Source organism: Arachis stenosperma, chromosome 9 (genome assembly GCF_014773155.1).
Source record: "Arachis stenosperma cultivar V10309 chromosome 9, arast.V10309.gnm1.PFL2, whole genome shotgun sequence".
Taxonomy (NCBI): Eukaryota; Viridiplantae; Streptophyta; class Magnoliopsida; order Fabales; family Fabaceae; genus Arachis; species Arachis stenosperma.
In genome coordinates, this window is record NC_080385.1 from 38,084,644 (window position 1) to 38,156,732 (window position 72,089).

Below are 72,089 nucleotides of genomic sequence, written 5' to 3' on the forward strand. Positions count from 1 at the left end.
GTTTTGATAATGCCTTTTGCTGATAAACTGTAGAAGCAATGCTTTTTGCTGATAAACTGTAGAAAGGTGGTGATTTTGTGTTTTTACTTCCTTTGAGACTTTATTTTCTTTTTGATGAGTGCCGGGACGTAAGCTGTAGAAATAGCTTGAAAACCTTGCTTTGTTATTGCCTCCAAGGGATGCCCCAGGACTTTTTGGCTTGAGTCTTGGGATTTTCCTTTTCTGTTTATCCGCCCGTCGAGATGTTTTGCCCCTCGTCCGAGATGTTTTTAAGTAATCAGTTCTTCTTTTCTTTTTGTAGGATTTAGTTAGCCTCATGTCTTCCCGAAATAACGTTGTAGAGATGCCTTCCCATGTTCTTGAGGGTATGGCCGATTGGGTGGACTCGATGGTTCTTATGTGTGTCTCTCTGGTTAATTCTGAGTTTTGCGTGCAGCTTAGGCAGTTTCACAGTGTCTGTAGTAATCCTGGCGATGAGAAGAACTATGAGCTTGTCCCTCCCTCTTCTGACGAGAGAGTTTGCTTCTCTACTCGGGTTGTTGACGATCGCCCTTTTTTCTATGTTTATGACTTTTTCTTTGGTCAGCTGGGTATCACCCTTCCTTTTACTAAATTTGAAACCGACCCGTTATGGTCCTGTAATGTCGCCCCCTCTCAACTTCACCCTAATTCCTGGGGTTTCATAAAAATCTTTCAATTGTTGTGCAATGGCTTTGGTATCCCTGCCTCGCAATCTCTCTTTTTCTATCTGTTTGTCTTGACTAAGCCTCGAGTGGTAAAAAAGAAGGCAGTTTGGGTCTCCTTTCGATTTACCCAGGGAAAGAAGGTTTTTTCCATGTTTGACGAGTCATTCCATGATTTTAAAAACTACTTTTTCAAGGTCCGAGCTGTTGAAGGAGCTCGGCCCTTCTTTCTGGATGAAAATGACGAGCCTGCTTTTCCCTTGGAATGGCAAAAAGATATGAGGGTGTCCCGATATACGTGGCAAATGTTGGATGAGACTGAGCGAGCCTTTGTGACTGTCTTGGAAGAACACTGGGGTCAACCTCCCCATCTCGACACAAAGAAATTTCTAACCAATCCCCCTCTTCTTCAAACTGAGCTGGGTATTTTGTGTTTCCTTTTTTATCTGTTCTATATTACTCGTAACTGTCTTTTCCGACTTGCAGCTTAATTTCTGTTTTATTTGCAGAAGCAATGAAGAATAATGAATCCATGAAAACTTTTAAAAGAGCGCAGCGGGCGACTGCTGCCAAAAACATCTCAGCCAAGGTGGCTGGGGAAGGATCCTCTCAAGTGCACGTGAAGCCGTCTATGCCGAGTTCCCTTGGGGTGAAGAAGGTGATCCCTACTCCCCGAGTTCGTCTGGTAGATCCTCACCCTACTTCTACTGCTCCTTCTGTTGCTCCTCCCAATAAAAAACAAAAAACAGCTGAGCCTTTCGACCTCAATGCTCCTGACTTTAATGCCATTGAATTTGTGGATCAGCAAATCGGTCCCTATGGTACCCTCTCCATGGACGATGTGTCCATCCTCCATCATTTGGAGTTTATGGCCCGAAATCACGTACAGATGGCGTATATGGCGGCTGCTATATACCGAACTGCTCAGAATCTTCCTCTCCATGCTACCAAAGCATTTATAGAGGAGGCAAAGCAGGAGTTTGAACGGATGAAGGGGATGAAGGAGGAACTTGAATTAAAGGTGACCAAGTTGGAGAAGGATCTAGAGAATGAGAAGGCGAGTTTCCTTTCACTGGCAGCTTCTTTGAGGTTGGCCGAGGACACAGCTCTGATGCATAAGGAGAGTTACGTTACGACTTATCGGGAGGTGATGCGTCTGAGGGGGGAGTTGGACAATGCCCGGGAAGATTATTCTGAGCTCCAAGGTCATCTTGTTGGTAGCGTGACTGCTGCTTATGAGAACTTGAAGGAGCAAGTTCGAGTCATTGCTCCCGAGGCCGATCTCGCCCTTTTCAGCCTGGACAACGTTGTCAGGGATGGCAAGATTGTCCCTGATGACGAGGGTGATGATGATGCTGATCCTCCCCCTGTGTCCTCTACCAAAGTGTCGACTTCTTCTGCTCCTCTGGTTGCACCTGATTCGAATTGCCAGGTTCTGAACCGGGAGGATGGAACTATAGATGCTGTGCCTATTCAGACTCGCCCTCCTTCTCCTTGTCCTGAGGCTGCCAAGAAGGCTCCTGATGCTTGCTGATCTCTTTCTGGATATTTATGTAGCTGGCCCGGCTTGTGGGCTTTTTAAAACTTTGTTTATTTTGCTGACGGTCTCTAGTTGCTTGTTTTAGCAACTTTTATTTTGAAAAACAAAAGTAGCTCGCTATCTTTAGTAGGTGTTGATGGCCGCCGAGGCTTTTTTAACTTTGTAGAATATATCAAGGTTTTTGACTTTGTTTTCTCTTCTCCTTTGAGTTTGTGTCTATGTGGGTCCGACTTGTTTCTCAGTTTTCTCGCCTTTGTACGCGTTTTTGACGCTCCGTAACCGATTCTTTTGCGTTGGTCCCTTCTAAGTTATTTCTGTAATCCCCTTTCTTGGACTTTGATTAGGTTTCTTTGAGGGATTACTTTTATAACTTTATTTTCGTAGGAAACCGATTTCATTAGGTCGATCTCTTTCTAAGTTATTTCTGTAATCCTCTTTCTTGGACCTTTGTCAGGTCTCTTTCAGGGATTACTTTTTATAACTTTGTTTTCGTAGGAAACCGACTTCATTAGGTTGATCTTTTCTTAAGTTATTTTTGTAATCCTCTTTCTTGGACCTTTGTCAGGTCTCTTTCAGGGATTACTTTATAACTTTGTTTTGTAGGAAACCGACTTCATTAGGTCGATCTCTTCTTAAGTTATTTTTGTAATCCTCTTTCTTGGACCTTTGTCAGGTCTCTTTCAGGGATTACTTTTATAACTTTGTTTTGTAGGAAACCGACTTCGTTAGGTCAATCTCTTCTTAAGTTATTTTTGTAATCCTCTTTCTTGGACCTTTGTCAGGTCTCTTTCAGGGATTACTTTTATAACTTTGTTTTGTAGAAAATCGACTTCGTTAGGTTGATCTCTTCTTAAGTTAAAGTAATCCTCTTTAATAGGGTTGGTCAGACCTCTTTCTAGGGTTTACTTATAACTTGGGTTGACTTGGTCTGACTTCTGAACGTCGCCCAGTCTTTAAGTTATTATTTTAGCTATCCGTAAGGCCTCGTCAGGCTCTTTTTTGGATTGCTTTCGATAACTTCTTACATTATTCTATGTTCATCTTTGCCAATTTGTAGAAAGTGGTTGGCATCTTTAGATCATCTTTTGGGTGAATCGCGTTTTCACCTTTATCGGACGGTTATCTTTATCGTGATCGTGCAGTGAAATTGTTTTTCACTTTCTGCTGATCTGCTGCTTTATAATCGGACGATGAATACTTCAGATTAATGCGTCTTGAAATCTTGTAGAATATCTAAATAAATTTCATTCAAAGAAAAGTGCAAAATATATACATGTGGGAATTTTTTCATCCTTTTAAGTCAGATAGTGTCTAGGTCTCAACCTGGTGCCTCATTAAAAAACCTTTTCAGAAAAAAGAGTGCATCCAATAATGAGATCCTTTACCTTTTCTAACTGTAGTACCTTCTTAGGTTGCAGGCATGCCATGATCTAGGAAGCTCTCGTCCATCGAGGTCGGACAGTCTGTAGTAGCCCTTCCCAAGTACTTCTATAACTCGGTAGGGTCCTTTCCAGTTTGCTACCAGCTTTCCTTCTCCTGGTCGAGTTGTTCCAATATCATTTCGGATTAGGATAAGATCGTTCTCTGCAAAACTTCTCGGTACTACCCTTTGATTATATCTGGAAGTCATTCGGCGCTTTAGAGCTTCCTCCCTGATCCGAGCTCTTTCTTGGATTTCAGGTAGTAGGTCGAGCTCTTCCCTCTGAAGTTGGGAGTTTGCTCCCTCATTGTAATGAACTACTCTAGGCGATCTTTTCTCAATCTCTACTGGGATCATTGCCTTTGTTTCGTATGCTAACCGGAATGGGGATTCCTTTGTGGTGGAATGTGGCGTCGTTCGATATGCCCATAGGACCTGTGGAAGCTCTTCTGCATAGGCTTGATGAGCGGATAATTTATACGCTTTTTGGCATTATTTTTAGTATGTTTTTAGTAGTTTTAGTTGAGTTCTTAGTATATTTTTATTAGTTTTTAGTTAAAATTCACTTTTCTGGACTTTACTATGAGTTTGTGTGTTTTTCTGTGATTTCAGGTATTTTCTGGCTGAAATTGAGGGATCTGAGCAAAAATCTGATTCAGAGACTCAAAAGGACTGCAGATGCTGTTGGATTCTGACCTCCCTGCACTCGAAGTGGATTTTCTGGAGCTACAGAAGCCCAATTGGCGCGCTCTCAACGGCGTTGGAAAGTAGACATCCTGGGCTTTCCAGCAATATATGATAGTTCATACTTTGCCCAAGATTTGATGGCCCAAACCGGCGTTCAAAGTCACCTACAGAAATTCCAGCGTTAAACGCCCAAACTGGCATAAAAGCTGGCGTTTAACTCCAAGAAGAGTCTCTACACGAAAATTCTTCATTGCTCAGCCCAAGCACACACCAAGTGGGCCTGGAAGTGGATTTTTATGTCATTTACTCATCTATGTACACCCTAGGCTACTAGTTTTCTATAAATAGGACCTTTTACTATTGTATTAGAGAGCTTTTGATCATGTTTTTATGATTGAACTCATTTTGGGAGGCTGGCCATTCGGCCATGCCTAGACCTTGTTCTTATGTATTTTCAACGGTGGAGTTTCTACACACCATAGATTAAGGTGTGGAGCTCTGCTGTACCTCGAGTATTAATGCAATTACTATTGTTCTTCTATTCAATTCCGCTTGATCTTTGTCCAAGATATCACTTGCTCTTCAACTTGATGAATGTGATGATCCGTGACACTCATCATCATTCTCACTTATGAACAAGGTGACTGACAACCACTCTTGTTCTACAAGCATCAAGGCTCTAGTGTTTATCTCTTGGATTCCTGATACACGATGCATGGTTGATCGCCTGACAACCGAGTGCTCGCCTGACAAACGAGCCAGCCATTCCGTGAAATCAGAGTCTTCGTGGTATAGGCGAGAACTGATGGCGGCATTCAAGAGAATCCGGAAGGTCTAACCTTGTCTGTGGTATTCTGAGTAGGATTCAATGATTGAATGACTGTGACGTGCTTCAAACTCCTAGCAGGCGGGGCGTTAGTGACAGACGCAAAAGGATCGATGGATTTTATTCCGGCCTGACCGAGAACCGACAGCTGATTACCCATGCTGTGACAGAGCATAGGCGACGTTTTCATTGAGAGGATGGGAGGTAGCCACTGACAACGGTGAAACCCTTGCATAAGCTTGCCATGGAAAGGAGTAAGAAGGATTGGATGAAGACAGTAGGAAAGCAGAGAGACGGAAGGGAAGGCATCTTCATACGCTTATCTGAAGCTCTCACCAATGATATACATAAGTATCTCTATCTTTATCTTTATGCTTTATTCGTTTATCACTATACCCATTTGAGTCTGCCTGACTGAGATTTACAAGGTGACCATAGCTTGCTTCATACCAACAATCTCCGTGGGATCGACCCTTACTCGCGTAAGGTTTATTACTTGGACGACCCAGTGCACTTGCTGGTTAGTTGTGCGAAGTTGTGTTTATGCCATGGTATTGAGCACCAAGTCTTTGGAGCCATTACCGGGGATTGTTTTGTGTATTAAAAAGTATTGATCACAATTTCGTGCACCAAGTTTTTGGCGCCGTTGCCGGGGATTGTTTGTGTATGGACAACTGACGGTTCATCTTGTTGCTTAGATTAGGTATTTTTTTTCAGAGTTCTTAAAAATGAATTCTAGTGTTTCATGATGATTTGTTTAAATCTGGCTGGCTGAGAAGCCATGTCTAATCTTATTGGACCGAGGTTTCAACTAATCATCACAATAGCTTGTTGATCTCTATCAATCTTGCTATTGGAGCAATGATCTGCTAAGGCTTGGCTGGCCATTGGCCATGTCTAGTGTTTTGGACCGAAGCTTTCTTTGAAAGCTTGGCTGGCTGTGAAGCCATGTCTAATTCCTGGACCGGAGTCTTAGACTAGCATTGCAATGATTCCTGGAATCCAAACTGAGAATTCTGAAACCTTTATTTTCTATTTTCACATAATTTTCGAAAAAAGCACAAAAAAATTATAAAAACCATAAAAACCACAAAAATTTTTATGTTTCTTGTTTGAATCTAGTGTTTAATTTTAAGTTTGGTGTTTTGCATGCCTTGTTTATTTGATCTTGGTTCTATTTTCAAGTCAATAGTACAGGGAACTGAAGATTCAGAACATGCAGCAGAGGAATTACACAGAAAAGCTGGGCGTTCAAAACGCCCAGTGAAGAAGGACAGACTGGCGTTTAAACGCCAGCCAGGGTACCTGGTTGGGCGTTTAACGCCCAAAAAGGTAGCATTTGGGCGTTAAACGCCAGAATGGATACCATTCTGGGCGTTTAACGCCAGGATGGCACTAGAGGGAAGATTTTGTTTTCAAATCAATTTTTTTCAAGTTTTCAAAGTTTTTCAAAATCAAATCTTTTTCAAATCATATATTTTCAATCAAATGTTTTCAAAATCAATTTCTTTCTTTTTTTAAAGATACTTCCTAACAATTAATGATTTGATTGAACATTTTAAGTATGTTGCCTTTTCTGTTGAGAAAGGTTTAATGTTTGAATCATATCTTTTCTTGTTAGGCAAGTCATCAATTTTTAAAATCAAATCTTTTTAAAATTATTTTCAAATCATATCTTTTAAAATTGTTTTCAAATCAAATCTTTTCAATCATATCTTTTTAATCACATCTTTTTCAAAATAAGTTTTCAATCAAATCTTTTTAATTTCTAATTTCAAAATCTTTTCAAAAATTACTTGATTTTCTCCTTTCACTCTTGGTTTTCGAAAATCAATTAAAGTTTTTCAAAATATTTTCAAACTTTTTCACTTAATTTTCGAAAATTTCCTTCCCCTCTTCCCACATCCTTCTATTTATGGAGTATCACTCCTTCTTAATGCACAATTCGAACTCCATCTAATTAAAGTTCGAATTCTTCTCCTTCTTCTTTCTTCTATTTTTCTTTTCCTCTGACACCTCAAGGAATCTCTATACTGTGACATAGAGGATTCCACATGTTCTTGTTCTCTTCTCTTTCATATGAGCAGGAACAAAGACAAAGGCATTCTTGTTGAAGCTGACCCCGAACCTGAAAGGACCTTGAAGCGAAAGCTAAGAGAAGCTAAGGCACAACTCTTTGTAGAGGACCTAACCGAATTCTTCAAAGAAGAACTCATGGCAGCCGAAAACAACAACAATGCCAACAATGCAAGGAAGGTGCTGGGTGACTTTACTGCACCTACTCCCGACTTCTATGGGAGAAGCATCTCCATCCCTGCCATTGGAGCAAACAACTTTGAGCTAAAGCCTCAATTAGTTTCTCTAATGCAACAGAATTGCAAGTTCCATCGACTTCCAATGGAAGATCCTCATCAGTTTTTAGCTGAGTTCTTGCAAATCTGTGACACAGTCAAGACTAATGGGGTTGACCCTGAGGTCTACAGACTGATGCTATTCCCTTTTGCTGTAAGAGACAGAGCTAGAATATGGTTGGACTCACAACCTAAAGAAAGCCTGGACTCTTGGGAAAAGCTAGTCAATGCCTTCTTGGCAAAGTTCTTTCCACCTCAAAAATGGAGTAAGCTTAGAGTGGAAGTCCAAACCTTCAGACAGAAGGATGGAGAATCCCTCTATGAAGCTTGGGAAAGATACAAACAATTGATCAGAAAGTGTCCATCTGACATGCTCTCTGAATGGAGCATCATAGGTATTTTCTATGATGGTCTCTCTGAACTATCCAAGATGTCTTTGGATAGCTCTGCTGGAGGATCTCTTCATCTGAAGAAGACGCCTACAGAGGCTCAAGAGCTCATTGAAATGGTTGCAAATAACCAATTCATGTACACTTCTGAAAGAAATCCTGTGAACAATGGGACAAGTCAGAAGAAAGGAGTTCTTGAGATTGATGCTCTGAATGCCATACTGGCTCAGAACAAGATATTGACTCAGCAAGTCAATTTGATTTCTCAAAGTCTGTCTGGAATGCAGAATGCACCAAGCAGTACTAAGGATGCTTCATCTAAGGAAGAAGCCTATGATCCTGAGAACCCTTCAATGGAAGAGGTGAATTACCTAGGAAGACCCTATGGAAACACCTATAATTCTTCATGGAGAAATCACCCAAATTTCTCATGGAAGAATCAAGAGAGACCTCAACAAGGTTTCAATAACAATAATGGTGGAAGAAACAGGTTTAGCAATGGCAAGCCTTTTCCATCATCTTCTCAGCATCAGACAGAGAACTCTAAGCAGAACCCCTCTGACTTAGCAACCATGGTCTCTGATCTAATCAAGACCACTCAAAGTTTCATGACTGAAACAAGGTCCTCCATCAGGAATTTGGAGGCACAAGTGGGACAGCTGAGCAAGAAAATTACTGAACTCCCTCCAAGTACTCTTCCAAGCAATACAGAAGAAAATCCAAAAGGAGAGTGCAAAGCCATAACCATGGCCGAATCTAGAGAGGGAAGAGAGGAAGTGGGCGCCACTGAGGAAGGCCTCAATGGGCGTGCACTGACCTCCAATGCGTTCCCCAATGAGGAACTATGGGAATCTGAGGCTCAAAATGAGACCATAGAGATTCCATTGGACTTACTTCTGCCTTTCATGAGCTCTGATGAGTATTCTTCCTCTGAAGAGGATGAGTATGTCACTGAAGAGCAAGTTGCTAAATACCTTGGAGCAATCATGAAGCTAAATGACAAGTTATTTGGAAATGAGACTTGGGAGGATGAACCTCTTTTGCTCACCAAAGAACTGGATGACTTGTCTAGGCAGAAATTACCTCAAAAGAGACAAGATCCTGGGAAGTTTTCCATACCTTGTACCATAGGCACCATGACCTTCAAGAAGGCTCTATGTGACTTAGGGTCAAGTGTAAACCTCATGCCTCTCTCTGTAATGGAGAAGCTAGGGATCTTTGAGGTACAAGCTGCAAGAATCTCACTAGAGATGGCATACAACTCAAGAAAACAAGCTCATGGACTTGTAGAGAATGTTTTGGTAAAAGTTGAAGACCATTACATCCCTACTGATTTCATAGTCCTAGAGACTGGGAAGTGCATGGATGAATCCATCATCCTTGGCAGACCCTTCCTAGCCACAGCAAAGGCTGTGATTGATGTTGATAGAGGTGAACTGATCATTCAAGTGAATGAAGAATCCTTTGTGTTTAAGGCTCAAGGATATCCCTCTGTCACCATGGAGAGGAAGCATGAAGAGCTTCTCTCAAATCAGAGACAAGCAGAGCCCCCACAGTCAAACTCTAAGTTTGGTGTTGGGAGGCCACAACCAAACTCTAAGTTTGGTGTTGAACCCCCACATTCAAACTCTAAGTTTGGTGTTGGGAGGTTCCAACATTGCTCTGAGTATCTGTGAGGCTCCATGAGAGCCCTCTGTCAAGCTACTGACATTAAAGAAGCGCTTATTGGGAGGCAACCCAATGTTATATTTTATCTATTTCTCTTTTGTTATTTTATGTTTTTTGTAGGTTGATGATCATAAGAAGTCACAAAATCAATTGAAAAAGCAAAAACAGAATGAAAAACAGGAAGAAAAACAGCACACCCTGGAGGAAGAACTCACTGGCGTTTAAACGCCAGTGAGGCTAGCAGTTGGGCGTTTAACGCCCAGTCTGGCACCATTCTGGGCATTTAACGCCAGAAAGGGGCACCAGACTGGCGTTAAACACCAGAAAAGGGCAAGAACCTGGCGTTAAACGCCAGGAATGGGCACCAGCCCGGCGTTTAACGCCAGAAATGGCTCAAAACGTGATTTTGAATGCCATTTGGTGCAGGGATGACTTTTCCTTGACACCACAGGATCTGTGGACCCCACAGGATCCCCACCAACCCCACCACTCTCCCTTTTCTTCACCCATTCACCAATCACCTCAATACCTCTTCCCCAAAAAACCCTTCACCTATCAAATCCCATCTTTCTCTTCACCACTCACATCCATCCTTCATAAAACCCCACCAACCTCACCCTTCAAATTCAAACCACTTTCCCTCCCAAACCCACCCATAATGGCCGAACCATATCACCCCCTCTCTCCTATAAATACCCTTCTTCATCCCTTCATTTTCACACAACCTAAACACCACTTCTCCCCCTCCTTGGCCGAACACAAAGCCACTCCCTTTTCTCCTCATTTCTTCTTCTTCTACTCTCTTCTTTCTTCTTTTGCTCGAGGACGAGCAAACCTTTTAAGTTTGGTGTGGTAAAAGCGTTGCTTTTTCGTTTTTCCATAACCATTTATGGCATCCAAGGCTGGAGAAACCTCTAGAAAGAGGAAAGGGAAGGCAAAAGCTTCCACCTCCGAGTCATGGAAGATGGATAGATTCATCTCAAGGGTGCATCAAGACCACTTCTATGAAGTTGTGGCCTTGAAGAAGGTGATCCCCGAGGTCCCCTTTTCACTCAAAAAGGGTGAATATCCGGAGATCCGCCATGAGATCCGAAGAAGAGGTTAGGAAGTTCTCACCAACCCCATTCAACAAGTCGGAATCTTGATGGTTCAAGAGTTCTATGCCAATGCATGGATCACCAAGAACCATGACCAAAGTGTGAACCCGGATCCAAAGAATTATCTTACCATGGTTCGGGGGAAATACTTGGATTTTAGTCCGGAAAATGTAAGGTTAGCATTCAACTTGCCTATGATGCAAGGAGATGAACATCCTTACACTAGAAGGGTCAACTTTAATCAAAGGTTGGACCAAGTCCTCACAGTCATATGTGAAGAGGGCGCACAATGGAAGAGAGATTCAAGAGGAAAGCCGGTTCAATTGAGAAGGCATGACCTCAAGCCCGTGGCTAGAGGATGGTTGGAGTTTATCCAACGCTCAATCATTCCCACTAGCAACCGGTCCGAAGTTACTCTAGACCGGGCCATCATGATTCATAGCATCATGATTGGAGAAGAAGTGGAAGTTCATGAGGTCATAGCCCAAGAACTCTATAAAGTGGCGGACAAGTCTTCCACCTTGGCAAGGCTAGCCTTTCCTCACCTCATTTGTCACCTCTGTTATTCAGTGGGAGTTGACATAGAGGGAGACGCACTTATTGATGAGGACAAGCCCATCACCAAGAAAAGGATGGAGCACACAAGAGACCCCTCTCATCATGAGATCCCTGAGATACCTCAAGGGATGCACTTTCCTCCACAAGACTACCGGGAGCAACTAAACACCTCCCTAGGAGAATTGAGTTCCAACATGGGACAACTAAGGGTGGAGCATCAAGAACACTCCATCATCCTCCATGAAATTAGAGAAGATCAAAGGATCATGAGAGAGGAGCAACAAAGACAAGGAAGAGACATTGAAGAGCTCAAGCACTCCATAAGACCTTCAAGAGGAAGAACAAGCCGCCATCACTAAGGTGGACCCGTTCTTTAATCTCCTTGTTCTTGATTTCCTTGTTTTTCGAAAATTATGCTTTATGTTTATCTATGTTTGTGTCTTATGATCATTAGTGTCTTAGTGTCTATGCCTTAAAGTTATGAGTGTCCTATGAATCCATCACCTTTCTTAAAAGAAAACTGTTTTTATTACAAAAGAACAAGAAGTACAGGATTTCGAATTCATCTTTAAAACTAGCTTAATTAGTTTGATGTGGTGACAATACTTTTTGTTTTCTGAATGTATGCTTGAACAGTGCATATGTCTTTTGAATTTGTTGTTCATGAATGTTAAAATTGTTGGCTCTTGAAAGAATGATGAAAAAGGAGTCATGTTACTGAGGATCTGAAAAATCATAAAAATGATTCTTGAAGCAAGAAAAAGCAGTGAATACAAAAAAAAAGAGAAGGCAAGCGAAAAAAAAAAAAAAAACCGAAAAAAAGGAGAAGAAGAAAAGAAAGAAAGAAAGAAATAAAGTTGTGATCCAAGGCAATAAGAGTGTGCTTAAGAACCCTGGACACCTCTAATTGGGGACTCTAGCAAAGCTGAGTCACAATCTGAAAAGGTTCACCCAATTATGTGTCTGTGGCATGTATGTATCCGGTGGTAATACTGGAAGACAGAGTGCTTTGGGCCACGGCCAAGACTCATAAAGTAGCTGTGTTCAAGAATCATCATACTTAACTAGGAGAATCAATAACACTATCTGGATTCTGAGTTCCTAAAGAAGCCAATCATTCTGAATTTCAAAGGATAAAGTGAGATGCCAAAACTGTTTGGAGGCAAAAAGCTACTAGTCCCACTCATCTAATTTGGAGCTATGTTTCATTGATAATTTGGAATCTATAGTATATTCTCTTCTTTTTATCTTATTTGATTTTTCAGTTGCTTGGGGACAAGCAACAATTTAAGTTTGGTGTTGTGATGAGCGGATAATTTATACGCTTTTTGGCATTGTTTTTAGTATGTTTTTAGTAGTTTTAGTTGAGTTCTTAGTATATTTTTATTAGTTTTTAGTTAAAATTCACTTTTCTGGACTTTACTATGAGTTTGTGTGTTTTTCTGTGATTTCAGGTATTTTCTGGCTGAAATTGAGGGATCTGAGCAAAAATCTGATTCAGAGACTCAAAAGGACTGCAGATGCTGTTGGATTCTGACCTCCCTGCACTCGAAGTGGATTTTCTGGAGCTACAGAAGCCCAATTGGTGCGCTCTCAACGGCGTTGGAAAGTAGACATCCTGGGCTTTCCAGCAATATATGATAGTCCATACTTTGCCCAAGATTTGATGGCCCAAACCGGCGTTCAAAGTCACCTACAGAAATTCCAGCGTTAAACGCCGGAACTGGCACCAAAATGGGAGTTAAACGCCCAAACTGGCATAAAAGCTGGCGTTTAACTCCAAGAAGAGTCTCTACACGAAAATTCTTCATTGCTTAGCCCAAGCACACACCAAGTGGGCCCGAAAGTGGATTTTTATGTCATTTACTCATCTATGTACACCCTAGGCTACTAGTTTTCTATAAATAGGACCTTTTACTATTGTATTAGAGAGCTTTTGATCATGTTTTTATGATTGAACTCATTTTGGGAGGCTGGCCATTCGGCCATGCCTAGACCTTGTTCTTATGTATTTTCAACGGTAGAGTTTCTACACACCATAGATTAAGGTGTGGAGCTCTGCTGTACCTCGAGTATTAATGCAATTACTATTGTTCTTCTATTCAATTCCGCTTGATCTTTGTCCAAGATATCACTTGTTCTTCAACTTGATGAATGTGATGATCCGTGACCCTCATCATCATTCTCACTTATGAACAAGGTGACTGACAACCACTCTTGTTCTACAAGCATCAAGGCTCTAGTGTTTATCTCTTGGATTCCTGATACACGATGCATGGTTGATCGCCTGACAACCGAGTGCTCGCCTGACAAACGAGCCAGCCATTCCGTGAAATCAGAGTCTTCGTGGTATAGGCGAGAACTGATGGCGGCATTCAAGAGAATCCGGAAGGTCTAACCTTGTCTGTGGTATTCTGAGTAGGATTCAATGATTGAATGACTGTGACGTGCTTCAAACTCCTAGCAGGCGGGGCGTTAGTGACAGACGCAAAAGGATCGATGGATTTTATTCCGGCCTGACCGAGAACCGACAGCTGATTACCCATGCTGTGACAGAGAATAGGCGACGTTTTCACTGAGAGGATGGGAGGTAGCCACTGACAACGGTGAAACCCTTGCATAAGCTTGCCATGGAAAGGAGTAAGAAGGATTGGATGAAGACAGTAGGAAAGCAGAGAGACGGAAGGGAAGGCATCTTCATACGCTTATCTGAAGCTCTCACCAATGATATACATAAGTATCTCTATCTTTATCTTTATGCTTTATTCGTTTATCACTATACCCATTTGAGTCTGCCTGACTGAGATTTACAAGGTGACCATAGCTTGCTTCATACCAACAATCTCCGTGGGATCGACCCTTACTCGCGTAAGGTTTATTACTTGGACAACCCAGTGCACTTGCTGGTTAGTTGTGCGAAGTTGTGTTTATGCCATGGTATTGAGCACCAAGTCTTTGGAGCCATTACCGGGGATTGTTTTGTGTATTAAAAAGTATTGATCACAATTTCGTGCATCAAGGCTCCCTTTGCATCTTGTAATCTCCGTTTTAACCCGGCCAATATGACTTTGTTGGCGGCTTCAGCCTGTCCATTGGCCTATGGATGTTCGACGGAGGTGTACTGGTGCTTTATATTCAAATCGGCTACTAGTTTTTTGAAGCCTGTATCTGTGAATTGAGTGCCATTGTCTGTGGTTATTGAATATGGAACTCCGAACCTTGTAACAATGTTTCTATATAGGAATTTCCGACGTCTTTGGGCGGTAGCGTTAGCTAGGGGTTCTACCTCGATCCACTTTGTAAAGTAGTCTACCCCTACTATGAGAAATTTAACTTGTCCTGATCCCTGGGGAAAGGGGCCGAGAAGATCGAGTCCCCATTTTGCAAACGGCCAAGGAGAAGTCACGCTGATGAGCTCTTCTGGCGGAGCGATGTGAAAGTTGGCATGTTTCTGACATGGTGGACATGTCTTTACAAATTCTGTGGCTTCTTTCTGTAATGTTGGCCAATAGAACCCTGCCCGGAGTACTTTTTTGACGAGGGCCTGCGCTCCGAGATGATTGCCACAAATGCCGCCGTGTACTTCTTCTAACACTTCCTTTGTGTGGGGGGTCGGCACGCATTTTAATAATGGTACTGAGATCCCTCTTTTGTATAGGATGTTGTTTATGATGGTGTAGTATTATGCCTCCCTTTTTAGCCTCTTTGCCTCTTTTACTTCTGTGGGGGAGTGTTCCTGTTTTGAGGTAGTTGATTATGGGGGTCATCCATCCTTGGTCCTGGTTTTCTATGGCTAGGACTTTTTCTTCTTCCGAGATTGACGGGTTCTATAATATTTCCTGGATGAGGCTTCTATTGTTGCCGCCTGGTTTGGTGCTGGCTAGTTTTAAGAGTGTGTCAGCTCGGGCATTTTGTTCGCGGGGGATGTGGCAGATCTTATATTCCCCGATTTGTCCGAGCTGTTCCTTGGTCTTATCCAAATACTTTTTCATGATGGGATCTTTGGCTTGGTAGCTCCCTGTTATTTGTGATGTGACCACTTGTGAATCGATGTAAATGTTGAGTTTTTGATCTCCCACCTCTTCAGCCAGCTTCAACCCAGCTAACAATGCTTCGTATTCCGCCTGGTTATTTGAGGCCGGGAACCCGAACTTGAGGGAGAACTCGACCTGGGTTCCTTGGTTGCTTTCTATTATTATGCCTGCGCCGCTTCCAGTTTTATTTGAAGAACCGTCCACATAGAGATTCCATTCTGTGAGGGTTTCCAGGATATCTGTGAATTCTACGATAAAGTCAGCCAGATACTGTGATTTGATGGCCATCCGAGCTTCATATTGGAGGTCAAATTCTGACAGCTCGACTGCCCATTGTAAAATTCTGTCTGCTAAATCTGTTTTCTGCAATATTCCTTTTAGGGGCTGGTTAGTTCGAACCTTAATGGTGTGAACCTGGAAGTAAGGGCGGAGTCGTCGGGATGTTAAAATGAGAGTATAGGAAAATTTTTCTATTTTCTGGTAGTTCAGCTCGGATCCCTATAGTGCTTTGTTGATGAAGTATACGGGTTGTTATCCATTCTCGTCTTCTCTGACTAGTGCTGAGGCTATTGCCCGGCTTCCTACTGCGAGATATAATATGAGTGGTTCTCCTTCTCATGGTCGAGATAGGATAGGTGGCCGTCCTAAGAACTTCTTAAAGTCTTGGAAGGCTTGCTCACATTCTGTTGTCCATTCGAACTGTTTTCCCTTTCTTAAAGTAGCATAGAAGGGGAGAGATCTTATCGCAGCTCCTGCTAGGAATCGGGATAGGGCGGCCAATCTCTCATTGAGTTACTGTACTTCTTTGACACAGGTTGGGCTCTTCATGTTGAGTATGGCCTGACATTTGTCTGGATTTGCTTCAATTCCTCTTTGTGTGAGCATGAAACCTAAGAATTTGCCCGCCTCTACTGTAAAGGTGCATTTTGCGGGATTGAGTCGCATGTCATGCTTTCTTATGGTGTCGAACACTTGGGCCAGATCGGACAATAATGTTTCTTTGCTTTGTGTTTTTATTAGCATGTCGTCCACGTAGACTTCCATGACCTTTCCGATGTGATCCGAGAAGACTTTATTCATTAGCCTTTGATAAGTAGCTCTTGCGTTCTTGAGACCGAAAGGCATCACAATGTAGCAGTAGTTTGCTTTCGGTGTTAAGAACGATGTCTTTTTTTGATCTGGTGGGTACATGGGGATTTGGTTGTACCCCGAGTAAGCGTCCATAAACGAGAGATATTTATATCCGGAGGAAGCATCTACCAGAGCGTCAATACTTGGGAGTGGATATGGATCTTTTGGACAAGCTTTGTTGAGATCGGTGTAATCGGTGCACATTCGCCACTTCCCGTTTGATTTTTTCACCAAGACGACGTTGGCTAGCCATAGTGGGTATTTGACTTCTCTTATGAATCCTGCTTCCAGTAGTGCTTGTACTTGCTCTTCCATAGCCTAGGATCGCTCTGGCCTGAGTTTTTTCGTCTCCGCTGTACCGGCCAAGATCCTGGATAGACCGCCAACTTATGGCTCATTAGCTTAGGGTCTATTCCTGGCATGTCTGTGGCTTTCCACGCGAAGAGATCAACATTATCTCGTAAGAATTATATTAGTAATTCTTTTGAATCTTCTCTTAGGATTGTGCCGATATTGGTTGTTTTTTCCGAAGTATCCCTGATCTGAATCTTCTCTATCGCACCCTCTGGTTGTGGACGAAGCTCTTCTCGTTGTTGGGCTCCACCCAGCTCGATTTTGTGGAACTCTTCTCCCCTGCCTCTAAGATTTAGGCTTTCTTTATAATAGCGACGTGCCATCTTTTGATCTGCTTTTATCATGGCTATTCCTTTCGTAGTGGGGAATTTCATACATAGATGTGGGGTCGAGACTATCGCGCCAAGTTGGTTGAGTGTTGTCCGACCTATGAGAGCATTGTAAGCTGAACTTACATCGACCACGATGTAGTCTATTCTGAGGGTCCTGGATTGGTTCCCTCTTTCGAAGGTTGTATGTAGTGGTATGTATCCCAACGGTTGAACCGGGGTATCTCCTAGTCCGAACAGACTGTTTGGATATGCTTTAAGTTCTTTCTCTTCTAAGCCGAGTTTATCGAAGGCTGTTTTGAATAAGATATCGGTGGAACTCCCTTGCTCTATTAAGGTACGGTGTAGATTGGCGTTTGCCAATATGATGGTGATGGATTGTCGTGTCCTGAGATGATGCCGGAGGCGTCCTCTTTAGTGAATGTTATTGCCGGGATGTTGAGCGCTTCCTCCTTTCCCTCGACATGATATACTTCTTTGTGATATCTTTTGCGAGATGATTTGGAGATCCCACCTCCTGCGAATCCGCCATGTATCATGTGGATATGTCTCTCTGGTGTCCGAGGTGATCGTTCAGTTCGCTCGGTATCTTCATCCCTTCGTCTCTTTCTTTGATTATCATCTCGGGTGGCCAGAAATCGATCTAATTTTCCTTCTCTCAGTAATTTCTCTATGATATTTTTTAAGTCGAAGCATTCCTTTGTGGAGTGTCCACGGACTCGATGGTATTCACAATATTCCTTCTGGTTTCCTCCTCCCTTTTTTCTTTTGAGTGGCCGAGATGGGGGGATTTTTTCTGTATGGCAGACTTCTTTGTATATCTCGACCAGGGATGCCCTGAGAGGAGTGTAATTGTGGTATTTTTTGATTTTCTTCCCTTGTCGATCTTCTTTTCTCTTGGATTCCTTGTCTTTGTCTCGGTAGGAGGTACCCGATTTTGAGGTCTCTCCTAACCGAGCATTTTCTTCCATGTTGATATATTTTTTTGCTCGTTCCTGTACTTCGTCTAAGGAGGTCGGGTACTTCTTTGATATAGATTGGCTAAAGTGTCCTTCTTGCAGGCCGTTGATGAGTCCCATGATGGCGGCTTCTGTTGGTAAACTTTGTATGTCCATGCAGGTTTTGTTGAATCTTTCCATGTAGTTGCAGAGGCTCTCCCGATCTCCTTGTTTGATCCCTAGTAAGCTGGGGGTGTGCTTGGCCTTGTCTTTCTGAATGGAGAATCTGACTAGGAATTTTTTAGCTAGGTCATCAAAGCTTGAGATGGACTTTGGGGGTAGGTTGTGGAACCATCGGATTGCTGTCTTTGTGAGAGTTGTTAGAAAGGCTTTACAGCGAACAACATCTGGGGCGTCGGTAAGGTATATTCTGCTTCTGAAGTTGCTGAGGTAGTGGTTGGGGTCCGTGGTGCCATCGTATAGGGTCATATCTGGGAGTTTGAAGTCTTTTGGAATTTTGGTTTTCATGATTTCCCTGGTGAACGGGTCTTGCTCTTTGCGTGAATTTTCTTCAGGATTGGCCCGGGGTACTTTTAATTTAAGATCGGCTTCCAATTGCTGTAATTTTTCTTCCAATTCTCGACGTCACCGCACCTCTCTTTGTAGATCTTTTTTGATTTCTCGTTGTTGCTGGGTTTCTTTTTCAAGTTGTTTTAAGCGATCTAGGAGCGCTTCTATTGCCCCGGAATTTGGTGAGTCTTTGTCCTTGTTGGTTTTCGGGGTATCTTGTAGCGTGACATCCGCGTTCTTGTGCGGTGTTCTATCTTCCAGACCTGAATCGTGGTCATTGTCATGGTCATCCGCCATGGTGATGGGATGACTTCCAGGTTCCCCGATGGTGCACAAAATTGTGATCTCTAATTTTCACAACTCAAAAAAATCCCCGGTAATAGCTCCAAAAACTTGGTGCTCAATACCATGGTCTAAACATAATTTCACAACTTCGCACAACTAACCAGCAAGTGCACTGGGTCGTCCAAGTAATAAACCTTACGCGAGTAAGGGTCGATCCCACAGAGATTGTTGGTATGGAGCAAGCTATGGTCATCTTGTAAATCTCAGTCAGGCAGATTCAAATGGTTATGGATGATTTATGAATAAAGCATAAAATAAAGATAGAGATACTTATGTAATTCATTGGTGAGAATTTCAGATAAGCGTATGGAGATGCTTTGTCCCTTCCGTCTCTCTGGTTTCCTACTGTCTTCATCCAATCCTTCTTACTCCTTTCCATGGCAAGCTGTATGTTGGGCATCACCGTTGTCAGTGGCTACAGTCCCGTCCTCTCAGTGAAAATGTTCAACGCGCTCTGTCACAGCACGGCTAATCATCTGTCGGTTCTCAATCAGGTTGGAATAGAATCCAGTGATTCTTTTGCGTCTGTCACTAACGCCCAGCCTTCAGGAGTTTGAAGCTCGTCACAGTCATTCAATCCTTGAATCCTTCTCAGAATACCACAGACAAGGTTTAGACCTTCCGGATTCTCTTGAATGCCGCCATCAATTCTAGCTTATACGACGAAGATTCCGATTAAGGGATCCAAGAGATATCCACTCAATCTAAGGTAGAACGGAGGTGGTTGTCAGGCACACGTTCATAGGTGAGAATGATGATGAGTGTCACAGATCATCACATTCATCAAGTTGAGGAATAGGTGATATCTTAGAACAAGAACAAGTTGAATTGAATAGAAGAACAATAGTAATTGCATTAATACTCGAGGTACAGCAGAGCTCCACACCTTAATCTATGGTGTGTAGAAACTCCACCGTTGAAAATATATAAGAACAAGGTCTAGGCATGGCCGTGAGGCCAGCCCCCAAAACGTGATCTAAGATAGCATAAGACTAGTCAAAGTTATCTACCAAGATGAGAATACAATAGTAAAAGGTCCTATTTGTAGAGAACAAGTAGCTTAGGGTTTACAAAGATGAGTAAATGACATAAAAATCCACTTCCGGGCCCACTTGGTGTGTGCTTGGGCTGAGCATTGAAGCTTTCATGTGTAGAGACTTTTCTTGGAGTTAAACGCCAGCTTTTGTGCCAGTTTGGGCGTTTAACTCCCATTCTTGTGCCAGTTCCGGCGTTAAACGCCAGAATTCTTGAGCTGACTTGGAATACCTGTTTGGGCCATCAAATCTCGAGCAAAGTATAAACTATTATACATTGCTGGAAAGCCCAGAATGTCTACTTTCCAACGCAATTGAGAGCGCGCCAATTGGGCTTCTGTAGCTCCAAAAAATCCACTTCGAGTGTAGGGAGGTCATAATCCAACAGCATCTGCAGTCCTTTTCAGCCTCTGAATCAGATTTTTGCTCAGGTCCCTCAATTTCAGCCAGAAAATACCTGAAATCACAGAAAAACACACAAACTCATAGTAAAGTCTAGAAAAGTGAATTTTAACTAAAAACTAATAAAAATATAATAAAAACTAACTAAAATATACTAAAAACATACTAAAAACAATGCCAAAAAGCGTATAAATTATCCGCTCATCACAACACCAAACTTAAATTGTTGCTTGTCCCCAAGCAACTGAAAATCAAATAAGATAAAAAGAAGAGAATATGCAATGAATTCCAAAAACATATATGAAGATCAGTATTAATTAGATGAGCGGGGCTTTTAGCTTTTTGCCTCTGAACAGTTTTGGCATCTCACTTTATCCTTTGAAATTCAGAATGATTGGCTTCTATACAAACTCAGAATCCAGATAATGTTATTGATTCTCTTAGTTAAGTTTGATGATTCTTGAACACAGCTACTTTATGAGTCTTGGCCGTGGCCCAAAGCACTCTGTCTTCCAGTATTACCACCAGATACATACATGCCACATACACATAATTGGGTGAACCTTTTCAGATTGTGACTCAGCTTTGCTAGAGTCCCCAATTAGAGGTGTCCAGGGTTCTTAAGCACACTCTTTTTGCCTTGGATCACGACTTTATTATTATTATTTTTTTGTATTCGTTTTTCTCCCCTTTTTCCCTTTTTTTTTTGTATTCACTGCTTTTTCTTGCTTCAAGAATCATTTTTATGATTTTTCAGTTCCTCAGTAACATGTCTCCTTTTTCATCATTCTTTCAAGAGCCAACATTCATGAACAAAAAATTCAAAAGACATATGCACTGTTCAAGCATACATTCAGAAGTCAAAGTATTGCCACCACATCAAAATAATTAATCTGTTATAAAATTCAAAATTCATGCAATTCTTCTCTTTTTCAATTAAGAACATTTTTTCATTTAAGAAAGGTGATGGATTCATAGGACATTCATAACTTTAAGGCATAGACACTAAGACACTAATGATCATAAGACACAAACATAGATAAACATAAGCATGAAAATTCGAAAAACAGGAAAATAAAGAACAAGGAAATTAAAGAACAGGTCCACCTTAGTGATGGCGACTTGTTCTTCCTCTTGAAGATCTTATGGAGTGCTTGAGCTCCTCAATGTCTCTTCCTTGCCTTTGTTGCTCCTCTCTCATGATTCTTTGATCTTCTCTAATTTCATGGAGAAGAATGGAATGTTCTTGGTGCTCCACCCTTAGTTGTCCCATGTTGGAACTCAATTCTCCTAGGGAGGTGTTGATTTGCTCCCAATAGTTTTGTGGAGGAAAGTGCATCCCTTGAGGCATCTCAAGGATTTCATGATGAATGGGATCTCTTGTTTGCTCCATCCTTTTCTTAGTGATGGGCTTGTCCTCATCAATGAGGATGTCTCCTTCTATGTTAATTCCAACTGAATAACAGAGGTGACAAATGAGATGAGGAAAGGCTAACCTTGCCAAGGTAGAGGACTTGTCCGCCACCTTATAAAGTTCTTGGGCTATAACCTCATGAACTTCTACTTCCTCTCCAATCATGATGCTATGAATCATGATAGCCCGGTCTATAGTAACTTCGGACCGGTTGCTAGTGGGAATGATTGAGCGTTGGATAAACTCCAACCATCCCCTAGCCACGGGCTTGAGGTCACGCCTTCTCAGTTGAACCGGCTTCCCTCTTGAATCTCTCTTCTATTGAGCGCCCTCTTCACAAATGTCTATGAGGACTTGGTCCAACCTTTGATCAAAGTTGACCCTTCTAGTGTAGGGGTGTTCATCTCCTTGCATCATGGGCAAGTTGAATGCCAACCTTACATTTTCCGGACTAAAATCTAAGCATTTCCACCAAACCATTGTAAGCCAATTCTTTGGATCCGGGTTCACACTTTGATCATGGTTCTTGGTGATCCATGCATTGGCATAGAACTCTTGAACTATTAAGATTCCAACTTGTTGAATGGGGTTGGTAAGAACTTCCCAACCTCTTCTTTGGATCTCATGTCGGATCTCCGGATATTCACTCTTTTTGAGTTTGAAAGGGACCTCAGGGATCACCTTCTTCATTGCCACAACTTCATAAAACTGGTCTTGATGCACCCTTGAGATGAATCTCTCCATCTCCCATGACTCGGAGGTGGAAGCTTTTGCCTTCCCTTTCCTCTTTCTAGAGGTTTTTCCGGCCTTAGGTGCCATAAATGGTTATAGAAAAACAAAAAGCAATGCTTTTACCACACCAAACTTAGAAGGTTTGCTCGTCCTCGAGCAAAAGAAGAAAGAAGAGAGTAGAAGAAGAAGAAAATAGATGAGATGGAGGTGGCTTTGTTTTTCGGCCAAGGGGGAGAAGTAGTGTGTAGGTTGTGTGAAAATGAAGGAGTGAAGATGGGTTTATATAGGGGTGGAGAGAGGGGTAAGGTTCGGCCATTATGGGTGGGTTTGGGAGGGAAAGTGGTTTGAATTTGAATGGTGAGGTATGTGGGGTTTTATGAAGGATGGATGTGAGTGGTGAAGAGAATAGTGGGATTTAATAGGTGAGGGATTTTTGGGGAAGAGGTGTTGAGGTGATTGGTGAATGGGTGAAGAAGAGAGAGAGTGGTGGGGTAGGTGGGGATCCTGTGGGGTCCACAGATCCTGAGGTGTCAAGAAAAATTCATCCCTGCACCAAGTGGCGAGCAAAAATGCTCTTTATGCCAATTCTGGCGTTAAACGCCGGGATGGTGCCCATTTCTGGCGTTTAACGCCAGCTTCTTGCCCTTTCCTGGCGTTTAACGCCAGTCTGGTGCCCCTTTCTGGCGTTAAACGCTCAGAATGGTGCCAGACTGGGCGTTAAACGCCCATTTGCTGCCCTTGCTGGCGTTTAAACGCCAGCAAGGTTTTCCTCCAGGCTGTGCTAGTTTTCTTTCTGTTTTTCATTCTATTTTTGCTTTTTCAATTGATTTTGTGACTTTTCCCATGATCATCAACCTATAGAAAACATAAAATAACAAAGAAAAATAATAAATATAACATTGGGTTGCCTCCCAACAAGCGCTTCTTTAATCTCAGTAGCTTGAAAGTAGGCTCTCATGGAGCCTCACAGATACTCAGAGCAATGTTGGAACCTCCCAACACCAAACTTAGAGTTTGAATGTGGGGGTTCAACACCAAACTTAGAAGTTGGTTGTGGCCTCCCAACACCAAACTTAGAGTTTGACTGTGGGGCCTCTGTTTGACTCTGTTTTGAGAGAAGCTCTTCATGCTTCCTCTCCATGGTTACAGAGGGATATCCTTGAGCTTTAAATACAAAGTTTTTTTCATTCACTTGAATGATCAATTCTCCTCTGTCAACATCAATCACAGCCTTTGCTGTGGCTAGGAAGGGTCTGCCAAGGATGATGGATTCATCCATGCACTTCCCAATCTCTAGGACTATGAAATCAGTAGGGATGTAATGGTCTTCAACCTTCACCAAAACATCCTCTACAAGTCCATAAGCTTGTTTTCTGGAATTGTCTGCCATCTCTAGTGAGATTCTTGCAGCTTGTACCTCAAAGAACCCTAGCTTCTCCATTACAGAGAGAGGCATGAGGTTTATACTTGACCCTAAGTCACACAGAGCCTTCTTAAAGGTCATGGTACCTATGGTACAAGGTACTGAGAACTTCCCAGGATCCTGTCTCTTTTGAGGTAATCTCTGCCCAGTCAAGTCATCCAGTTCTTTGGTAAGCAAAGGAAGTTCATTCTCCCAAGTCTCATTACCAAATAACTTGTCATTTAGCTTCATGATTTCTCCAAGGTATTTAGCAACTTGCTCTTCAGTGACATCTTCATCCTCTTCAGAGGAAGAATACTCATCAGAGCTCATGAATGGCAGAAGTAAATCCAATGGAATCTCTATGGTCTCATTATGAGCCTCAGATTCCCATGGTTCCTCATTAGGGAACTCATTGGAGGCCAGTGGACGTCCATTGAGGTCTTCCTCAGTGGCGATCACTGCCTCTTCCTCCTCTCTAAGTTCGGCCATGTGGGTCATGTTAATGGCCTTGCATTCTCCTTTTGGATTCTCTTCTGTATTGCTTGGAAGAGTACTATGAGGGAGTTCAGTAATTTTCTTGCTCAGCTGTCCCACTTGAGCCTCTAAGTTTCTAATGGAGGACCTTGTTTCAGTCATGAAACTTTGAGTGGTTTTGATTAGATCAGAGACCATGGTTGCTAAGTGATGAGCGGATAATTTGTACGCTTTTTGGCAATGTTTTTAGTATGTTTTTAGTAGGATTTAGTTAGTTTTTAGTATATTTTTATTAGTTTTTAGTTAAAATTCACTTTTCTGGACTTTACTATGAGTTTGTGTGTTTTTCTGTGATTTCAGGTATTTTCTGGCTGAAATTGAGGGACCTGAGCAAAAATCTGATTCAGAGACTGAAAAGGACTGCAGATGCTGTTGGATTCTGACCTTCCTGCACTCGAAGTGGATTTTCTGGAGCTACAGAAGCCCAATTGGCGCGCTCTCAACGGCGTTGGAAAGTAGATATCCTGGGCTTTCCAGCAATATATGATAGTCCATACGTTGCCCAAGATTTGATGGCCCAAACCGGCGTTCAAAGTCACCTTCAGATTATCCAGCGTTAAACGCCGGAACTGGCACCAAAATGGGAGTTAAACGCCCAAACTGGCATAAAAGCTGGCGTTTAACTCCAAGAAGAGTCTCTACACGAAAAATGCTTCATTGCTCAGCCCAAGCACACACCAAGTGGGCCCAGAAGTGGATTTTTATGTCATTTACTCATCTTTGTAATTCTAAAGCTACTAGTTCCCTATAAGTAGGACCCTTTACTATTGTATTTTTCATCTTCTAATCTTCTGATCTTTGGAATCTTTTGATCTTTAGATCTGTTGATCACTTTGGGAGGCTGGCCATTCGGCCATGCCTAGACCTTGTTCTTATGTATTTTCAACGGTGGAGTTTCTACACACCATAGATTAAGGTGTGGAGCTCTGCTGTACCTCGAGTATTAATGCAATTAATATTGTTCTTCTATTCGATTCTGCTTGTTCTTGTTCCAAGATATCACTTGTTCTTCAACTTGATGAATGTGATGATCCGTGACACTCATCATCATTCTCACCTATGAACGTGTGACTGACAACCACCTCCGTTCTACCTTAGATTGAGTGAATATCTCTTGGATTCCTGATACACGATGCATGGTTGATCGCCTGACAACCGAGCGCTCGCCTGACAAACGAGCCAGCCATTCCGTGAGATCAGAGTCTTCGTGGTATAGGCAAGAACTAATGGCGGCATTCAAGAGAATCCGGAAGGTCTAACCTTGTCTGTGGTATTCTGAGTAGGATTCAATGATTGAATGACTGTGACGTGCTTCAAACTCCTGAGGGCGGGGCGTTAGTGACAGACGCAAAAGAATCACTGGATTCTATTCCGGCCTGATTGAGAACCGACAGATGGATAGCCGTACCGTGACAGGGTGCGTTGAACATTTCCAATGAGAGGATGGGAGGTAGCCACTGACAACGATGAAACCCTTGCATAAGCTTGCCATGGAAAGGAGTAAGAAGGATTGGATGAAGACAGTAGGAAAGCAGAGAGACGGAAGGGACAAAGCATCTTCATACGCTTATCTGAAGCTCTCACCAATGATATACATAAGTATCTCTATCTTTATCTTTATGTTTTATTCATCATCCATTACCAATTGAGTCTGCCTGACTAAGATTTACAAGGTGACCATAGCTTGCTTCATACCAACAATCTCTGTGGGATCGACCCTTACTCGCGTAAGGTTTATTACTTGGATGACCCAGTACACTTGCTGGTTAGTTGTGCGAAGTTGTAGTGATCACAATTTCGCGCACCAAGTTTTTGGCGCCGTTGCCGGGGATTGTTTGAGTTTGGACAACTGACGGTTCATCTTGTTGCTTAGATTAGGTATTATTTTTATTCAGAGTTCTTAAGAATGAATTCTAGTGTTTCAAGGTGATGTTCTTATCATCACCAAAGCTGATTGATTATCATCAATTTAGCTCTTGAATGCAATGTCCTGCTGAAGCTTGGCTAGCCATGTCTAATTTCTTTAGACTAAAGCTTTAGACTAACATTGCATGATTCCTGGAATTCTCATTAAGAATTTTGATACCTTTATTTTTCTGTTCCACTTAATTTTTGAAAAAAAAGAAATTTACAAAATCATAAAAACCAAAAATATTGTATGTTTCTTGTTTGAGTCTAGTGTCTCATGTTAAGTTTAGTGTCAATTGCATGTTTCTGTTCTTCTTGCATTCATTCATGTGTCTTCATTAATCTTCAAGATGTTCTTGATGATTTCCTTGTTTTGATCTTTGAATTCCATTGACTTGAGTGTTTTGTTGTTTCTCATGTGCATTCTCATCTTGTTAGTGTCAGTAGTATACAAACTGCTAAGTTTGGTGTCTTGCATGCATTGTTAATTGATTTTAGTTGCATTTTGATTATTCCTCATTATTAAAAATCCAAAAATATTTTTAATTTGTGTCTTTTCAAGTCAATAATACAGAGAATTGAAGATTCAAAACATACAGCAGAGGAATTATACAGAAAAAGCTGGGCGTTCAAAATGCCCAGTGAAGAAGGACAGACTGGCGTTTAAACGCCAGCCAGGGTGCCTGGTTGGGCGTTTAACGCCCAAAAAGGTAGAGCATTGGGCGTTAAACGCCAGAATGTGCACCATTCTGGGCGTTTAACGCCAGGATGGCACAAGAGGGAAGATTCTATTTTTAATGCAAATTTTTTTCAAGTTTTCAAAGTTTTTCAAAATCAAATCTTTTTCAAATCATATCTTTTCAATCAAACCTTTTTCAAAATCAATTTCTTTCCTTTTTCAAAGATACTTGCTAACACTTAATGATTTGATTGAACATTTTAAGTATGTTGCCTTTTCTGTTGAGAAAGGTTTAATGTTTGAATCATATCTTTTCTTGTTAGCCAAGTCATTAATTTTAAAATCAAATCTTTTTAAATTGTTTTTCAAATCATATCTTTTCAATCATATCTTTTTAAAACCATGACTTCTCAATCATATCTTTTTAATCACATCTTTTTCAAAACAGTTTTTAATCATATCTTTTTGATTTCTAATTTCAAAATCTTTTTCAAAAATTACTTGATTTCTTTCCCACTCTTGATTTTCGAAAATCAATTAAAGTTTTTCAAAATGTTTTTAAAATCTTTTTAATTTAGTTTTCGAAATTTCTTCCCCTCTTCTTACATTCTTCTATTTATGGAGTACCACTCCTTCTCAATGCACAATTCGAACTCTATCTGACTAAGTTCGAATTCCTCTACCTCTTCCTTCTATTTTTCTTTTCCTCTGACACCTCAAGGAATCTCTATACTGTGACATAGAGGATTCCATATTTTCTTGTTCTCTTCTCTTTCATGAGCAGGAACAAAGACAAAGGCATTCTTGTTGAAGCTAACCCTGAACCTGAAAGGACCTTGAAACGAAAGCTAAGAGAAGTTAAGGCACAACTCTCTGTAGAGGACCTAACAGAAATCTTCAAAGAAGAAGAAGACATGGCAGCCGAAAACAACAACAATGCAAACAATGCAAGGAAGGTGCTGGGTGACTTTACTGCACCTACTCCCGACTTCTATGGGAGAAGCATCTCTATCCCCGCCATTGGAGCAAACAACTTTGAGCTTAATCCTCAATTAGTTTCTCTAATGCAACAGAATTGCAAGTTCCATGGACTTCCATTGGAAGATCCTCATCAGTTCTTAGCTGAATTCTTGCAAATCTGTGACACTGTCAAGACTAATGGGGTTGACCCTGAGGTCTACAGACTTATGCTATTCCCTTTTGCTGTAAGAGACAGAGCTAGGACATGGTTGGACTCACAACCTAAAGAAAGCATGGACTCATGGGAAAAGCTAGTCAATGCCTTCTTGGCAAAGTTCTTTCCCCTCAAAATTGAGTAAGCTTAGAGTGGAAGTCCAAACCTTCAGACAGAAGGATGGAGAATCCCTCTATGAAGCTTGGGAAAGATACAAACAATTGATCAGAAAATGTCCATCTGACATGCTTTCTGAATGGAGCATCATAGGTATTTTCTATGATGGTCTCTCTGAACTATCCAAGATGTCTTTGGATAGCTCTTCTGGAGGATCTCTTCATCTGAAGAAGACGCCTGCAGAAGCTCAAGAGCTAATTGAAATGGTTGCAAATAACCAATTCATGTACACTTCTGAAAGGAATCCTGTGAACAATGGGACTAATCAGAAGAAAGGAGTTCTTGAGATTGATACTCTGAATGCCATTCTGGCTCAGAACAAGATATTGACTCAACAAGTCAATTTGATTTCTCATAGTCTGTCTGGAATGCAAAATGCACCAAACAGTACTAAGGATGCTTCATCTGAAGAAGAAGCTTATGATCCTGAGAACCCTTCAATGGAAGAGGTGAATTACCTGGGAGAACCCTATGGAAACACCTATAATTCTTCATGGAGAAATCACCCAAATTTCTCATGGAAGGATCAACAGAGACCTCAACAAGGTTTCAACAACAATAATGGTGGAAGAAACAGGTTTAGCAATGGCAAGCCTTTTCTATCATCTTCTCAGCAACAGACAGAGAATTCTAAGCAGAACCACTCTGACTTAGCAACCATGGTCTCTGATCTAATCAAAACCACTCAAAGTTTCATGAATGAAACAAGGTCCTCCATTAGAAACTTAGAGGCACAAGTGGGACAGCTGAGCAAGAAAGTTACTGAACTCCCTCCTAGTACTCTTCCAAGTAATACAGAAGAAAATCCAAAAGGAGAGTGCAAGGCCATCAACATGGCCGAATTTGGAGAGGTAGGAGAGGAAGTGAACGCCACTGAGAAAGACCTCAATGGGCGTGCACTGACCTCCAATGAGTTCCCTAATGAGGAACCATAGGAATCTGAGGCTCAAACTGAGACCATAGAGATTCCATTGGACTTACTTCTGCCTTTCATGAGCTCTGATGAGTATTCCTCCTCTGAAGAGGATGAGTATGTCACTGAAGAGCAAGTTGCTAAATACCTTGGAGCAATCATGAAGCTAAATGACAAGTTATTTGGAAATGAGACTTGGGAGGATGAACCCCTTTGCTCACCAAAAGAATTGGATGACTTGTCTAGGCAGAAATTACCTCAAAAGAGGCAGGACCCTGGAAAGTTCTCCATACCTTGTACCATAGGCACCATGACCTTCAAAAAGGCTCTGTGTGACTTAGGGTCAAGTGTAAACCTCATGCCTCTCTCTGTAATGGAGAAGCTAGGGATCTTTGAAGTGCAAGCTGCAAGAATCTCACTAGAGATGGCAGACAATTCAAAGAAACAAGCTTATGGACTTGTAGAGGATGTTTTGGTGAAGATTAAAGACCATTACATCCCTACTAATTTCATAGTCCTAGAGACTGGGAAGTGCATGGATGAATCTATCATCCTTGGCAGACCCTTCCTGGCCACAGCAAAGGCTGTGATTGATGTTGATGGAGGTAAACTGATCATTCAAGTGAATGAAGAATCCTTTGTGTTTAAGGCTCAAGGATATCCCTCTGTCACCATGGAGAGGAAGCATGAAGAGCTTCTCTCAACTCAGAGTCAAGCAGAGCCCCCACAGTCAAACTCTAAGTTTGGTGTTGGGAGGCCACAACCAAACTCTAAGTTTGGTGTTGAACCCCCACATTCAAACTCTAAGTTTGGTGTTGGGAGGTTCCAACATTGCTCTGAGAAAATGTGAGGCTCCATGAGAGCCATCTATCAAGCTACTGACATTAAAGAAGCGCTTGTTGGGAGGCAACCCAATGTTATATTTTATCTATTTTTCTTTGTTATTTTATGTTTTTTGTAGGTTGATGATCATGAGAAGTCACAAAAATAATTGAAAAAGCAAAAACAAAATGAAAAACAGGAAGAAAAACAACACACCCTGGAGGACGAACCTACTGGCGTTTAAACGCCAGTAAGGCTAGCAGATGGGCGTTTAACGCCCAGTCTGGCACCATTCTAGGCGTTTAACGCCAGAAAGGGGCACCAGACTGGCGTTAAACGCCAGGAATGGGCACCAGCCCGGCGTTTAACGCCAGAATTGGCTAAAAACGCAATTTTGCATGCCAATTGGTGCAGGGATGACTTTTCCTTGACACCTCAGGATCTGTGGACCCCACAGGATCCCCACCTACCCCACCACTCTCTCTCTTCTTCACCAATCACCTCAACACCTCTTCCCCAAAAACCCTTCACCTATCAAATCCCATCTTTCTCTTCACCACTCACATCCATCCTTCATAAAACCCCACCTACCTCACCCTTCAAATTCAAACCAATTTCCCTCCCAAACCCACCCATACATGACCGAACCATGAGCCCCCCTCTCCTATATAAACCCTTCTTCACTCCTTCATTTTCACACAACCTAAACACCACTTCTCCCCCTCTTTGGCCGAACACAAAGCCATTCCCTTCTTCCTCATTTCTTCTTCTTCTACTCTCTTCTTTCTTCTTTTGCTCGAGGACGAGCAAACCTTTTAAGTTTGGTGTGGTAAAAGCATTGCTTTTTCCATAACCATTTATGGCATCCAAGGCCGGAGAAACCTCTAGAAAGAGGAAAGGAAGGCAAAGCTTCCACCTCCGAGTCATGGAGATGGAGAGATTCATCTCAAGGGTGCATCAAGACCACTTCTATGAAGTTGTGGCCATGAAGAAGGGTCAACTTTGACCAAAGGTTGGACCAAGTCCTTACAGACATTTGTGAAGAGAGCGCTCAATGGAAGAGAGATTCAAGAGAAAAGCCGGTTCAATTGAGAAGGCATGACCTCAAGCCCATCACTAAGAAAAGGATGGAGCAAACAAAGAGACCCCACTCATCATGAAATCCCTGAGATGCCTCAAGGGATGCACTTTCCTCCACAAAACTATTGGGAGCAAATCAACACCTCCCTAGGAGAATTGAGTTCCAACATGGAACAACTAAGGGTGGAGCACCAAGAACATTCCATCCTCCTCCATGAAATTAGAGAAGATCAAAGAATCATGAGAGAGGAGCAACAAAGACAAGGAAGAGACATTGAGGAGCTCAAGCACTCCATAAGATCTTCAAGAGGAAGAACAAGCCGCCATCACTAAGGTGGACCCGTTCTTTAATCTCCTTGTTCTTTATTTTCTTGTTTTTCGAATTTTCATGCTTATGTTTATCCATGTTTGTGTCTTATGATCATTAGTGTCTTAGTGTCTATGCCTTAAAGTTATGAATGTCCTATGAATCCATCACCTTTCTTAAATGAAAACTGTTTTTATCACAAAAGAACAAGAAGTACAGGATTTCGAATTCATCTTTAAAACTAGCTTAATTAGTTTGATGTGGTGACAATACTTTTTGTTTTCTGAATGTATGCTTGAACAGTGCATATGTCTTTTGAATTTGTTATTCATGAATGTTAAAATTGTTGGCTCTTGAAAGAATAATGAAAAAGGAGACATGTTACTGAGGATCTGAAAAATCATAGAAAATGATTCTTGAAGCAAGAAAACAGCAGTGTTGTGATCCAAGGCAAAAGAGTGTGCTTAAGAACCCTGGACACCTCTAATTGGGGACTCTAGCAAAGCTGAGTCACAATCTGAAAAGGTTCACCCAATTATGTGTCTGTGGCATGTATGTATCCGGTGGTAATACTGGAAGACAGAGTGCTTTGGGCCACGGCCAAGACTCATAAAGTAGCTATGTTCAAGAATCATCATACTTAACTAAGAATCATAACACTATCTGGATTCTGAGTTCCTAAAGAAGCCAATCATTCTGAATTTCAAAGGATAAAGTGAGATGCCAAAACTGTTCAGGCAAAAAGCTACTAGTCCCGCTCATCTAATTGGAGCTAAGTTTCATTGATAATTTGGAGTCTATAGTATATTCTCTTCTTTTTATCTTATTTGATTTTCAGTTGCTTGGGACAAGCAACAATTTAAGTTTGGTGTTGTGATGAGCGGATAATTTGTACGCCTTTTTGGCATTGTTTTTAGTATGTTTTTAGTAGGATTTAGTTAGTTTTTAGTATATTTTTATTAGTTTTTAGTTAAAATTCACTTTTCTGGACTTTACTATGAGTTTTGTTGTTTTTCTGTGATTTCAGGTATTTTCTGGCTGAAATTGAGGGACCTGAGCAAAAATCTGATTCAGAGACTGAAAAGGACTGCAGATGCTGTTGGATTCTGACTTCCCTGCACTCGAAGTGGATTTTCTGGAGCTACAGAAGCCCAATTGGCGCGCTCTCAACGGCGTTGGAAAGTAGATATCCTGGGCTTTCCAGCAATATTTGATAGTCCATACTTTGCCCAAGATTTGATGGCCCAAACCGGCGTTCAAAGTCACCTTCAGATTATCCAGCGTTAAATGCCGGAACTGGCATAAAAGCTGGCGTTTAACTCCAAGAAGAGTCTCTACACGAAAAATGCTTCATTGCTCAGCCCAAGCACACACCAAGTGGGCCCAGAAGTGGATTTTTATGTCATTTACTCATCTTTGTAATTTTAAAGCTACTAGTTCCCTATAAGTATGACCCTTTACTATTGTATTTTTCATCTTCTAATCTTCTGATCTTTGGAATCTTTTGATCTTTAGATCTGTTGATCACTTTGGGAGGCTGGCCATTCGGCCATGCCTAGACCTTGTTCTTATGTATTTTCAACGGTGGAGTTTCTACACACCATAGATTAAGGTGTGGAGCTCTGCTGTACCTCGAGTATTAATGCAATTAATATTGTTCTTCTATTCAATTCGGCTTGTTCTTGTTCCAAGATATCACTTGTTCTTCAACTTGATGAATGTGATGATCCGTGACACTCATCATCATTCTCACCTATGAACGTGTGACTGACAACCACCTCCGTTCTACCTTAGATTGAGTGAATATCTCTTGGATTCCTGATACACGATGCATGGTTGATCGCCTGACAACCGAGTGCTCGCCTGACAAACGAGCCAGCCATTCCGTGAGATCAGAGTCTTCGTGGTATAGGCAAGAACTAATGGCGGCATTCAAGAGAATCCGGAAGGTCTAACCTTGTCTGTGGTATTCTGAGTAGGATTCAATGATTGAATGACTGTGACGTGCTTCAAACTCCTGAGGGCGGGGCGTTAGTGACAGACGCAAAAGAATCACTGGATTCTATTCCGGCCTGATTGAGAACCGACAGATGGATAGCCGTACCGTGACAGGGTGCGTTGAACATTTCAAATGAGAGGATGGGAGGTAGCCACTAACAACGGTGAAACCCTTGCATAAGCTTGCCATGGAAAGGAGTAAGAAGGATTGGATGAAGACAGTAGGAAAGCAGAGAGACGGAAGGGACAAAGCATCTTCATACACTTATCTGAAGCTCTCACCAATGATATACATAAGTATCTCTATCTTTATCTTTATGTTTTATTCATCATCCATTACCAATTGAGTCTGCCTGACTAAGATTTACAAGGTGACCATAGCTTGCTTCATACCAACAATCTCTGTGGGATCGACCCTTACTCGCGTAAGGTTTATTACTTGGATGACCCAGTACACTTGCTGGTTAGTTGTGCGAAGTTGTAGTGATCACAATTTCGCGCACCAAGTTTTTGGCGCCGTTGCCGGGGATTGTTTGAATTTGGACAACTGACGGTTCATCTTGTTGCTTAGATTAGGTATTATTTTTATTCAGAGTTCTTAAGAATGAATTCTAGTGTTTCAAGGTGATGTTCTTATCATCACCAAAGCTGATTGATTATCATCAATTTAGCTCTTGAATGCAATGTCCTGCTGAAGCTTGGCTAGCCATGTCTAATTTCTTTAGACTAAAGCTTTAGACTAACATTGCATGATTCCTGGAATTCTCATTAAGAATTTTGATACCTTTATTTTTCTGTTCCACTTAATTTTTGAAAAAAAAATTTACAAAATCATAAAAACCAAAAATATTGTATGTTTCTTGTTTGAGTCTAGTGTCTCATGTTAAGTTTAGTGTCAATTGCATATTTCTGTTCTTCTTGCATTCATTCATGTGTCTTCATTAATCTTCAAGATGTTCTTGATGATTTCCTTGTTTTGATCTTTGAATTCCATTGACTTGAGTGTTTTGTTGTTTCTCATGTGCATTCTCATCTTGTTAGTGTCAGTAGTATACAAACTGCTAAGTTTGGTGTCTTGCATGCATTGTTAATTGATTTTAGTTGCATTTTGATTATTCCTCATTATTAAAAATCCAAAAATATTTTTAATTTGTGTCTTTTCAAGTCAATAATACAGAGAATTGAAGATTCAGAACATACAGCAGAGGAATTATACAGAAAAAGCTGGGCGTTCAAAATGCCCAGTGAAGAAGGACAGACTGGCGTTTAAACGCCAGCCAGGGTGCCTGGTTGGGCGTTTAACGCCCAAAAAGGTAGAGCATTGGGCGTTAAACGCCAGAATGTGCACCATTCTGGGCGTTTAACGCCAGGATGGCACAAGAGGGGAAGATTCTATTTTTAATGCAAATTTTTTTCAAGTTTTCAAAGTTTTTCAAAATCAAATCTTTTTCAAATCATATCTTTTCAATCAAACCTTTTTCAAAATCAATTTCTTTCCTTTTTCAAAGATACTTGCTAACACTTAATGATTTGATTGAACATTTTAAGTATGTTGCCTTTTCTGTTGAGAAAAGGTTTAATGTTTGAATCATATCTTTTCTTGTTAGCCAAGTCATTAATTTTAAAATCAAATCTTTTTAAATTGTTTTTCAAATCATATCTTTTCAATCATATCTTTTTAAAACCATGACTTCTCAATCATATCTTTTTAATCACATCTTTTTCAAAACAGTTTTTAATCATATCTTTTTGATTTCTAATTTCAAAATCTTTTTCAAAAATTACTTGATTTCTTTCCCACTCTTGATTTTCGAAAATCAATTAAAGTTTTTCAAAATGTTTTTAAAATCTTTTTAATTTAGTTTTCGAAATTTCTTCCCCTCTTCTTACATTCTTCTATTTATGGAGTACCACTCCTTCTCAATGCACAATTCGAACTCTATCTGACTAAGTTCGAATTCCTCTACCTCTTCCTTCTATTTTTCTTTTCCTCTGACACCTCAAGGAATCTCTATACTGTGACATAGAGGATTCCATATTTTCTTGTTCTCTTCTCTTTCATATGAGCAGGAACAAAGACAAAGGCATTCTTGTTGAAGCTGACCCTGAACCTGAAAGGACCTTGAAACGAAAGCTAAGAGAAGCTAAGGCACAACTCTCTGTAGAGGACCTAACAGAAATCTTCAAAGAAGAAGAAGACATGGCAGCCGAAAACAACAACAATGCAAACAATGCAAGGAAGGTGCTGGGTGACTTTACTGCACCTACTCCCGACTTCTATGGGAGAAGCATCTCTATCCCCGCCATTGGAGCAAACAACTTTGAGCTTAAGCCTCAATTAGTTTCTCTAATGCAACAGAATTGCAAGTTCCATGGACTTCCATTGGAAGATCCTCATCAGTTTTTAGCTGAATTCTTGCAAATTTGTGACACTGTCAAGACTAATGGGGTTGACCCTGAGGTCTACAGACTTATGCTATTCCCTTTTGCTGTAAGAGACAGAGCTAGGACATGGTTGGACTCACAACCTAAAGAAAGCATGGACTCATAGGAAAAGCTAGTCAATGCCTTCTTGGCAAAGTTCTTTCCACCTCAAAAATTGAGTAAGCTTAGAGTGGAAGTCCAAACCTTCAGACAGAAGGATGGAGAATCCCTCTATGAAGCTTGGGAAAGATACAAACAATTGATCAGAAAATGTCCATCTGACATGCTTTCTGAATGGAGCATCATAGGTATTTTCTATGATGGTCTCTCTGAACTATCCAAGATGTCTTTGGATAGCTCTTCTGGAGGATCTCTTCATATGAAGAAGACGCCTGCAGAAGCTCAAGAGCTAATTGAAATGGTTGCAAATAACCAATTCATGTACACTTCTGAAAGGAATCCTGTGAACAATGGGACTAATCAGAAGAAAGGAGTTCTTGAGATTGATACTCTGAATGCCATTCGGGCTCAGAACAAGATATTGACTCAACAAGTCAATTTGATTTCTCAAAGTCTGTCTGGAATGCAAAATGCACCAAACAGTACTAAGGATGCTTCATCTGAAGAAGAAGCTTATGATCCTGAGAACCCTTCAATGGAAGAGGTGAATTACCTGGGAGAACCCTATGGAAACACCTATAATTCTTCATGGAGAAATCACCCAAATTTCTCATGGAAGGATCAACAGAGACCTCAACAAGGTTTCAACAACAATAATGGTGGAAGAAACAGGTTTAGCAATGGCAAGCCTTTTCCATCATCTTCTCAGCAACAGACAGAGAATTCTAAGCAGAACCACTCTGACTTAGCAACCATGGTCTCTGATCTAATCAAAACCACTCAAAGTTTCATGAATGAAACAAGGTCCTCCATTAGAAACTTAGAGGCACAAGTGGGACAGCTGAGCAAGAAAGTTACTGAACTCCCTCCTAGTACTCTTCCAAGTAATACAGAAGAAAATCCAAAAGGAGAGTGCAAGGCCATCAACATGGCCGAATTTGGAGAGGTAGGAGAGGAAGTGAACGCCACTGAGAAAGACCTCAATGGGCGTGCACTGACCTCCAATGAGTTCCCTAATGAGGAACCATAGGAATCTGAGGCTCAAACTGAGACCATAGAGATTCCATTGGACTTACTTCTGCCTTTCATGAGCTCTGATGAGTATTCCTCCTCTGAAGAGGATGAGTATGTCACTGAAGAGCAAGTTGCTAAATACCTTGGAGCAATCATGAAGCTAAATGACAAGTTATTTGGAAATGAGACTTGGGAGGATGAACCCCCTTTGCTCACCAAAGAATTGGATGACTTATCTAGGCAGAAATTACCTCAAAAGAGGCAGGACCCTGGGAAGTTCTCCATACCTTGTACCATAGGCACCATGACCTTCAAAAAGGCTCTGTGTGACTTAGGGTCAAGTGTAAACCTCATGCCTCTCTCTGTAATGGAGAAGCTAGGGATCTTTGAAGTGCAAGCTGCAAGAATCTCACTAGAGATGGCAGACAATTCAAAGAAACAAGCTTATGGACTTGTAGAGGATGTTTTGGTGAAGATTAAAGACCATTACATCCCTACTGATTTCATAGTCCTAGAGACTGGGAAGTGCATGGATGAATCTATCATCCTTGGCAGACCCTTCCTGGCCACAGCAAAGGCTGTGATTGATGTTGATGGAGGTGAACTGATCATTCAAGTGAATGAAGAATCCTTTGTGTTTAAGGCTCAAGGATATCCCTCTGTCACCATGGAGAGGAAGCATGAAGAGCTTCTCTCAACTCAGAGTCAAGCAGAGCCCCCACAGTCAAACTCTAAGTTTGGTGTTGGGAGGCCACAACCAAACTCTAAGTTTGGTGTTGAACCCCCACATTCAAACTCTAAGTTTGGTGTTGGGAGGTTCCAACATTGCTCTGAGAAAATGTGAGGCTCCATGAGAGCCATCTATCAAGCTACTGACATTAAAGAAGCGCTTGTTGGGAGGCAACCCAATGTTATATTTTATCTATTTTTCTTTATTATTTTATGTTTTTTGTAGGTTGATGATCATGAGAAGTCACAAAAATAATTGAAAAAGCAAAAACAAAATGAAAAACAGGAAGAAAAATAGCACACCCTGGAGGACGAACCTACTGGCGTTTAAACGCCAGTAAGGCTAGCAGATGGGCGTTTAACGCCCAGTCTGGCACCATTCTGGGCGTTTAACGCCAGAAAGGGGCACCAGACTGGCGTTAAACGCCAGGAATGGGCACCAGCCCGGCGTTTAACGCCAGAATTGGCTAAAAACGCAATTTTGCATGCCAATTGGTGCAGGGATGACTTTTCCTTGACACCTCAGGATCTGTGGACCCCACAGGATCCCCACCTACCCCACCACTCTCTCTCTTCTTCACCAATCACCTCAACACCTCTTCCCCAAAAACCCTTCACCTATCAAATCCCATCTTTCTCTTCACCACTCACATACATCCTTCATAAAACCCCACCTACCTCACCCTTCAAATTCAAACCAATTTCCCTCCCAAACCCACCCATACATGACCGAACCATGAGCCCGCCTCTCCTATATAAACCCTTCTTCACTCCTTCATTTTCACACAACCTAAACACCACTTCTCCCCCTCTTTGGCCGAACACAAAGCCATTCCCTTCTTCCTCATTTCTTCTTCTTCTACTCTCTTCTTTCTTCTTTTGCTCGAGGACGAGCAAACCTTTTAAGTTTGGTGTGGTAAAAGCATTGCTTTTTCCATAACCATTTATGGCATCCAAGGCCGGAGAAACCTCTAGAAAGAGGAAAGGGAAGGTAAAAGCTTCCACCTCCGAGTCATGGGAGATGGAGAGATTCATCTCAAGGGTGCATCAAGACCACTTCTATGAAGTTGTGGCCATGAAGAAGGGTCAACTTTGATCAAAGGTTGGACCAAGTCCTCACAGACATTTGTGAAGAGAGCGCTCAATGGAAGAGAGATTCAAGAGAAAAGCCGGTTCAACTGAGAAGGCATGACCTCAAGCCCATCACTAAGAAAAGGATGGAGCAAACAAAGAGACCCCACTCATCATGAAATCCCTGAGATGCCTCAAGGGATGCACTTTCCTCCACAAAACTATTGGGAGCAAATCAACACCTCCCTAGGAGAATTGAGTTCCAACATGGGACAACTAAGGGTGGAGCACCAAGAACATTCCATCCTCCTCCATGAAATTAGAGAAGATCAAAGAATCATGAGAGAGGAGCAACAAAGACAAGGAAGAGACATTGAGGAGCTCAAGCACTCCATAAGATCTTCAAGAGGAAGAACAAGCCGCCATCACTAAGGTGGACCCGTTCTTTAATCTCCTTGTTCTTTATTTTCTTGTTTTTCGAATTTTCATGCTTATGTTTATCCATGTTTGTGTCTTATGATCATTAGTGTCTTAGTGTCTATGCCTTAAAGTTATGAATGTCCTATGAATCCATCACCTTTCTTAAATGAAAACTGTTTTTATCACAAAAGAACAAGAAGTACAGGATTTCGAATTCATCTTTAAAACTAGCTTAATTAGTTTGATGTGGTGACAATACTTTTTGTTTTCTGAATGTATGCTTGAACAGTGCATATGTCTTTTGAATTTGTTATTCATGAATGTTAAAATTGTTGGCTCTTGAAAGAATAATGAAAAAGGAGACATGTTACTGAGGATCTGAAAAATCATAAAAAATGATTCTTGAAGCAAGAAAAAGCAGTGAATACAAAAAAAAAGAGAAGGAGAAAAACGAAAAAAAAAAGAAAAAAAAAGAAAAAGAAAGAAATAAAGTTGTGATCCAAGGCAAAAAGAGTGTGCTTAAGAACCCTGGACACCTCTAATTGGGGACTCTAGCAAAGCTGAGTCACAATCTGAAAAGGTTCACCCAATTATGTGTCTGTGGCATGTATGTATCCGGTGGTAATACTGGAAGACAGAGTGCTTTGGGCCACGGCCAAGACTCATAAAGTAGCTGTGTTCAAGAATCATCATACTTAACTAAGAGAATCAATAACACTATCTGGATTCTGAGTTCCTAAAGAAGCCAATCATTCTGAATTTCAAAGGATAAAGTGAGATGCCAAAACTGTTCAGAGGCAAAAAGCTACTAGTCCCGCTCATCTAATTGGAGCTAAGTTTCATTGATAATTTGGAGTCTATAGTATATTCTCTTCTTTTTATCTTATTTGATTTTCAGTTGCTTGGGGACAAGCAACAATTTAAGTTTGGTGTTGTGATGAGCGGATAATTTGTACGCTTTTTGGCATTGTTTTTAGTATGTTTTTAGTAGGATTTAGTTAGTTTTTAGTATATTTTTATTAGTTTTTAGTTAAAATTCACTTTTCTGGACTTTACTATGAGTTTGTGTGTTTTTCTGTGATTTCAGGTATTTTCTGGCTGAAATTGAGGGACCTGAGCAAAAATCTGATTCAGAGACTGAAAAGGACTGCAGATGCTGTTGGATTCTGACCTCCCTGCACTCGAAGTGGATTTTCTGGAGCTACAGAAGCCCAATTGGCGCGCTCTCAACGGCGTTGGAAAGTAGATATCCTGGGCTTTCCAGCAATATTTGATAGTCCATACTTTGCCCAAGATTTGATGGCCCAAACCGGCATTCAAAGTCACCTTCAGATTATCCAGCGTTAAACGCCGGAACTGGCACCAAAATGGGAGTTAAACGCCCAAACTGGCATAAAAGCTGGCGTTTAACTCCAAGAAGAGTCTCTACACGAAAAATGCTTCATTGCTCAGCCCAAGCACACACCAAGTGGGCCCAGAAGTGGATTTTTATGTCATTTACTCATCTTTATAATTCTAAAGCTACTAGTTCCCTATAAGTAGGACCCTTTACTATTGTATTTTTCATCTTCTAATCTTCTGATCTTTGGAATCTTTTGATCTTTAGATCTGTTGATCACTTTGGGAGGCTGGCCATTCGGCCATGCCTAGACCTTGTTCTTATGTATTTTCAACGGTGGAGTTTCTACACACCATAGATTAAGGTGTGGAGCTCTGCTGTACCTCGAGTATTAATGCAATTAATATTGTTCTTCTATTCGATTCTGCTTGTTCTTGTTCCAAGATATCACTTGTTCTTCAACTTGATGAATGTGATGATCTGTGACACTCATCATCATTCTCACCTATGAACGTGTGACTGACAACCACCTCCGTTCTACCTTAGATTGAGTGAATATCTCTTGGATTCCTGATACACGATGCATGGTTGATTGCCTGACAACCGAGCACTCGCCTGACAAACGAGCCAGCCATTCCGTGAGATCAGAGTCTTCGTGGTATAGGCAAGAACTAATGGCGGCATTCAAGAGAATCCAGAAGGTCTAACCTTGTCTGTGGTATTCTGAGTAGGATTCAATGATTGAATGACTGTGACGTACTTCAAACTCCTGAGGGCAGGGCGTTAGTGACAAACGCAAAAGAATCACTGGATTCTATTCCGGCCTGATTGAGAACCGACAGATGGATAGCCGTGCCGTGACAGGGTGCGTTGAACATTTCCAATGAGAGGATGGGAGGTAGCCACTGACAACGGTGAAACCCTTGCATAAGCTAGCCATGGAAAGGAGTAAGAAGGATTGGATGAAGACAGTAGGAAAGCAGAGAGATAGAAGGGACAAAGCATCTTCATACGCTTATCTGAAGCTCTCACCAATGATATACATAAGTATCTCTATCTTTATCTTTATGTTTTATTCATCATCCATTACCAATTGAGTCTGCCTGACTAAGATTTACAAGGTGACCATAGCTTGCTTCATACCAACAATCTCTGTGGGATCGACCCTTACTCGCGTAAGGTTTATTACTTTGACGACCCAGTACACTTGCTGGTTAGTTGTGCGAAGTTGTAGTGATCAAAATTTCGCGCACCACTAAGTCAGAGTGACTCTGCTTAGAATTCTCTGTCTGTTGCTGAGAAGATGATGGAAAAGGCTTGCCATTGCTAAACCTGTTTCTTCCACCATTATTGTTGTTGAAACCTTGTTGAGGTCTCTGTTGATCCTTCCATGAGAGATTTGGATGATTTCTCCATGAAGGATTATAGGTGTTTCCATAGGGTTCTCCCATGTAATTCACCTCTTCCATTGAAGGGTTCTCAGGATCATAAGCTTCTTCTTCAGATGAAGCATCCTTAGTACTGCCTGGTGCAGCTTGCATTCCGGACAGACTTTGAGAGATCATATTGACTTGCTGAGTCAATATTTTGTTCTGAGCCAATATGGCATTCAGAGTATCAATCTCAAGAACTCCTTTCTTCTTATTCGTCCCTATTGTTTACAAGATTCCTTTCAGAAGTGTACATGAATTGGTTATTTGCAACCATTTTAATGAGTTCTTGAGCTTCTGCAGGCGTCTTCTTCAAATGAAGAGATCCTCCAGCAGAGCTATCCAATGACATCTTGGACAGTTCAGACAGACCATCATAGAAGATACCTATGATGCTCCATTCAGAAAGCATGTCAGAGGGACACTTTCTGATCAATTGTTTGTATCTTTCCCAAGCTTCATAGAGGGATTCACCTTCCTTCTGTCTGAAGGTTTGGACTTCCACTCTAAGCTTACTCAATTTTTGAGGTGGAAAAAACTTTACCAAGAAGGCATTGACTAGCTTTTCCCAAGAGTTCAGGCTTTCTTTAGGTTGTGAGTCCAACCATATCCTAGCTCTGTCTCTTACAGCAAAAGGGAATAGCATAAGTTTGTAGACCTCAGGGTCAACCCCATTAGTCTTGACAGTGTCACAGATTTGCAAGAATTCAGCTAAAAACTGATGAGGATCTTCCAATGGAAGTCCATGGAACTTGCAATTCTGTTGCATTAGAGAAACTAATTGAGGCTTAAGCTCAAAGTTGTTTGCTCCAATGGCAGGGATATAGATGCTTCTCCCATAGAAGTCGGGAGTAGGTACAGTAAAGTCACCCAGCACCTTCCTTGCGTTGTTGGCATTGTTGTTGTTTTCGGCTGCCATGGGTTCTTCTTCTTTGAAAATTTCTGTTAGGTCCTCTACAGAGAGTTGTGCCTTATCTTTTCTTAGCTTTGGCTTCAAGGCCCTTTCAGGTTTAGGGTCAGCCTCAACAAGAATGCTTTTGTCTTTGCTCCTACTCATATGAAAGAGAAGAGAACAAGAAAATATGGAATCCTCTATGTCACAGTATAGAGATTCCTTGAGGTGTCAGAGGAAAAGAAGAATAGAAGGAAGAGGTAGAAGAATTCGAACTTATCAAGATGGATAGAGTTCGAATTGTGCATTAAGGAGGAGTGTTAGTCCATAATTAGAAGGATGTGAGAAGATGGGAAGAAATTTTCGAAAATAAATTAAAAAGATTAAAAAAAATATTTTGAAAAATACTAATTGATTTTCGAAAACTAAGAGTGGCAAAGAAATCAAGTGATTTTTGAAAAAGATTTTGAAATTAGAAGTCAAAAAGATATGATTGAAAACTATTTTGAAAAAAAATTGATTAAAAAGATATGATTGAAAAGATATGATTTGAAAAACAACTAAAAAAGATTTGATTTTGAAAATTAATGACTTGGCTAACAAGAAAAGATATGATTCAAACATTAAACCTTTCTCAACAGAAAAGGCAACATAATTGAAATGTTGAATCAAATCATTAATTGTTAGCAAGTATTTTTGAAAAAGAAAGAAATTGATTTTGAAAATATATGATTGAAAAGATTTGATTTGAAAAAGATTTGATTTTGAAAAATTTTGAAAACTTGAAAAAAATTTGAATTAAAAACAGAATCTTCCCTCTTGTGCCATCCTGGCGTTAAACGCCCAGAATGGTATACATTCTGGCGTTTAATGCCCAAAACTCACCCCTTTTGGGCGTTAAACGCCCAGCCAGGCACCCTGGCTGGTGTTTAAACGCCAATTTTCCTTCCTCACTGGGCGTCTTGAACGCCCAGCCTTTTTCTGTGTAATTCCTCTGCTGTATGTTCTGAATCTTCAATTCTCTGTATTATTGACTTGAAAAGACACAAGTTAAAATATTTTTTTGAAATTTTTTTTTAATGATGAGGAATAATCAAAATGCAACTAAAATAAAATAAACAATGCATGCAAGACACCAAACTTAGAAGTTTGTATACTGCTGACACTAACAAAATGAGAATGCATATGAGAAACAACAAAACACTCAAGTCAAGAGAATTTAAAGATCAGAGCAAGGAAATCATCAAGAACAACTTGAAGATCAATGAAGACACATGAATGAATTCGAAAAATGCAAGAAGAAAAGAAACATGCAATTGACACCAAACTTAAAATGAGACACTAGACTCAACAAGAAACATACAATATTTTTGGTTTTTTTATGATTTTGTAATTTTTTTGGATTTTTTTTTTGAAAATTATATGGAAAAGAAAATAAGGATATCAAAATTCTTAATGAGAATTCCAGGAATCATGCAATGTTTGTCTAAAGCTTTAGTCTAAAGGAATTAGACATGGCTAGCCAAGCTTCAGCAGGACATTACATTCAAGAGCTAAATTGATGAGAATCAATCAGCTTTGGTGATGATAAGAACATCACCTTGAAACACTAGAATTCATTCTTAAGAACTCTGAAGAAAAATACCTAAGCTAAGCAACAAGATGAACCGTCAGTTGTCCAAACTCAAACAATCCCCGGCAACGGCGCCAAAAACTTGGTGCACGAAATTGTGATCTCTACTTTTCACAACTCAAAAAAATCCCTGGTAATAGCTCTAAAAACTTGGTGCTCAATACCATGGTCTAAACATAATTTCACAACTTCGCACAACTAACCAGCAAGTGCACTGGGTCGTCCAAGTAATAAACCTTACGCGAGTAAGGGTCGATCCCACGAAGATTGTTGGTATGGAGCAAGCTATGGTCATCTTGTAAATCTCAGTCAGGCAGATTCAAATGGTTATGGATGATTTATGAATAAAGCATAAAATAAAGATAGAGACACTTATGTAATTCATTCGTGAGAATTTCAGATAAGCGTATGGAGATGCTTTGTCCCTTCCGTCTCTCTGCTTTCTTACTGTCTTCATCCAATCCTTCTTACTCCTTTCCATGGCAAGCTGTATGTTGGGCATCACCGTTGTCAGTGGCTACAGTCCCATCCTCTCAGTGAAAATGTTCAACGCGCTCTGTCACAGCACGGCTAATCATCTGTCAGTTCTCAATCAGGTTGGAATAGAATCTAGTGATTCTTTTGCATCTGTCACTAACGCCCAGCCTTCAGGAGTTTGAAGCTCGTCACATTCATTCAATCCTTAAATCCTACTCAGAATACCACAGACAAGGTTTAGACCTTCCAGATTCTCTTGAATGCCGCCATCAACTCTAGCTTATACCACGAAGATTCCGATTAAGGGATCCAAGAGATATCCACTCAATCTAAGGTAGAACGGAGGTGGTTGTCAGGCACACGTTCATAGGAGAGAATAATGATGAGTGTCACAGATCATCACATTCATCAAGTTGAGGAACAAGTGATATCTTAGAACAAGAACAAGCTGAATTGAATAAAAGAACAATAGTAATTGCATTAATATTCGAGGTACAGCAGAGCTCCACACCTTAATCTATGGTGTGTAGAAACTCCACCGTTGAAAATACATAAGAACAAGGTCTAGGCATGGCCATGAGGCCAGCCCCCAAAACGTGATCTAAGATAGCATAAGACTAGTCAAAGTTAGCTACCAAGATGAGAATACAATAGTAAAAGGTCCTATTTGTAGAGAACTAGTAGCTTAGGGTTTACAAAGATGAGTAAATGACATAAAAATCCACTTCCGGGCCCACTTGGTGTGTGCTTGGGTTGAGCATTGAAGCTTTCATGTGTAGAGACTTTTCTTGGAGTTAACCGCCAGCTTTTGTGCCAGTTTGGGCGTTTAACTCCCATTCTTGTGCCAGTTCCGGTGTTAAACGCCAGAATTCTTGAGCTGACTTGGAATGCCTGTTTGGGCCATCAAATCTCGGACAAAGTATGGACTGTTATACATTGCTGGAAAGCCCAAGATGTCTACTTTCCAACGCAATTAAGAGTGCGCCAATTGGGCTTCCGTAGCTCCAAAAAATCCACTTCGAGTGCAGGGAGGTCAGAATCCAACAGCATCTGCAGTCCTTTTCAGCCTCTGAATCAGATTTTTGCTCAGGTCCCTCAATTTCAGCCAGAAAATACCTGAAATCACTGAAAAACACACAAGCTCATAGTAAAGTCCAGAAAAGTGAATTTTAACTAAAAACTAATAAAAATATAATAAAAACTAACTAAAACATACTAAAAACATACTAAAAACAATGCCAAAAAGCGTATAAATTATCCGCTCATCACCCGACAACGGCACCAATGTTCCGAGGGTTACCTGAAACTGTAGGTCGATCTCGGACGAGATCTTCTGTGCTGGTCGGAGCCGACGTCTCCGGCAGGTGTATAGCGGCCGGAGCTGGTGTGTCCGACTTACTGGACTCGGTGATGGTGCTGATCCTTCGTCCCCGGAGGGTGGGGGTACCTGCAAGGGACTCCGATGCTTAAGTTAGCAAGGGTATTAAGCAGGTATTGAGTAGAATCAGAGTATGAGTTATACCTGGGTGCTTCAATGTATTTATAATGGTGAGATGTGACCTTCTGTGGATAAGATAAGTTAGTTATCTTATCTTATTTTTATTTTATCTTATCTTGAGGTGAGGTCATCTTATCTTCAAGGGAATCGCCCTTCTCCCTGTAGGCTTGGGCTGACCTTGGATTTGGGTCGTGTTCCTCTATTTGGGCCCTTTGTTTGGGCTTTCCTGTGACTTGCCCGAGCTCTTTGAGATGAGGTCGGGTTATCCTGACCTAAAGAGGTCGGTCGCTTTGTCTGTCGAACATCCCGGATCAGACAGCTCGACCCAGGGTATGAACATCATCCTAATCTGAAACGACATAGGAACAACTCGACCTGGAGAAGGAAAACTGGCAGCAAACTAGAAAGGACCCTTCCGAGTCATAGAAGTACTGGGAAAGGGCTACTACAAGCTTTCCGAACTCGACGGGCGAGAGCTTCCTAGGTCATGGCACGCCTGCAACCTAAGAAGGTACTATAGCTAGGGAGGATAAAGATCTTGGATAAGGCACACTCTTTTTCCTGAGAAAGGTTTTTTAACGAGGCGCCCAGCCAAGATCTACAAATCACCCAACTTAGGAAATTAACCCCCTATGTATATTTGCATTCTCTTTTAATAAAATTTGTTCAGATTCTCTACAAACACTCAAGTCGTATTATTCTGAAACATTCATCGCACGATTATAAAGCTACAGATCGACAGAAAGTGAAAACCAAATTCACTGCATGATCACGATAAAAACGAGGGTTAAGACCCAAATTCTACAAAATCGGCAAGGATGAAAACAGAATAATGCAAGAAGTTATAGAAAGTGATCCATAGAAAGGACCTGACGAGGCCCTAATAAAATGGATTGCTATAAAATAACTTAAAGACTGGTCGGCACAAAAAGTCGGACCAGCCACAACAACCCAAGTTATAAGTAAAGCCCTTGAAAGAGGTCTGGCCAACCCTATAAAAGAGGATTACTATAACTTCGAAGAGCTCGACATGATGAATTCGGACTCCTACAAAATGTTACAAAGATAATCCCTGAAAGAGACCTGAACAAGGTCCAAGAAAGAGGATTATCAAGTAACTCGACAGGGCCCGACCTGACGAAGTCGGCCCAGAAAGATATGTTACAAAGATAATCCCTGAAAGAAACCTGAACAAGGTCCAAAAAAGAGGATTATCAAGTAACTCGACAGGGCCCGACCTGACGAAGTCGGCTCAGAAAGACGTAAAGCTACAAAAGGTAATCCCCAGAAGAGACCTGAATAAAGTCCAAGAAAGAGGATTACCAAGTAAACTCGACAAGACCCGACATGATGAAGTCAGGCCCAAGACACAGAAATTACAAAAATAGTCCCCAAAAGAGATCTAAACGAGGTCCAAAAAGGAGGATTATAAACAAAACCAAGCCAAATAAATCAAGCTGATCATGACGGACAAAATCCCAGCCTACGAAGGTACCAAGATGAGTGCAAGCAGACATGATATAAAAACTACTAAGTTATGATAATAGCAAGCTCCAGAGGCCACCAAGATCATCTCCGGAAGATCGAAAACTACTTTGTTTTTCAAAATAAAGTTGCTTAAACAAGCAACCAAAAGAAGTATCAGCAGTCACCAAAATACCAGTTACAAGACAAAGAGTTCAAAAAGCCCACAAGTCGGGCTATCTACATTAAAAAGGGAGAAAAACTCAGTCAACATTAGAAGACTTTTTCAGCAGCATCAACTCGGGGTGAAGGAGGACGAGTCTGAAGAGGCACCGCATCTACCGTCCCATCATCTCGGTTCAAGACTTGGCAATCCGGTTCTCCTTCTGAACGATTGATCCTAGCAGTAGAAGTTGGAGAAATCGGCACAGTAGAAGTCTTGGTAGCAGGCAGTGAAGGACAATCATCATCATCATCATCGGGATCGTTAGGGACAATCTTACCGTCCTTAACAACATTGTCCAGGCTAATAAAGGAAAGGTCGAGATCTGGCGCAAGAACTCGAAATTGCTCTTTCAGATTCTCATAAGCCGCAGTAACACTACCTACAAGATGACCTTGAAGTTCGGTGTAATCAGCCTGAACAGACTCTAACCTACTCCTGAGCTCCATCATCTCTCTATAAGTAGTAACATAGCTATCCTTATGTTTTAGCGCCGTATCCTTGGCCAGTTGCGCGACAGCCGCCAGACCAACAGCTCAGGCCTTTTCCCCTTCAGCTCCTTCTCCAGCTCGGCCACTTTCACCTTGAGCTCCTCCTTCAAACCCTTAATTCGGTCAAACTCTGATTTTTCCTCCTCCATAAAATCCTTGGTAGCATGGATAGGAAGATCTTGACCAGTTCGGTATAAAGCCGCTCCCATGTGTGCCAGTGTAATACCACTCCGAGTAATAAACTCCAAATAACGAAGAATGGATACATCATCGGTAGGCATGACACCATAGGGAGCAATCTGTTGATCTACAAACCCAACAGCATCAAAGTCATGAGCACCAAGGTTAAACGGCTCGACAGTCCGAGGTCTTTTTGGAGGAGGAGCGGCAGAAGGAGAGGAAGTACCAGCAGAAGAATCAATCAAACGAACTCGAGGAGTGGGGATAACCTTCCTTGGCCCAATAGAACTTGTAACCAAAGGCTTAGACGAAACCTGAGAAGTTCCCTCCCTGGCCGCCTTAGCCGAAGCATTCTGAGCCGCAGTAGCCTTCCTTGCCCTCTTAAAGGCCTTCATGGACTCATTGTTCTTAATCATCTCTGCAAACAAACATCACAAACAGGAAACCAAACTACGAGTCAGAAAAAGATCTCGCAAGAGACAAACACAACAAACAAACCAATAGAAAAAATTGACCACTACCCAGCTCAGCTCGGAGGAGAGAGGGGTTAGCTAAAAACCTCTTTGTGTCAAGATGAGGAGGCTCCCCCCAGTTTTCTTCCAACACAGTCACAAAAGCTTGTTCAGCCTCATCTAACATCTCCCACGAGTATCTTGATACCACTATATTCTTTTGCCAATCTAAAGGAAAGGTGGGCTCATCATTCTCATCCAGAAAAAAAGGCCGAGCTCCTTTAACAGCTCGGACCCTAAAAAAGTAATTTTTAAAATCGCGAAAAGACTCATCAAACATGGAGAAAATCTTTTTCCCCTGTGAAGCTCAGAAAGAAACCCAAGCGGCTTTCTTCTTCACTACACCAGGCTTTGTCAAAATAAAAAGATAAAAGAAGAGAGATTGCGAAGCAGGGATGTCAAATTCATGACACAGTAGCTGAAATATTTTTATAAAACCCCAGGAATTGGGGTGAAGTTGGGATGGAGCTACATTGCAGGACCATAACAGGTTGGTTTCAAAAAGGGTAAAAGGAAGAGTAATATTCATTTGACTAAAAAAGAAGTCATATGCATAGAAAAAGGTGCGCTCTACAGCAATCCGGGTAGAAAAGCAAACCCTTTCATCAGAAGTTGGAGATACGAGCTCATAATTATTTTCATCACTACTGTTGCTACAAATCCTATGAAACTGCCTAAGTTGCTGACAAAATTCAGAATCAACCAACGAGACGCATAAGAGGACCATAGAATCCACCCAATCGGCCATGCCCTCAGGGACCTGGGAAGACATCTCAATAATATTTTTACGAGATGACATGGTTAACTAGTCCTACAAGAAGAAAAGAAGATTGGATTACTCAAAAAACACCTCGGAATACTAATTGAACAACTCGGGCATAAACGGAGGCAACTCACAAAACTAAAGCATATAGGTGTCAAAGAAACCAGGTAAAGCAACAAAAGGAAATCCCATGACCCAATCCAAAAGGTTCCAGGGGCATCCTTTGGAGGCAGAAAAATGATTCAGGGAAGCCTACAAGCCTACACCTTTACACGTCCCAACAAAAAGCAAATAAAGTCATCAAAATAAGTGTTGATAGAAATTACAACCTTAGTCCAACCAACAGCAAGAACATGCCAAACGGAAAAACAGATAAAGGCGCAATTTTTTCTTCGAAAATCAAACGAATCACTACTCATATAGAAATAGGCAACAACATGCAAAAGCCTTAGGAAGCTTCAACTGCCAAGGGAACATTAGAGAAGAAAAAGCCAAAAATCGCAGCAACAAAAAATACAGAAAAGCGAAAAGGTTCAAACTTTCCAAAATATACACTCAAACAAAAACCCTACTGTACCAGGAAGTAGAACAATGCAAGCAAAAAAGAGAAGATGAACCAACCTGAAAAAAGAGAAGCGCGCGGAGAGCGAAGACGAAGAGATCGGGAATTGCTGTCGAAAGCAAAAAGATCACCCACGATCGCCAAACAATGTCACAAAGAGAAACGCGAAAGGGCAGACGACAGACGAAAACAACAAAAGTGAGAAAGAAAAGGGGAAGTTACAGAAAGGAGAAAAAACCGTCTCCATGTGCGAAGTTCAAAATAAAAAGAAGCAAGAGAAACGGGGCATTGCAAACCAATTAATGGGGGCATTAAAAACCCTCGCGTATTCCCAAGACCAGGGAACTAACGCAAAAGCGCGCGCTTTCAGAGGAAATGGAACAGAAACGTTCCGCATTCAAAAAAAAGGGAGAACTCTACAAAGAAGAAATCGATAAAATGCTCGAGTTCGGCTTCACCAAAGAAGGATCGAAGTCCTAAAACTAAAGACTCGACCTCAAAAAGGAATACCGAGCTCGAGCAGGGGCACTGTTCATACCTTGGATCGAGCTGTCCGACCCGAGATGTTCTACAGACAAAGTGACCGACCTCTTCAGATCAGGATGATCCGACCTCTTCTCAAAGAGCTCGGCCAAACTACCAGGAAAGCCCAATAAGGGGCCCAAAACAGAGGAACACAACCCGAATCCAAAGGCAGCCCAAGCCTATAGAGATAAAGGCGGTTCCCTTAAAGATAAGACAACCTTGCTCAAAGATAAGATAAGATAACTAACTTATCTTATCTAAGAAAGGTCAATCTACACCATTATAAATACACTGGAGCACCCAGGTATAACTCATACTCTGATTCTACTCAATACCTGCTTAATACCCTTGCTAACTTAAGCATCGGAGTCCCTTGCAGGTACCCCCCACCCTCTGGGGACGAAGGATCAGCATCACCACCAAGTCCATCTGATCGGACTTCACAGCTCCGACCAGCATAGAAGATCTCGTCCGAGATCGACCTACAGTTTCAGGTAACCCTCGGAACACTTACCTTTCCCCATATACGCTTTCTTTCTTTATTTTCCCTTTTTTTCACTACCCAGGCCGAAGCCTCCCTACCCATTCTCCTCTATCTTTTTTTCTTGTTCCTTTCATTTGCCTCACTTATTTTTCGTTTTCATTTTACTCGGGGACGAGCAAAGCTTTTAAGTTTAGTGTTGGGTGCTCTGCTTTGGTCCTTCATTTTTTTTACTATCTCCAGGGCACTCAAGATTGGAGAATCTCCATCAAGGAAGAAAAAAGAGAAGGCCCCGCATCCAATCCTTGGGATTTCACTACGTTCTCCTCTGTAACACATGAGGCACACTTTTATGAGGTGGTCCACAAGAAGAAGGTGATTCCCGAAGTCCCCTTCTATCTGAAGGATAATGAGTATCCGGGGATTTTATATTAGATTCTAATATGGGATTGGGAAGTTTTGGCCAACCCCGTGACTGAGGTTAGAGCACTGATGGTGAGAGAGTTCTATACCAATACTTGGGTGACATATAAGCATGCAAGAGGCGTGAACCCAGAGCCAAAGAATTGGCACACCATGGTCAGAGAACACATCTTGGATTTTAGCCCAAAGAGTGTGAGGGTGGCACTACAGTTACCACCATCTGGAGGAGACCCTCATTCATACACTCGGAGGATCAACACTGACCAGAGGCTGGATCAAGTTCTTGCTGACATATGCCTTCCCGATTCTCAGTGGAGGAGGGATTCTAAAGGTCAGTCGTACTAGCTAGGAAGGCATGACCTCAAGCCAGTAGCTAGAGGATGGTTGGAGTTCATCCAACGCTCCATCATCCTAACTAGTAACTGTTCTAAGGTTACAGTCGAGAGAGCAGTGATAATTCACTATATTATGCTCGACAATGAGGTGGAGGTGTGACGTTAGGATTTTTGCTAGTAAAGAATTTTATAAAAATAGTTGCGTTATAGATATAGATTCTAAACCAACAGAAATCCCTTCGTACAAACGTTTTGGTTGTCACAAGTAACAAACCCCTTTAAAATTGATAACCGAGTATTTAAACCTCAGGTCGTCTTCTCAAGGAATTGCAGGGAGGTATGTTCTTATTATTGGTTATGAGTTTGCAAATTGGGGTTTTGGAGTTTGGGCAATGGGCACAAGCATATTTAAATGACAAGTAAAATAAATTAACAATAATAAAATCTCTTGGCAAGGTATAAGAACTGGAAGTCCTATCCTTATCAATTGTGATGAGAATTGGATTTTAATCCCACTTTGTTAACCTTTTACTAAACAAAGGAAGGTCAAGTGGACTAATTAATTTGATACCTAAAGTCCTAGTCTTTCCTTTGGAAAGGCTAGAGTTATTGGAACTCAAATTAATTAGCAACTCCCAATTTCAACCACTGCTTTATTTGATAGCTCAAGTGTCACCAATTACTCAACTAAAGCCAAAAGGGTAGCAGAAAAATCCAAATTATTTATATAAATAAAAGACACAAATCATAGATCTTAAAATACCTCAAATTATATTTAAATATGAAAATCAATCCAAACATGGAACATTGAAAATAAATAAATACAAAGAACATTGAACCTGGGATCGAGAGTCACTCCTAAAACTAAGAGAAGTCCTAAATCCTAATTTCTGAAAACTCTACCTGTAATACCCTACCATACAGAGTCTTATGCTTAAGTCATAATTCAGAGATGGCAAGGTATTACGACCTCTAAAACAAAAATTTAGTACGTATAGTAGTATGAATGATTGATTATAACTAGGAGCCTTTGTAGAAAAAGGGGTAAACAAAAATCGCAACTCAAAAACGCAATACTCCGATCGATAACGTAACGAACAAGGATAACCAACGCGAGATTATATATATACAAAGGAGTGTCAAAAACAGGAATATCAAGACTTAAAATCCGGCTGCGAAGATAACCGGTCCGAGCATAGTAATATATACATATGATAAGATAATGAAAACCCCAAAGGAAACCCAAAGGGACACAAATACATAAAACCTATTCTCCAAAATCTCCCATAAGAGGAGTCATCACAGTTTGTATTATTTAATGGAGATAAAAGTATCTAAGCAAAACATATAAACCAAAACATAGTCCCGAGAACAAAGGATCTTCGCAAATCTAGAAGTCTCCAACATGCCTCAGCGGGAAACCTCACGTCCTGCATCTGAAAACCACAAAATCCACATGGGTGAGAACCAGAGGTCCCCAGCATGGTAACAGCTTCCACATATATAATACATAATAATAGAGGAAAGCCGAAGGCAATCCTAGAACTTCATCCAGACAATTCAAAGCTTAAAAACGAGCTAAACCATATAAGGGCATCTGACTAAAGATTCTTCAGTCTAACTAATACTTCCCTTTCCAATTCCTTCAAACCTCCCAACCACCAGCAGGAGTATAATGTAGCAACCACAGTTATATCAGACAAGAAATATACAATTAGGAACAAGTAAGACATTTAGACAATTAGCAAGTAATATGCAGTCAAATAGGCAATCTCAAACAATTCATATAGTATGCATATGATGAATGCCTGTTCCTAGTGGCTGATGATATCATCTGTCAGTTATAGAGCCAACCCGACAAGTCCTGGTAGCTAACCAGTGGACTGTCCCTCTGTCACGCATCCCCAACTCGAGTTATACTCGTTATAAACTTGATCATAATCATGATCTATATCCATCACCCTCACTGGTGAATATCTACGGGGGCGAGCTCATCCGGGTCTTTCACAGTGCCCGGCCACACTTATGATATAGGGTCAAAAGAGCTTCGAGTCTCAACCTGGAGCACGTGGTGGCTAGCCACTGCTTCCTCCCAGGGAAACTCTCATCTCCAACAGTGGAAGTGCAACATTCACAATTCATTCAACAGCATATATGCATTTGTACATGGCCATAATCATGGCTCCGCCGTAACACGGCAATAATCTAGCCTTCCAGCTCACGGTTAAATCCATAACAGCCCATTGACATCATGGTTAAATCCATAACCAGCCATCTCATTAACAAATACGGCCTTTCGGCCCATGGCATAACAAGCACTTCCACCACCATCCTCCGCATCTCACATAATCATGCTTGATCCTCAATGATCATTCATTTTTCCCTTGCTTCACTCGCAAGTTACCACATTCACTAGCCTTTCTTCTCATATCTAGACATATCATAATGATTTAAGATATAAGTGGTGAGATCGGAGGCTTAGAAGTATGAAATTTGGCTTTTAAAACTCAAAAGTCAACTTTGGGATGAAAACAGGGCCACGCGTACGCGTACTCCACGCACACGCGTGGATGGCCTCATAACTCATCGACGTGCAAGCGTCATGCACGCTAACGCGTGGATTAAAAATTTGCCAATCGACGCGCACGCGTCAACCACGCGTACGCGTGGGTGTTCTCGTGCCCCAGGCACAACACTGGCACAGTCCTGGCATAACTCTCTGGAAAATGGCTGGGCATTGGTGCAGCACGATCGGCGCGCCCGCACACATCACGCGCACGCGTGGATGGCGCTTTCTAGAAGGTCGACGCGTACGCGCCAGGTGCGCCCACGCGCAAGGGGTCATTCTGCTAAAAATTTTTCTAAGTTAAAAGCTGCAGAATTCACAGATTCAACCCCCAATCTTCCGACGGACATAACTTCCTCATTTTAAATCGTTTTTCACCCGTTCTTCGAACGGCATGGACATCCCGGATCCAATTTCATTTCTAAGCAGATTTGGCACAAAACAGAGATCCGTAGTCCAAGTTATGTCCCGTCAAAGTATGCCTAAAAACCATATTTTTTATACAAAACCACAAAGTGTCATTTTCAAAACAAGCCATTTTCAACTCTTTTCAAAATCTATCAAAACATGCCAATTTCATCCCTTTTCTTTGAAATCAATCAAAATATATCAAATTCAACATCAAGCCTCCTCAACTCACACATTGACACATTACCTCAATTTACAAAATCACTATCTCATCATTTTAACCCACTTCACCCAAGTGGCTCAAACTCAAACATATTGACATATCATATACTATTCTTCATGCCAATTCTCAACAACACCAATTCCAATAAATCATTATTGTACACAACCAACATCATATTCACCATCAACATGGTTCAACCCACAATTCAACCATAACCAATCATCAAGCATATATCACAACATGCATATTTCTCATACACCATACCACCAAGGCATCAAATATCATCATCACATATATGACCACATCATATATCTCAATCATTCAACAACATCAACAATTCAATGCCTATCTTAGGGCCTCTAGCCTAAGTATTTCCTACTACATTACATATTAGATACGGGAAACCGAAACCATACCTTAGCCGATTTCCCAAGCTCAATCGGAGCACTTCCAAACCACTTATCCACAAGCTCTCAAGGCCTCAAAACCTCCAAGAACATATTTTTCACCACCAAATCCCTTTTTGAGCTTTTCAAAATCACCAATCAAGCTCCAATATTCACATATACACAACCTAAGCCACAATCATCATACCCATACACAACATCTCAAAACCCACAATCATCATACCCATACACAACATCTCATAAAATCACAAATAACACTAGGGTTGAGAATCTTACCACACCCAAGGTCCAAGGAGACAAGATTAACCTTCTCTTTCAAGAGAGTTGGGTCCTATAATATCAAAGAGCCCAAAATCTCAACATTTTTGCTCATAAAACTCGAAAACAAGGCTGGAATTTCGAAGAGCAAAACGTAGCTTACCTCAAGATTAATTATATGGGTTTTGTAGAGCTCTCCGCGGTGAACGCGTGGCCGCAAACGGGGCGGCAATCGGAGCTCTAGATCAAAAGTTATGGTGGTTTGAAGATCAAGTGAGAGAAAGAACTTGAGAGAGAGTTCCCCTCCATGGCCTCCATTTTCAGCATGTGAGTGTGTTTAGTGAGGAGAGAGAATGCTGAAAACTAGGGTTTTGGTCTAGTTATGTTGGGCCAAGGGCTCTCTTTGGGTCCGGTTGGCCCGGTTTGGCCCGTTCGGTCCAATCTTGGTCCGAATTCTATAAAATTGGTACCAAAATTCTCGTCTCAGTCTCCTCTATCACATTTAGCCATAAAAATCACATTTTGGGCTTTCTAGAATAAATTCTCATTTGTGGGTTAATTAGGTGTTAATTAACCGGGTTTTACATTCTAACCACCTAATTGGGAATTTTGCCCACAAAATTCAAATGCAATTACCTGAGAATAAATGCGGATAATCCGTTCGCATCTCCGACTCAAGTTCCCAAGTGTACTCCTCAACACCTCCTCGACTCCATGCCACTTTGACTAATGAAACCTCTTTTCCACGCAACCGTTTGATACTAGTATCATCAATTCTGACCGGAGCTACTGGAAGCGTCAAATCTTCCCTTAACTGAACCGACTCAGGTTCCAACACATGGCTAGCATCAGGATTGTACTTCCGAAGCTGCGACACGTGAAACACATCGTGCAGATTCGAAAGATGAGGTGGTAGAGCCATCTGATACGCCACCGGTCCAATCCTCTCCAGGATCTGAAATGGACCAATGTATCGAGGACTCAACTTCTTTGTTCTAATTGCCCTACCTACTCCCGTGGTCGGAGTAACCTTAATGAAAACATGGTCTCCTTCCTCAAATTCTAAGGGCTTTCGCCTCTGATCAGCGTAACTCTTTTGACGACTTTGCGTCGTAAGCATCCTATCTCGGATTTTCTAGACCTGTTCAGTAGTCTCAGCTATCATTTCCGGTCCCAAAAAGCTTTTCTCTCCAGCTTCATACCAACATAGCGGAGATTGACATTTTCTCCCATACAAGGCCTCATACGGAGCCATTCCGATGCTCGCATGATAACTATTATTGTATGCAAACTCCACTAATGGCATATACCGATCCCAACTCGTCGGTTGGTCCAAAACACAAGCTCTCAACATATCCTCTAGTGTTTGGATCGTCCTCTCAGATTGACCATCTGTTTGAGGATGGTAAGCCGTGCTCAAGCTTAATCGGGTTCCAAAAGCTTTCTGAAATGCACCCCAAAACCTTGAAGTGAAACGAGGATCTCTATCAGAGATTATAGTAGCAGGTACACCATGAAGTCTCACAATCTCCTTTATGTATAACCGTGCTAGCTCCTCAAGGGTGTAAGTCATACGAATGGGTAAAAAGTGAGCTGACTTCGTCAGTCGGTCCACAATCACCCAGATAGCATCAAAACCAGCCCTAGTCCTTGGCAATCCTGACATAAAGTCCATTGCAATACTTTCCCACTTCCATTGTGGAATCTCTAAAGGTTGCAACATCCCGGAAGGTCTTTGATGTTCAATATTTACCCTTTGACAAGTTAAGCACTTTGAAACATATTCCGCCACATCATTCTTCATACCCGGCCACCAAAACATCGCCTTTAAATCATGGTACATCTTAGTACTTCCCGGGTGAATGGAGAATCTGCTTTTGTGTGCTTCCTTTAAGATATCATGCCTCAAGGTGCCAACATCCGGCACAATGATCCTACCCTTGAATCTCCATAACCCATCTTTTTCTTCTGACACTCTCCATTGTTTTCCTTGCTCAATAGCTGGTAACACCTTCCATAACGCTTCATCATTTTGATGAGCCTTTAGGAGTTCGGACTTAAAGTCACTTGAGATCTCTAATCTGCTCAAACACAAAGTTCCGGATACTTCTCGAGCACCAATTTTTAGACTCTCAAATCCCTTGAGCAACTTCTCCTCTTGAAGCATCATCCAAGCCGCATATAATGACTTCTGACTTAACGCATCCGCCACTACGTTCGCCCTTCCCGGATGGTAATGCAACTCAAAGTCGTAGTCCTTTAACAATTCCATCCACCTTCTCTGCCTCATATTAAGCTCTTTCTGATCAAAGAGGTACTTCAAGCTCTTATGATCGGAGAAAACTTGGAACTTAACCCCATAGAGATAATGCCTCCACACCTTCAAGGCAAACACAACCGCAGCGAGTTCCAAATCGTGTGTAGGGTAACTAACTTCATGAGGTCTCAACTGTCGTGAGGCATACGCCACCACATTATGATGCTGCATCAGCACGCACCCTAAACCCTTTAATGAGGCATCACAATACACCTCAAATGGCTCATTCGGCTCAGGTAACACTAACACAGGTGCAGTGGTCAACTTTTTCTTCAATGTCTGAAAGCTCTCCTCGCACTCAGGAGTCCAAACAAACGGAGTGTCTTTGCGGGTTAACTTTGTCATTGTCAAAGCTATCTGTGAAAAGCCCTTGATAAACCTTCGGTAATAGCCAGCTAAGCCCAGAAAACTCCTTATCTCCGTTATGGTGGTTGGTTGTTTCCAATCCATCACCGCCTCCACCTTAGTTGGATCTACGGCTATTCCCTTCTTACTCACCACATGGCCCAAAAACTTTACCTCACTCTTCCAAAACTCACACTTAGACAGTTTTGCATAGAGTTTTTTCTCCTTTAGAATCTGCAACACGGTCCTCAAGTGTTCTGCATGCTCTTCTTCAGTCTTGGAATAAATCAGTATGTCATCAATGAAGACAACAACGAATTTATCCAGAAACGGATGGAAAACTCTATTCATGTAATCCATGAATACCGCAGGAGCGTTCGTCAACCCAAAGGACATTACAGTGTACTCGTAATGACCATAACGAGTCCTGAAAGCGGTCTTAGGGATATCCTCACCCCTCACCCTTATCTGGTGATAACCGGATCGCAAATCAATCCTGGAGAAAACTCCAGCTCCCTGTAACTGATCCATAAGATCATCAATTCTCGGCAATGGGTACTTATTCTTTATTGTAACCTTGTTCAACTGCCTGTAATCCACACAGAGCCGCATACTCCCATCCTTCTTCTTTACCAGTAACACTGGAGCACCCCACGGAGAGACACTTGGTCGTATAAATCTCTTTCCCAACAAATCCTCTAACTGAGACTTTAGCTCGTTCATCTCTAACGGTGACATCCTATAAGGAGCACTTGAGATTGGTCCCGCCCCGGGCACCAATTCAATAGTAAACTCAACTTCTCAGTTAGGTGAAAACTCATCAATATCATCGGGAAATACTTCCGGAATCTGCTCCAACCTTTGATCATCTCCCGAAACGCCCGCGGTTAATAACAGGATACCCTGACACTCGATTCCAGAACAGTTCACCATCATCGAATTCAAGTAATAATTATTCACCACGACCGGCCCCTCTGTATCTTCCGGCATAAAGTACACCGACTTTGTAGAACAATCAAGCAGGACATGGTTCTTAGATAACCAATCCAATCCCAAGATAAGATCAAGACCGATCATCGGCAAGCAGACTAAATTATGAACAAAATCACGCTGCTTGAACCTAAAGGAAACTTCCGGGCATCCTAGCCTAGTTACCGTGGCTTCATGGGTAGCATTGTACACTCTTAGATCATAACCTAAAGTTACAATCTTCAATCCTAACTCATGGGCTTTCTCAAATGCAATGAATGAATGCGATGCTCCCGAATCAAATAAAGCATTTAAAGTTTGACCAACCAATTCACAGTTACCTCTAATAAGTGTCTCGGATCCCTCGGCACCTACAGCTGAAGTGGTGAACACCCGACCAGTCTGTTGTGCCTTCCTAGTACCTTGTTTTTGCCTCTCCGGACAACTTGCGGCTTTATGCCCCGCCTTTCCACAATTGTAGCACAAACCCCATCCGGCATTGCATGGTGCTCCCGGATGGTGACTTCCACACCTAGTACAAGCTTGATCATTCTAAGGTTGCTTCCCAAACTTCTTCCCTTGGAAATTGTTGTTGTTGTTGGGCCTCCTGAAAGAGCTTCCCCTCTTGAAAGACGAACCTCTAGGTGCAAAGCTCTTCCCTCGGTTCTGTCGGAATGATCCTTTGTGACTCCCTTTCTCAGTGGTTGCCCTTTTCATACACACTTCAGCAACCCTACACTTGTTCACCAATTCGGAGAAAGTCCTAATCTCCATTGGCCCTACTGAACTGAAGATATCACTCCGGAGTCCTCCTTCATACTTAACACACTTTCACTCCTCATATTCCACCGGAGTTCCTTGGCACATACGGGAGAACCTGAACAGCTCCTCAAACTTGTCAGTATACTCTAATATGGACATAGTACCCTGCTTCAGCTGTAACAATTCAAGTTCCTTATCCATCCTAGCAGAAGTCGGAAAGTACTTCTTATAGAACTCCTCTTGAAAGGCATTCCAAGTGATATAGTCATCACCCTGCTGCAGAAGACGTCGGATGCCTTGCCACCAATGCGACGCTTCACCTGTGAGCATATAGGTAGCAAACTCGACACGCTGTCCTTCAGGTACCACTTGTGCTTGCAGTGCTCGCTCTATAGCCTGAAACCATGTATCAGCCTCAGTCGGACTAGTAGTTCCCTTGAACTTAGGCGCATTAACCTTCAAAAAGTTTGCTAATGTCATCGGGCCCTGAACTCCACCTCCATCATTACCATGGTTGTTCATCTGTTGACCAAGAGCCTCAGCAGTGGCTTGCATAGCAGCAGCCATGTTCTCCAACGCAGTCATAAAGTTCACCGGGTCATTAGGGTTATTCTCCGGTGCACGAGCATTCGTACGACCTCTCACACTACCTCTACCGCGTCCACGAGGCACCATCTAGTTCCTATACACACCAAACAATCGATATTAAGTTGATCAGTCTCAATTTCGGAAGTCTAGTGCTTCGAAGTCCCAAATGCATGCTCATGAACGTTTATGCCAATTATATCAAGCAGATATACTAATAGCACATAACACACATACAGAGAATGCACAGAAGCATAGTCAGTCCATCCCTCAGGCTCTACAGGAATGAACTGCTCTGATACCATAATGTAACACCCTACCATACAGAGTCTTATGCTTAAGTCATAATTCAGAGATGGCAAGGTATTACGACCTCTAAAACAAAAATTTAGTACGTATAGTAGTATGAATGATTGATTATAACTAGGAGCCTTTGTAGAAAAAGGGGTAAACAAAAATCGCAACTCAAAAGCGCAACACTCCGATCGATAACGTAACGAACAAGGATAACCAACGCGAGATTATATATATACAAAGGAGTGTCAAAAACATGAATATCAAGACTCAAAATCCGGCTGCGAAGATAACCGGTCCGAGCATAGTAATATATACATATGATAAGATAATGAAAACCCCAAAGGAAACCCAAAGGGACACAAATACATAAAACCTATTCTCCAAAATCTCCCATAAGAGGAGTCATCACAGTTTGTATTATTTAATGGAGATAAAAGTATCTAAGCAAAACGTATAAACCAAAACATAGTCCCGAGAACAAAGGATCTTCGCAAATTTAGAAGTCTCCAACATGCCTCAGCGGGAAACCTCACGTCCTGCATCTGAAAACCACAAAATCCGCATGGGTGAGAACCAGAGGTCCCTAGCATGGTAACAGCTTCCACATATATAATACATAATAATAGAGGAAAGCCGAAGGCAATCCTAGAACTTCCTCCAGACAATTCAAAGCTTAAAAACAAGCTAAACCATATAAGGGCATCTGACTAAAGATTCTTCAGTCTAACTAATACTTCCCTTTCCAATTCCTTCAAACCTCCCAACCACCAGCAGGAGTATAATGTAGCAACCATAGTTATATCAGACAAGAAATATACAATTAGGAACAAGTAAGACATTTAGACAATTAGCAAGTAATATGCAGTCAAATAGGCAATCTCAAACAATTCATATAGTATGCATATGATGAATGCCTGTTCCTAGTGGCTGATGATATCATCTGTTGGTTATAGAGCCAACCCGACAAGTCCTGGTAGCTAACCAGTGGACTGTCCCTCTGTCACGCATCCCCAACTCGAGTTATACTCGTTATAAACTTGATCATAATCATGATCTATATCCATCACCCTCACTGGTGAATATCTACGGGGGCGAGCTCATCCGGGTCTTTCACAGTGCCCGGCCACACTTATGACATAGGGTCAAAAGAGCTTCGAGTCTCAACCTGGAGCACGTGGTGGCTAGCCATTGCTTCCTCCCAGGGAAACTCTCATCTCCAACAGTGGAAGTGCAACATTCACAATTCATTCAACAGCATATATGCATTTGTACATGGCCATAATCATGGCTCCGACGTAACACGGCAATAATCTAGCCTTCCGGCTCACGGTTAAATCCATAACCAGCCCATTGGCATCACGGTTAAATTCATAACCAGCCATCTCATTAACAAATACGGCCTTTCGGCCCATGGCATAACAAGCACTTCCACCACCATCCTCCGCATCTCACGTAATCATGCTTGATCCTCAATGATCATTCATTTTTCCCTTGCTTCACTCGCAAGTTACCACATTCACTAGCCTTTCTTCTCATAGCTAGACATATCATAATGATTTAAGATATAAGTGGTGAGATCGGAGGCTTAGAAGTATGAAATTTGGCTTTTAAAACTCAAAAGTAAACTTTGGGATGAAAACAGGGCCACGCGTATGTGTACTCCACGCGCACGCGTGGATAGCCTCATAACTCATCGACGCGCAAGCGTCATGCACGCTAACGCGTGGATTAAAAATTTGCCAATCGACGCGCACGCGTCAACCACGCGTACGCGTGGGTGTTCTCGTGCCCCAAGCACAACACTGGCACAGTCCTGGCATAACTCTCAGGAAAATGGCTGGGCATTGGGTGCAGCACGATCGGCATGCCCGCGCACATCACGCGCACGCGTGGATGGCGCTTTCTGGAAGGTCGACGTGTACGCGCCAGGTGCGCCCACGCGCAAGGGGTCATTCTGCTAAAAATTTTTCTAAGTTAAAAGCTGTAGAATTCACAGATTCAACACCCAATCTTCTGACGGACATAACTTCCTCATTTTAAATCGTTTTTCACCCGTTCTTCGAACGGCATGGACATCCCGGATCCAATTTCATTTCTAAACAGATTTGGCACAAAACAAAGATCCGTAGTCCAAGTTATGTCCCGTCAAAGTATGCCCAAAAACCATATTTTTTATACAAAACCACAAAGTGCCATTTTCAAAACAAGCCATTTCCAACTCTTTTCAAAATCTATCAAAACATGCCAATTTCATCCCTTTTCTTTGAAATCAATCAAAATATATCAAATTCAACATCAAGCCTCCTCAACTCACACATTGACACTTTACCTCAATTTACAAAATCACTATCTCATCATTTTAATCCACTTCACCCAAGTGGCTCAAACTCAAACATATTGACATATCATATACTATTCCTCATGCCAATTCTCAACAACACCAATTCCAATAAATCATTATTGTACACAACCAACATCATATTCACCATCAACATGGTTCAACCCACAATTCAACCATAACCAATCATCAAGCATATATCACAACATGCATATTTCTCATACATCATACCACCAAGGCATCAAATATCATCATCACATATATGACCACATCATATATCTCAATCATTCAACAACATCAACAATTCAATGCCTATCTTAGGGCCTCTAGCCTAAGTATTTCCTACCACGTTACATATTAGATACGGGAAACCGAAACCATACCTTAGCCGATTTCCCAAGCTCAATCGGAGCACTTCCAAACCACTTATCCACAAGCTCTCAAGGCCTCAAAACCTCCAAGAACAGATTTTTCACCACCAAATCCCTTTTTGAGCTTTTCAAAATCACTAATCAAGCTCCAATATTCACATATACACAACCTAAGCCACAATCATCATACCCATGCACAACATCTCAAAACCCAAACATCATAAAATCACAAATTATACTAGGGTTGAGAATCTTACCACACCCAAGGTCCAAGGAGACTAGATTAACCTTCTCCTTCAAGAGAGTTGGGTCCTATAACATCAAAGAGCCCAAAATCTCAACATTTTTGCTCATAAAACTCGAAAACAAGGCTGGAATTTCGAAGAGCAAAACGTGGCTTGCCTCAAGATTAATTATATGAGTTTTGTAGAGCTCTCTGCGGTGAACGCGTGGCCACAAACGGGGCGACAATCGGAGCTCTAGATCAAAAGTTATGGTGGTTTGAAGATCAAGTGAGAGAAAGAACTTGAGAGAGAGTTCTTCCCTCCATGGCCTCCATTTTCAGCATGTGAGTGTGTTTAGTGAGGAGAGAGAATGCTGAAAACTAGGGTTTTGGTCTAGTTATGTTGGGCCAAGGGCTCACTTTGGGTCCGGTTGGCCCAGTTTGGCCCGTTCGGTCCAATCTTGGTCCGAATTCTATAAAATTGGTACCAAAATTCTGGTCTCAGTCTCCTCTATCACATTTAGCCATAAAAATCACATTTTGCGCTTTCTAGAATAAATTCTCATTTGTGGGTTAATTAGCCGTTAATTAATCGGGTTTTACACTAACTAAATCCTAAGAGAGAGGAGAAAACCTCTCTCTCTAAAAACTACATCTAAAACATGAAAAGTGAATTATGAAAGCATCCTTATGAATGGATGCATTTCCCCACTTTATAGCCTCTAATCTGTATTCTCTAGGCCGAAAACTGTGTCAGAAACAGCCTAGAAGTCACTTTCAGTGCTTTCTGGACCGTACAGGTCACGGCCAAGTGACGCGGAGGCGTCGCCCACGCGGTCGCACGGATTGAAGTTCGCAGCTGCGACGCGTCCGCGTGGATCACGAGTTCGCGTCGCCTAACGTTAGGGCCACTATGGTATATTATATATCAAATCGAAGCCCCAGACGTTAGCTTTTCAACACAACTAAAACCGCATCGTTTAGACCTTTGTAGCTAAAGTTATAGCCGTTTGAGTGTAAAGAGGTCAGGCTGGACAGCTTAGCAGTTTCTCCAACTTCTTGTATTCCTTCTACTTTTGCATGCTTCCTTTCCATCCTCCAAGCCATTTCTACCCTATAATATCTGAAAACACTTAACACACATATCAAGGCATCTAATGGTAACAAGTGAGGATTAATAATAAGCAAATATAAGATCAAAGAAGCATGTTTTCAATCATAGCACAAAATCAGGAAGGAAAATGTAAAACATGCGAATTGTATGAATAAGTGAGTAAAGAGTTGATAAAAATCACTCAATTGAGCATAAGATAAACCATAAAATAGTGGTTTATCAACCTCCCCACACTTAAACAATAGCATGTCCTCATGCTAAGCTCAAGAGAAACTATAAAGAGATGAAGAGGAATGATAGAATGTATGAGATGCAACCTATGAATGCAACTAAATGCAAAATGTTTCTACCTACTTGGTTAAAAATAAATAAGTTCTCCAAGACAAACATAAATCAGATTTCACTAATTCAAATCATACAATAAAAGACAAGTGAACTTGTAAGAAGATAGCTCACGAAAGCAGGGAACATAGAATCAAGCATTGAACCCTCACATGAAGTGTATATCACTCTAATCTCTCAAATGTCTAGGGTCAATCACTCTAATCTTCCCTAGTCATGCTTTCTAAACCTTGTTCTTCATCTAACCAATCAACAAATATTTAGCATACCAATGCAAACATCATGAGGTCTTTTTAGGGTTGTAATGGAGCTGAGGTAAAGGTAAGGATATATGTATGGCCAAGTGAGCTTTATAAAGTGAATCATTGATTAGTCTAAGATCTCGCCTAACATACTTTATACAATTTTAGAATACTTTACCTAACTACCCAAATTTTTCCCACTTTTGTATTATAAACTCATGTATCAAACTTATTTTTGAATTTTGTCCCATGTGCATTGATCCTTTTTATTTTGCATTTGGGATAATATTATTTTTCTTCTCTTTTCTTTTCTCTCTCTTTTTTTTTTGTATCCCCTTATTTAGTTACTTAATTTTTTTTTCAATGCACATGGTAATTTAATTATTTTTATTTCACATGAGCATGCTTCCCAAAACTTTTATTTTGAAATGTCTTTATTCGTTTTAACTCTCTACCTTTGTTTTTATCATCCATGTTCCCATAAGGTTCCCCACACTTAAACAATACACAATTTCTATCTTAAGCTAACGAAGGATTCAACTTGGAATTTTTATTTTGTTTTTCTGCTTAAGGCTAGTAATGTGGTTATAAAACAAGAGGGGATTAAAAGCTCAAAGGGGCTAACAAGGGTGATGTAAAAGGTAGGCTTTATTTGGGATAAGTGAGCTAAAATCAAACAATGGCCTCAATCATATGCAAGAATGTAAATATACTAAACAATGGACATATAGGCTGAAACAAAGTAAAGATTGCAATTATAGGGAAGAAAACACACAAGAATAAAATATTATGGTTAAATAATGTAACCATGTAAATAAGCTCAAAATCTCACAGGTTGTGTGTGTTCTTTGGCTCAAAAACCATGTTCCAATTACAACTTCAAACAAATTTACACAAAAATTTAAATTAGTGAAATTTTTCAAAAATAGGATCTTACAAAGAAACTTATTATTTTAACCAAGCAGTGGCTAAAATGCATAAAATCAAACAAACATGCAATTAAACATGCAAATGCAATAATGAATAAACTAACATTGGTGTTGAGAAGGGACTAACTAACCCGTGGAGATCAGTATCGACCTCCCCACACTTAAAGATTGCACCGTCCTCGGTGCATGCTGAGATGTGCAGGTGGATGGGGGTTGTAGGTCCTCAGCTAGTGCTCTTTGTGTTCCTTTCCTTGCCGGTGGTTTGGGAGTAGCTTTCTCTCTTTACCCTTCTTGGTGGCCATCCTGAAAGGGGAAAAAGGAAAGTAACAAGTAAAGCTAGGGGATCCAGCAAGGAAGAGAGCGGGAAAGGTGGTAATCAATGCACAGTAAAGAAGAATGATGTTAACACATGGTCATGACTACATGTGAAATATCATCAATAGAAATATAGTAAGTGCATGTGATGACAGTTAAATGCAAGATGTTTATTGGCATGCTGGCAAAGGCCTGAGTAGCATAGATCAAGCATTCAATGTCCAAGTTAGATTACCAAGTCTTTCAAACTAACAATCGTGTTTGTAATAACAATTATATTTAATTAATAAAATATAAAAAAGGTTTTGTGAAAAGCAAGCATTTATAGTAATAGATTAAAAGAAATCTTAAAAATAGTGCACAATGCCATACGGGCGTTTTCACAAACACAAAGCATGCATGGTAAATAAGCTATTTGAAAGTATTAAATTGAACATGCAAGCATCCCTTTAAAAAGTAATATATAATTGTCAAATAATCCACAAAAATATAGAAAAAGACAATGACCCAAATAAAATTCCAACACCAATGAAAATAATGCAACGAATGAAAGTATGCAATTAAGTAAAAGAAAATGAAAGATAAGAAGAATGAGAAGGGGAAGAAGGGAAGAAGAAGTAAGTAAGAAATGAGGGATGAAAAATTAGGATTGGGAAAGAGAAAATAAGATATTTGGCAAATAAGGGTAAGCTGTGCGGCGCAAGCGACGCGGACGCGTGGGACACGCGGTCGCGTGACTTGCGCTTTAAGTTAATCGACGCGGTCGCGTCGGTCACGCGGTCGCGTGACACGGTTTATGCTACTGGCGCGAGGGCAGCCTCGCGCTCGCACAACTCTCTGTTCAAAATCTTATTTTTGCCAAATTTTGGGTGACGCGATCGCGTGGGTGACGCGATCGCATGAATGGCCATTTTTGGAAAACGACGCGGCCGCGTGGGGCACGCGTTCGCGTCGGAGGGCTTGGGCTTCTAGCACGAGTTCAGCCCAATTCCAGCACAACTTTCGGCCATACACCCTTTTACGTCGATTTATAGGGCCACGCGGTCGTGTGGGTGACGCGGTCGCATGGGAGGCCAAAGTTCCACATGACGCGGTCACGTGAGCGACGCGGTCGCGTGGGGTCAAATTATGCTAAAGGCGCGCCTCCAGCCACGCTTTCGCGTGACTCTCTGTTCAATTCTTTTCTTCCCAACGCACTAGTGACGCGGACGCGTCAGTGATGCTGCCGCGTCGCGTGCGTGTTTTCTCTTTTTTTTATGCAATATGAAAAATGCAATGCTTAATATGAATGCTATGCATGATTCCAGGTTCAATAAAATTTCAAAAACAAATAAAACATACTAGAATTAAAACTGAAAAGGGACGATCATACCATGGTGGGTTGTCTCCCTCCTAGCACTTTTAATTAAAGTCCTTAAGTTGGACATTTGGTGAGCTCCTTGTCATGGTGGCTTATGCTTGTACTGATCCAGGAATCTCCACCAATGTTTGCAATTCCAATATCCTCCGGGATCCCAAATCTTGTTTCGGCACCCGTCTTCAAGTTGATTATCATGATTCCATCCGGGTGGTTCAGCTTTAGAATTCTCACTGAAGCGTCCAAACAACTTCCTAGACCCATTTAATTGAGCTCTATACCAACCTTTGCATTTAAATTTTGAGCTTCCAACCATAATGAACATTGCAGGATAGATCTTACCACTGACCATCTTCTTCTTACTCTTAATGCCACAAAGAGCTCTAAATTGACCATCCGTCTCCAGTAGCCCGTACTCAAGTGGAATTAGAAAGCTAAGCGATATGAATTTTACCCACTTGAATGTTGTGAAGGATGATGGCAACTCAGGGGGAGGGGTTTCCAATAACTTTGGCAAGGTGATTTCAAGCTCCACTCCCTTGTGCTCTTTTTTGACAACTTCCACCTCTTTGCAAGCTTCTTCAATTTCAACCTCTTCCTCTTGTTAGCTTTCTTCCAATTCAATCTCCTCTTTACTGCTTTCCAAGGGCATGGGAGGTTGTGCTTCTTCTTCTTTAATCTCCATTTCTTGATCGGCCTCTTCCAAGTCCGTAACCACGACATGCCTTGGAGGTTGTACACCCTCCGCAACATCAAATGCAACCATCTTGGAAGGAGGCTGTATGTCTTGACTTTCCCATGGAGGTTCAGCATCTCCTAAGTCTTCAACCACTTCTTCCTCTGCAACTATTATGGCTTCCTCCATTTGTTCCAGTACAAAGCCATGTTCCTCATTGTCCTCTGGAGTTTCTAATGTCTCCTTCATGCTACGTTCTTCATTAGATTGTCCACATGAAGCCATGGGGGTTCCTTGAGTGTCCGAACATCGGGAAGCTAATATATTTACTAACTCGCCTAAGGCGGCCGCGAAATTTAGCACAATCGTATTCATCCTTTCTTGCCTTTGAAGAATAACACGATGTTTGTCATCCATTGGAGGTTGGGGTGGATATGAGGATTCATTGGTTGGGAGAGAGGGTTCATAATAGGAAGGTGGTTCATCTTGATAATGATATGGAGATGGTGAATATTGAGGTGGTGGTTCATGAGAGTAGTTGTGTTGGAAAGGTGGTGGTTCTGTGTATGGTTCATTTGGCTCATAAGGTGGTTGGTATGGTGGATACGGGTTAGGGTCATATGGTGGTGTTTGGTTGTAGTTGGCTTGTGAGTGTGGTGGTCCAAAGTTGTGTTGAGGAGGAGGGGGTTCATAGGCATATGGTGGGTGTTGTTGGTAGTCCAGAGAGTGCTCACCATAGCCATTGCCTTGATATGCATCACAGAATGGTTGTTGATAGTCTATTGGAGGTGGTTGTTGCCATGAGGGTTGATCAAATCCTTGTGGCTCCTCCCATCTTTGATTGTTCCAACCATGGTGCATGTTGCTATTATAATCTCCTCTTCCTGCAACATAATTATAACCAGACTCATAGCCAAAGGGGTGAGAGTTCATAGTAGTAAGAGAAAATAAAAACAAAAATTAATAAAAAGAAAATATTTTGAAAAAGATATAATTTTTTAAAAAGATAAGATAAGATTTTTGAAAAAGATATGATTTTTGAAAAAGATAAGATAAGATAAAAGTTTTAAAATCTGAAATTTGAAAAAAAAAATTTTGATAAATATTTACAATAACCAATAATAAGGCACACGTTTGCAATTTTCCGGCAACGGCGCCATTTTGACGTTAGGATTTTTGCTAATAAAGAATTTTATAAAAATAGTTGCGTTGTAGATATAGATTCTAAACCAACAGAAATCCCTTCGTACAAATGTTTTGGTTGTCACAAGTAACAAACCCCTTTAAAATTGATAACCGAGTATTTAAACCTCGGGTCGTCTTCTCAAGGAATTGCAGGGAGGTATGTTCTTATTATTGGTTATGAGTTTGCAAATTGGGGTTTTGGAGTTTTGGCAATGGGCACAAGCATATTTAAATGACAAGTAAAATAAATTAACAATAATAAAATCTCTTGGCAAGGTATAAGAACTGGAAGTCCTATCCTTATCAATTGTGATGAGAATTGGATTTTAATCCCACTTTGTTAACATTTACTAAACAAAGGAAGGTCAAGTGGACTAATTAATTTGATACCTAAAGTCTTAGTCTTTCCTTTGGAAAGGCTAGAGTTATTGGAACTCAAATTAATTAGCAACTCCCAATTTCAACCACTGCTTTATTTGATAGCTCAAGCGTCACCAATTACTCAACTAAAGCCAAAAGGGTAGCAGAAAAATCCAAATTATTTATATAAATAAAAGACACAAATAATAGATCTTAAAATACCTCAAATTATATTTAAATAAGAAAATTAATCGAAACATGGAACATTGAAAATAAATAAATACAAAGAACATTGAACCTGGGATCGAGAGTCACTCCTAAAACTAAGAGAAGTCCTAAATTCTAATTTCTGAAAACTCTACCTAAATCCTAAGAGAGAGGAGAGAACCTCTCTCTCTAAAAACTACATTTAAAACATGAAAAGTGAATTATGAAAGCATCCTTATGAATGGATGCATTCCCCCACTTTATAGCCTCAAATCTGTATTCTATGGGCCAAAAACTGGGTCAGAAACAGCCAAGAAGTCACTTCCAGCGCTTTCTGGTCCGTACAGGTCGCGGGCAAGTGACGCGGAGGCGTCGCCCACGCGGCCGCGCAGATTGAAGTTCGCAGCTGCAACGCGTCCGCGTGGATCACGCGTTCGCGTCGCCTAGCGTCAGGGCAACTATGGCATATTAATATCAAATCGAAGCCCCGGATGTTAGATTTCCAACGTAACTGAAACCGCGTCGTTTGGACCTCTGTAGCTAAAGTTATAGCCGTTTGAGTGCGAAGAGGTCAGGCTGGACAGCTTAGCAGTTTCTCCAACTTCTTGTATTCCTTCCACTTTTGCATGCTTCCTTTCCATCCTCCAAGCCATTCCTGCCCTATAATATCTGAAAACACTTAACACACATATCAAGGCATCTAATGGTAACAAGAGAGGATTAATAATAAGCAAATATAAGATCAAAGAAGCATGTTTTCAATCATAGCATAAAATCAGGAAGGAAAA

General features: G+C 41.3%; 3 non-coding genes across 3 annotated transcripts; all 3 read right to left on the reverse strand.

Annotated features, from left to right (window-relative positions):
- Positions 1-7,775: 7,775 nt before the first annotated feature.
- On the reverse strand, positions 7,776-7,879 carry LOC130953326 (small nucleolar RNA R71). Its single transcript, XR_009075497.1, has one exon. It is a non-coding gene; the product is annotated as a small nucleolar RNA R71 (small nucleolar RNA).
- A 20,466-nt stretch (positions 7,880-28,345) lies between these two features.
- Positions 28,346-28,449, reverse strand: LOC130952351 (small nucleolar RNA R71). Its single transcript, XR_009074532.1, has one exon. It is a non-coding gene; the product is annotated as a small nucleolar RNA R71 (small nucleolar RNA).
- Positions 28,450-36,104: 7,655 nt separating this feature from the next.
- LOC130952352 (small nucleolar RNA R71) lies at positions 36,105-36,208 on the reverse strand. The gene has a single exon (XR_009074533.1). It is a non-coding gene; the product is annotated as a small nucleolar RNA R71 (small nucleolar RNA).
- Between the last annotated feature and the right edge of the window lie 35,881 nt (positions 36,209-72,089).